We start from the raw sequence: 72089 nt of genomic DNA, 5'->3' as shown, positions 1-72089 counted from the left end.
TTCGAGCAGGTTTGGAGATCTCAGCCCCGGGAACCGCATGCCTTTGTTCCTCTGCCGGTACCTTCATGAGTGTGGAGAGTGGTCTCAGCATGGTTGTGGCTGGTTCTGGAGGTCTTCGGCTGCTGGAGCTCTGCTCGGGGTGGGGAGGGAAACTCAACCTGCCCCCCTCCAAGGGGCCCCAGAGAGGATAGCCAGGTGCAGGGGCAGGAGACTCTGTGAAAGATAGTAAGATAATTATGAGCCTGATCTCTAAAACCTACATACTGTAAAACTATAGATAATGGCTAGACATACTGTAAAACTATAGATAATGGCTAGAAATAGGTACAAGGTGTAGGAATGAAACAGTTTTATTTCCAAACTATCAATCATTACAAGTTGATTTGGAATATTGTGATAGAATGCTATTTATTTTATTTTTGAGGTGTTGAGAATTAACTCCTGTACCTTACATGTGAGCAAATATCCTCTCCTGAGCTACATCATGATGTTAGTTATAATTTAAAATAGAATGCTGGGCCTGGCAGAGAGTTCTACAGGTGGGAGCACAGGCTTCGCACACATGCAAGAGTCCTCGGTTCTGGGGCTGGAGTGATAATAGAGTGGGTATGGTGTTGCTTTGCATGTAGCCAATCCAGGTTCAATTCCCCTGAGCCCTGCCAGGAGTGATCCCTGAGCACAGCCAGGATTAAGCCCTTAGCACTGCTGGTTGTGGTCTAAAAAAAAATGGAAGAGAAAAAGAGTCCCAGGTGCTATACCTTGAGTCCTGCTGGGAATGATCCCTGAGCACTGAGGTGGGAGTAGACCCAGGGAACTTCTGGGTAAGGCCTGTAAGAAAAATTAGGCATGTAAGACTGCCATTCTAAATAACAGCTAAACTTTCCACACTATTTTAGACATACTATTACATTAATATTATGTGCTATATTACATTATCTTCCAGCAAACTAACCTAGCAAAGATTTATTATTAGCATAATGAAAATACAAAAATTTTCCAAGCCCAAGGTAAAGGTTAAAAAAAAAAAAGGTAAAGGCCCTCCCGTTGTTCATCGATTTGCTCGAGCGGGCCCAGTAACGTCTCCATTGGAGACTTTGTTGTTACTGTGTCTGGCATATCGAATATGTCACGGGGAGCTTGCCAGGCTCTGCCGTGCAGGAGAGATACTCTCGGTAGCTTGCCGGGCTCTCCAAGAGGGGCGGAGGAATCGAACTTGGGTCAGCCATGTTGGCTGCGTGCAAGGCAAACGCCCTACTGCTGTGCTATCGCTCTAGCTCAAGGTACAAATATCATTTCCTATGCTCTCTAGCCTCTAAGTATACTGGCTTTTGCACTCTCAAGTTTGAAACATGCTTTCCTCCTTTTCCCTTACTTTCACTCTTCTTACGATTCCCCTCAGAGGAATCTTCTTATTTTGCATACATCAGCTTAAAGATCATAGCTGCAAGAAGGCATTGCCTGTACTATAATACAGTCGAAATACTTTTGTTCTGTATGCCCATGATGTTTCATTTTGATACCATTTATTTTCTACTACTGACCTCTATAGTGGCCCAGAGGTATCATGGGACTTCATGCTTGGCAACATGAACATCATTCAAAAAATATTGCATTTTGCTTTATAGATAGAACCTTTACATCAGGTACTTTAAATCAGACTATCTATAAATTTACATGTGCAAGAAACAGAACTAAATTTCAACAACTTAATTTCTATTTTCAAAGCTTCAGTCTAGCAGACTGGCAGAACTGTTTCTTTTTTCTTTTTTATGAATACTCATATATAGCCAAGATGCTGAGATGAAGCTTATTTATCTTCAGTGTCATCCTTCCCCTCAGCTGAGGTTCCAATTTCCCTTCTGGTGACTTCAGATTCATCCAAACAGGGTTACTGTGGTGGCTTGCTTTTTCTTATTCTATGATGCCTTTGAGCTGAGGCTTCTCCTCTCTACCCATCTCCATCTGCCCTGGGGCCTATGGAATTCATTCTGCCACCTTGGGTACCAAGCAGTCACTTCCTGTGGGTTCTGCTGCCTTCTGGAGTCTGCTGCGGCAATAAGACACAGAGGTGCTGGTGTTGAAATCCAGCTGGGCTGGGGCCCACCTAGGATGCTGGTACCTTCTGGTCACATCACTGAGGAAGGAGTTTTCTCTAGGATCCTCCCACACACCTCAGCTGAACTCTCAAAACTCTTCAGCCTTTGCTATTCTTGTTTGTCCAGGTTGTAGAGAAGGAGAGTAGAGTTGGAGCTTAAACACAAATAGGAACTCTTACTGATGCTATTATCCCCAACTTTAGTATCTACCAAACCAAATCTTTGGTTTCTTTGTTTTGTCATTGGATCTCTGTTTTTTGTTTGTTTGTTTGTTTGATTTTCAGCCACAGTCTGTGGTGGGCAGAGTTCTACTGGCTTCGCATATCACTTCTGGCAGGTCAGGGCACAAAATGTGGTATGAGGGATAGAACCTGGGTTGGCTGATTGCAAGATAAGTATCTTACCTGCTTTATTATCTCTTTAGCCTCTCTGTTCTTTAAAAATTAATTTTTTAAAGAGGCAAATCCAGGGGCAATTCCCACCTCTTTAGGGTAAAGGGGGCAGGAGTATGTACATCAAGTCTTTTAGTCAGTCAACCAATCCAAGGAATAGGCAGGGAAAGAGAACTATTCGGGTAATTAAAGGAGAAACAGGGCAATCGGAAGCCAGCTTAAAGATTTCTGACATTATTATAAAAACATTGTTTTAATAACACCAAACATTAGCCAAGCGGCCCAAATGCTGGCCGACTTTGACCATGAGTGTGGAAATGTCGGACTATAGCTGAATCTTACGATGACAATGTTTATGAGAAAACGCTCCATTCGCTCTCAATGGAACGACCATCTCTGAATGCAACAGTTATCTGTACCTAGGCCAAGAAGTCAACATGACAAATGACCTGGCACCCGAGCTGCACAGGAGGAAGAGAGCGGCTTGGAATGCCTTCAAGAGCATCAAAGAAATAGCTAAGAGGACGAAGAACCTCCAGCTCTGGGCACATCTCTTTGATTCCCCTGTTCTTCCTGCATTAACATACGCCTCAGAGACCTGGGCCCTAAGCAAACAGGATGAGAATGCTATTTGGGTCTCCCAAAGAGAAAGAGCTATGCTTGGAGTATCACGTTTCACTCAAATGAGAGAAAGAGTCTGGAGTTCTGACCTCCCTCGACAATCAAGAATCAGGGAAGCTGTCTCATTTGCCAAGGCATCAAAAATCAGATAGGCTGGTCACGTAATGAGATTTAGAGACGACCGCTGGACTAGAGCAGTTACCGACTGGATTCCACGGGATGTCAAAAGACCGTGTGGCCACCCAACTACCAGATGGTCAGACTTCTTCATCAAGATCATGAACGATCGGTTTGAGGCTCTTCGTGTTCCTAGAACAAACAACCACCATTGGGCTACACTAGCACGCAACAGGGACAAATGGAGATGTTACTGGAGTCCGCTGGAGCAAATCGACGATTAATGGAAAGTCAAGTGATCAAGTGATCAATTTTTTAAAAAAATTTTTTATTGGATCATTGTGAGATAGTTACAAAGCTTTCATGTTTGAGTTTCAGTCATACAGTGATCGAACATCACTCCCTCTACCAGTAAACATTTTCCACCACCAATATCCCCAGTATACCACTTCCCTGCCCAATCCCAACCCTCCCCTTCCACTGGCAGACAACTTCACCCATTATCTCTCTCTCTTCTTTTGGGCATTATGGTTTGCAGTACAGATACTGAGAGGCTATCACATTTGGTCCTTCATCTACTTTCAGCACACATTTCCCATCCCAAATGATTCCTCCAATCATCATTGATTTAGTGATCCCTTTTCTATTCCAGTTGCCTTCTCCCCCAGCTCATGAGGCAGGTTTCCAACTATGGAGCAGTCTCTCCCGTTGTTGGGTGTGAGTCTCATGTTGTGTTATTTTATATTCCACAAATGATTGCAGTTATTCTATGTCTGTCCCTCACTTTCTGACTCATTTCACTTAGCATGATACTCTTCATGACCATCCACTTAAAAGCAAATTTCATGACTTCATCTTTTCTAGTAGCTGCATAGTATTCCATTGTGTAGATGTAACAAAATTTCTTTAACAAGTCGTCTGTTCTCCAGCACTTGGGTTGTTTCTAGATTTTGGCTACTGTGAACAGTGCTGCAATGAACATACAGGTGCAGCCTTTTTGAAAAACAATATGAACATTCCTTAAAAAACTAGAAATTGGGCTTCCATATGACCCCACAATACCACTTCTGGGATTATATCCCAAGGGTGCAAAGAAGCACAGTAAAAAATGACATCAGCCCATCTGCTTTTAAAACTCAAAGGCCAAGAAGAGAATCATTTTCTTTCCTCACCTGACCCCATCCCCCACCCCCATTCACACTCCTTTTCCCCCATAAATGATTCTTCTCTGAGGATTAAACAGAAGAGGCTAGTCATTACTTAATAATGAAGAAAGGGAAAAGGGCAAAAAGAAATGTTGAAAAAAAAGAGCGAGAATTTGGATGAATACCAATAATCTTGCAAAATTAGTATTCTCCATATTCATTAATTAAAATCTAGATGCTTGAATGAAATACTCAGGTTGTTTATTGAAGGGGATTTTAGGATCTTTGCTTTTGCGGGCGGGGGGGGGGGGGGACAGTGCTTGGGGATCCTATATGGTGCTGGAAACGGCATGTGAGGCATTAACCCCTGTACTATCATTCCAGTTTCTAGCTATATATCTTTTTTTCACCCCACTTTATTTAAACATCATGGTTCACAAAGTTGTTCATGATGATTTGTTACAGGCATTCAATATTCCAACACCAGTCCCACCACCATTGTCACTTTTCCTCCCCTAGTATCTCCATTTTCCCAACCACTCTCAAGCCTGCCCCTGTAGACCTGCAACAATTTGTTTTCTATTGCTTTATTTTTTTATAAAATAAAAAACAATTTATTTTATATTAAATGGCTAATGGAATGATCAAAAAATTATTTCCATAGAAGAGAATTTGTCCTTGTCTGAGGTTTTACTAGACTGTTAGTGCAAGCTTTCTGTGTTAATGTTTTTAATGTTAGTCAACATTGATTGGCTTCTGCATTACATCCCATCCAATCTAGTGTGCTTCTACTGGGAAATCTGTATTATAGAGTTTGAACATGTCGCGTGATCACAAACATGGCCACTAGTTACATTTCTTTATCTAAAATTTTAAGTGCATCCTCCTTGCTGCTGTATAGTAATCCTACATCTGAGAGAAAATTACTGCTATTGCTTGGCCTAGAGGCTGGGCATCTAGATACTTCTCAGCAGCCCTGTGACACATATTTTTATTTATTAAAATTTTTTTTAGTCGACAGATTCTGTGATTTACAATACTATTAATATTGGTTTCATAATTCCACATAATTCCTACACCACCCCCTTCACCGGTGTTCCCACCTCCCTTTCTCTGGGTTCCATTTTTATTTTTCAATGAAGCAAGGTAATTTTTATTGAAACTTATAGAAAGAAGTGAGAGGAGCAAAAGGGAGAGACGTGTGTTCAAGAGAAAACATAGGCTCCTCCAAAGCAGAAATGAGCAAGCACAGAAACAGAGATAAACAGGCAAGATACGTGTTCAAGAGAGAACGTGGGCTTGAAGAGCAAGCCTTTGGGTTCCATTTTTAAAAGAAAGAGACCGAGTAAATGTTAAATAGCCTGCCTAACTTCACATAATTAGTATGTGTCTTGGTTAAATATTTTTTTATTTTTGGGGTGTATCTGGCAGGACTTAAGGGTCACTCCCCAGCAGGAATTGAAGCTGGGGCATTCTGAATGCAAACCATGTGCACAGCCCATTGAGCAACCTTTCTGGCCCTTGGCAAGATTTATGAAGCCATATATGCACATAAAAGGTCTTTTTTTCTCACATTTTTATTACTTCTATTGAATTCTGGACTCATGAGCAATAACTAGCCTAAGAGCGTTAGCACAGCGGGTAGGGTGTTTGCCTTGCATGCAGCCAACATGGCTGAACCGAGTTCGATTCCTTCGCCCCTCTCGGAGAGCCCAGCAAGCTACCAAGAGTATCTCGCCCGCACGGCAAAGCCTGGCAAGCTCCCCATGACGTATTCGATATGCCAAACACAGTAACAACAAAGTCTCACGATGGAGACGTTACTGGGCCTGCTCGAGAAAATCGATGAACAACGGGAGGACAGTGACAGTGACACTTGAATAATTTTTATGATTTAACAATTACCGAAACAATTATTTTATTAAGAAATCAAGATAATCTGACTTTTAGAGATTCATAAGGTGTTAATTATATTGATTTCCCAAGGCTGTTGTAACATGTACCACAGTCTAGATCACTATAGTAGAGATTTATTCTCATAGTTTTGGAGACTTGAAGATTAAATCAAAGTGTCAGGTGATGAAGTGTCACCAGCAGGTCAACCTACACCAATGGGGTGAGGGCATCAGAAACCTGATAGTGCCTCCAGATTTCCTGATATCCCCAAATTGCTGCTGTGTCTCTGGTCTGATCTCAACAACTTGGGACCAAGTTTCCTGAGAAATTAAATGGTCAAAACTTAGGTATGTGGGAACCGCACCCAAAACCACTTCTGGCTCATCTACACAAGCTCACTTATCAGTTTTGCTTTAAAAACCTATAAATTCTTGGAAGAGATCAAAAGCTACAGTTAAGGGGCTGGAGTGATAGTACAAAAGGTAGGGCATTTGCCTTGCACGTGGCCAACCCGGGTTTGATTCCCAGCACCTCATATGGTCCCCTGAGCACCGCCAGGAGTAATTCCTGAGTGCATGAGTCAGGAGTAACCCCTGTGCATCGCCAGGTGTGACCCAAAAGAAAGCAAAAAAAGCCAAAAAAAAAAGTTAATCTGCAGTTAATCTCTGACCCTTGCAAGGCTGAACAGATCAGGTAAACTGGCGGTGGGCAGGTCACCGTGGTACTCATCCAAGCAGAGCCCCCAGCAGTCGCTTGCTTCCACAATCCAAAATCGCTGCCATGCCATTGGCCTGACTCCATCACCTCAGGATGAACCTCATTGAGATATATCTGCTGAAAATTTGGGTATGAGGTGGGGGTTTTATCACTGAAATCTCCAGGCTTTAGCTGAGTCAGGATGGGTTACATCCCCCACCTTCCTGTACTTCCAGAAGCCTCCTTTAACTAAGTCAAATCCACACCCCAAAGTTGTCCGTTAAAAAACTACTCCAGCCTTAGCTTCCCAATAAAATTACTGAACTCCCTGAACAAACACAATAACCTGCATCACAAACCATAATGCACAAAAGGAAAAGGAAAGAGAGAAAAAAGAAAAGTGCCTGCTATAGAGGGAGACTTGGGGTAGGGGGATGGGGTGTTGGGGGATGGTGGGAGGGAAACTGGGTTCATTGGCTTTGGGAAATGTACACTGGTGGAAGGATGGGTGTTGGATCATTGTATGGCTGAAACCAATCATGAACAGCATGACCTATCTCACAGATATTCCATTTAAAAAAAAAAGTAATGTGCAGTTCACGTCTGTTTCAGTCAGTTTAATTAGTGTCTAAATAAATAGCAGTAGCACTGTAGCACTGCACTGTCCTCCTGTTGTTCCTTGATTTGCTCGAGCGGGCCCAGTAACATCTCCATTGTGAGACTTGTTACAGTGTTTGGCATATTGAATACGTCATGGGGAGCTTGCCAGGCTTTGCTGTGTGGGCGAGATACTCTTGGTAGCTTGCCAGGCTCTCCGAGAGGGGTGGAAGAATCGAACTCAGCTCGGCCATGCTGGCTGCGCGCAAGGCAAATGCCCTACCGCTGTGCTATCTGTCCAGCCCAAAATAGCAGTACTCCTACATTTAAAAAAAATTATTTTAAAGTAACAGTAAGGGCTGTGATCCCTCAAAAACCCGTAGCAGAACATTTCCATGCAGTGTGTCTTCCTAGAGGTTTGCTGGAAGTCCTATTCCTGGGTTTGCAACTGCAACACTTCAGTTTCTGGGCTGGAGATAGCAGAGCAGGCAAGGCGCTTGAATTGCACACAGCCAACCTGGTTTCCACCCTCAGCATCCTATATCATCACCAGAGCATCACCAGAAGTGATTCCTGAATGCAGAGCCAGGAGTAAGCTCTGAGCATCACCTCCAACAAAAAACAATTCCATTTTTTGTCTCCATCATTGTATTTTCCCTTTTCTTTCTGTGTCTCCTCTTACCTATTATTTTTGTTGCATCTGTCAGTATTCAGACCGCAACTTCTGGCTCTGTGTTCAGGGGTCACTCTGAGTGGTTCATAGGAAGCCACAGAACCCCCACAGAAAGCCAGAGGGTCAAACTGGAGCAAGCCACATGCAAGGGAAACCTTTATCACCTGTATTATTTCTCTGGACCCCCTATCTCCTCATAAAATGTTAGATTATATTATATCTCCTCAGTAATGTGAGATTGAGTCTACCACACTCCTGTATCATTTTAACTAATTATATCTGGTTTGGCCCTCTCTCTAAATAAGGTCACATTCAGAAATACAAACTGGGTCTATCCTAACATATCTTTTTAAGGGACACAATTCAACCCATAATTAGTATTCCTTTGTTTTGGAGCCGTATCGGTGATGCTCAGAGGTTACTCCTGACTCTGCACTCAGGAATTACTCCTGGTGGTACTGGTGATACTGTATGGGATGGCAGGGATAAAGCTGAGTTGGCCAAGTGCAAGGCAAAGACCTTACTCATTGTACTATTGCTCTGGTCCCAATAAGTATTTCTAAGAAACTGAAGATTGTTTGACAGTCACTATTTTATACACAGTGGACTAATATCCCTTAAAGAATGTCCTCACTACAGGTTCTCACAAATGTGACTGTTGTGGAATTCTGATATTGACTTTCCAAATCTCTAGAACTGTGAAGAATAAATTTTTGTTTTTCATATGCTGCTGGCCTATCATATTTTGCCATAGCAGTCAGAAGGAATTAAGTCAGGACATTTAAAGACCCTGCTATAAACAAAAAGGTGATTCTGCAAGTTACCCCTGCCTGAACCAATAGGGGATCAAATCATTGGTACCTTCATACAGAACTAAAGGAACTATAATTTCCTCATCTGCTATTTCCACCAGTATTGGCAAGTAGTTTACACTCTGCAGCTATCAACACTTTAAAGTTCTCTGTTCAGATGTGTGAACCACAATCAGTTACCCATTTATCATCTTTCCTTCTTATCAGTGTAGTCTCTTTTGTGGGGCAGAAGTAGCCACAGTCATTGCATTGGCATGTCTACCACTCTGAATCCAAAGCCTCAAGTACCCGCTCACTATCCTCTCTGAGGACTGTCCCACCAGAGGCAGGAGACAAGTGGGATCTGCTTTGGCCCCAAGAGGATGAGCAGCTACTCTGTTTTCATACCCACTCTGCTGGGCCGAAGTTAGTTGTAAGACATTTCTCACTGACCATCTTCAAAGACTGGCAGAGAACTCTTAAGGCAGACTAAGGGTGGGTAGAAGAGGCTCTAAGGATACAAGATCTCTCTGCCAATGTAGTCTGATGGTAAGTTATGAGAATTAGCATTTCTTTTCCAGTCAGAATCGTAGAATTCTTGCATACTCTTCACTCCACAACTGGGTGGCCTGGGCCAGGAGGTAGGGTACTTGCCTTGCATGTGGTTCAATCCCAGCATCCCACAAGGCCCCTCAAGTCCTGCCAGGGGTAAACAAAAAACTAAATTTGCAACGGAAGTATTAATATGGGTACATTTTATTTTCATTACCAGACAAGCTCTTTAAGGGGTAAGAGTGGTTTCATACTGTTGCAGGTAACTTGGGTAAAGTGGGGAACAAGACAAGTCGTATTGAGAAGAGTGCTTCCACATCTCTGCTAGACCCACCTTAGCCACCAGAGAAATGCCTGGAAGAGTCAGGCCAGGTAAAGTCGGCTACAAGCACCCAAGTGGCATTGATGTTCCTATTCCACCAGCTTGAGGCTGCCATCAAGCTATCATTGAAGTGCACTTGTTCCACACAGGGAACTAGTTAGTGTTCTTAAGGAGCCATCAACTTAGTTGGTACAAGGCAAGCATCCCACTCACTGTACTTCTACTCTGGCCCAATTACTACTATTATTATTTTGTATTTGGGGCCACAGCCAGCAGTGCTCAGGGCTTTCTCCTGATGGGGCTCAAGAGACCATATGCAATATCAGGGATCAAACTCAGGTCAGCAGCATGCAAAGCAAGCATCTTAGCTGCTACACAATCCCTCAGGCCCCTGGGAATTATTTAACTAAGGAACTAGAAACTATCTGTGTACACCACTATTTGTTAAGAGCTTACTCTTTGCAGGGATTTCTGGCCGTATTTATGAGTAAACTAAGGTAAGAAAGAATAACTTTCCCAAGATTATACAACTATTTCTAGACCAGCCAGAATTCAAACTCGAATTGGTTCTATTCCAAAGCCACATCGAGTAGGGCATTTGCCTTGCATGCGGCTGACCCAGGTTCGATTTCTTCACCCCTCTTGGAGAGCCTGATAAGCTACCTAGAGTATCTTGCCCGCATGGCAAAGCCTGGCAAGTTCTCTGAGAGACGTATTTGATATGCCAAAAACAGTAACAACAAGACTCACAATTTGTTGTGGGACAAAGCCTGCAAGTTTTCACAAGCTATCTCTTGCATATTCATAATTTTCCCAATCATATGTATTAGCAAACCCTAAAACTACCATGATTTGTAGGGAAGTGGATGAGTGGTCTGGAGAGTTTGAGAGTAAGGATGGATTGGGAGAAATCTTGGGACAAAAGTGTTCAGGGAGGGTGGGGACATTGGTGGGGGGCAGTGGATATTGGTGAAGGACTTGGTGTTGAAACATTGCATGCCTGAAATCCAATCATGAGTAACTTTGTAATTTCACTGTGACTTGAAAAAAAAAAAGACAAAGGCCTTGGGGGAGGGAATCTGGAGCAAAGTTGACACTGGTGATTGGATTTGGAACACTGTATGCATGAACGTCTATTGATTATTGACAACTTTTTAAATCCATTACGCACCCTGAATTAAAAATAACTTCTGGGATCTGTAACAAAAATGGGTGAGAACAAAAAGGGGGGGAAGAATGACTAGGTCAGAAAAATGAACGACTTGGCAACTGAAATGAAACAATGGAAAGATTCAGTTGTATTAGCTCATGTCAGAGCTTCTAAAATATGGTTGCAGTGTAAAATTAAAACTAAGCTAAAACTTGAAGTAAACTTACTACATTCTTAACGTTTTCTCTGTATCACTTTTCAGCAGAGATTTTAGTCGTTAACTATTTCTTTGTATAGTAAACACCAAACTGTTAAGATTCTGCCGTCAAAGCAATGTTATTTCAATAAAATGTCCAAGTGTTGAAAACTGGTTGTTTCTGGCTAATTAGCAGAAAAGTAAAATAACTAGTTTCCACTGAAACTAACACTTCTCCCCTGCCAGAGAAGGGAAAAAAAAACTGAACAAAAACAAAAACAAACCTCTGGCAACTACGCCAATCCTTGCCTAGGTAACTTTTCTTCATTCGAAGGAATCCACATCAACGCCTAGGGCGGGTTAGGGTGGTGATTATAGCTGGGTGATCTCCAGAGGCTGTAACTGGACTGTTGAGTTAGCCCTGGCCTGTTCCCGGGTTTGCAGAGAACGGATCCTTGGCCTGCACACCTCCAGCTGCCCTTAAGAGCTCGCACGCGGTCACTTGCAACACCTGCGGCTTGAAACAGGCCCAATAATTGTGTCCTGCGGGTGGCTGACTCACCCCGCCGTCCACGTGGCCTGGGATGGCCTCGGGAGGCTCCTGCAGGTGCCGGGCTGCCGCGGCCCACCTCACCCTGGGCCAGCACGGTTGCAGCGCTCCAAGCCGCTAACACTTGTGAGCGCTTCTGAGAAAGGCCCTCCAGTCCCGTGCCTGCCTCTTAGCACTACAAAAGACACGCCATCCCCCTCCCCCACCCCCGCGCACGCCCGACCTCCCGCCAGGCGAGCGTCAGAAGCCAGCGGGATTAGGCGCTCCTCGCTGGCGCCGCCCGACGTGCCGCGCGCCCCCGGGTCCGCGCGCCCGGGAAGGTGGAGGCCGGCCTGTCCCGTTCGACGCATGCGCGCAGGGGTCGGGCTCGGAGGCCCCCGTCTCCGGTGACGTGGCGGCGCGGGGGCGGGGCCGGCGCGGGGGGGCGGGGCCGGGCTCGGTGGCGGGCGGCGGGTGGGGGAGGAAGCGCGAGGTGAGCGCGGACGTCAGAGTCGAGAGCGGAAGGTCAGGAAGGCTCGGAGCGGAAGTGAGAGCCGGGAGTCTGTCCGCCATTGTGGAGCCGAGAAGCGGAGCGCGAGAGGGGGGAAGCGGAGTCTGCCAGCGGGAAAGACGGGCCCCGTTCCGACCGACTCCCGAGCGCGCCGCGGCCCTCTTTCCGCGGCGTCTTAGCGAACGGCGACCGGCGGCGGCGGCGGCGGCGACGGTGACTCGCCGCGGGCGGCAGCCAAGCGCTGTGAGTGCACGGGGAGAGGCCCAGGCGGCAGCGGCGGCGGCAGCGGCGGCGGCGGCAACGGCAACAGCAGCTCTCGGGTGGCGGTGAAGAATGTCAGCCACTAGCGTGGATCAGGTGAGGGTGCCCGAGAGAGGCCTCGCGGCGGGGCCCAGGCCCGGCCTGGGGAGCTCCACCCTCGCTCGGGGCGCGGGGCTCCTCCCCGTCGCCGCCGCCGCCGCCGCCGCCGCCGCCGGCCCCATAACGGTGCCCCGGGCACAAGTTGCGGCGGCCGCGGCCCGGGCCGAGTGTGTGTGTATGTGCGTGCGTGTATGTGTGTGCGCGCGCGCGCTGTGTGTGTGTGTGTGTGTGTGTGTGTGTGTGTTTGCAGGGTGGGGGGGGGCGCCCGGATCCCGCGGGCCGCGGCGGCTGACGCGGTGCGGCGCGGGGTGGGGGCAGGACGGCTCTGCGGGGCCTTCGGCTGCTTCCCGGGGCGGCCGCCGTGGGGCTCCGGGAGCCGCATTCCGAGGGGCGGGTGGCGGGGGGCGGACGGGGCTGGCGGCGGCGGCGGCGGGAGGGGGGCGGGGGGAACCACTCGGCGGACGGTTGGCTGCAGGCGAGGAGCCTGGGAGGAGGACGCCTGCAATTCACACTTTCTCTCTCTCTCTCTTCTCTCTCTTTCTCTCTCTCTCTTCCCCCCACCCCCGTAATTACCACACCTTTCGTCTTGCTACAGAGACCTAAAGGGCAAGGAAATAAAGGTGAGTTTGAATCATTTCCCCCCTCCTTTTGCTCTCCCCCCTCCTTGTTTCCTAATGTCAGGTGGACGTTACTTTGAAACTACTTCAGCTGGTGGGGTGTCTTTTTTTGGGGGGGGAGGGTCCCTTTTCTTTTTTTAAATTTTTCCCTCCTCCCCCCCATCCTTTACATGTGGCGTTGGAGGCGCATTCGTGACTGCCAGAGGGCTCCCCTTAAACTTTGATAGTTTCTTGCTTCCACGCCACTTTTCCCAAGACCACCCCGGTGGCGGTGGAGGGGCGCAGAGGAACGTTTCTTAGTTTCTCTTGTCGCTGCGGGGAGGCTGCAAAGGAGAGGGGAGTGCGGGGTTCTGTGCAGCCTCTGTTCTCGCTCGCTCGCTCTCCCTCGAGGCCCCAGAAACTCCCACAGATAACGTCTGTGGATCCGTGGACGTTTTGTACGACGGCTGTGTCCAGATTGCCTTGGAACGTGCCAGCCCCCTCTTCCCCCTCTGCGTGCCCCCCCCCCAAGGTGCGCCCCCCCCCCCCCCCCCCCCCCGACTCCCTGTCACTGTAGGAGGAAAACTGGTCTGGCCGTGCCCATCCCGTGGTCGGTCTAAGCTGTTGCCATGAGGCACTTGATGAAGGAGTTGAGAACGGAATAGCCAAGGCCAGAGGCCATGGAGTTTTGCATTGCACCGGGGTGATTCAGTCTGGCATTTTGAGAAGGACGGGGTGGGGTGTAGTGGGGGCGGGGAAGAGCAGTCATTTGTGAAGTTTCTGGCCAGGATGAAATGAAGAGATGGGGAGCCTTTGAGAGTGGAAGCACTTTTTTTTTTTCTTAAAGATTAGTAGTGTGTTTTGTGGCTCTTTGGAACAATATGGTCAGCTGACTGAAAAACCATTATGACATTAATCATGTGACATGAGTAAGTATAGAACAATAACTGCTTCCTTGGGACAGTGCCAATTAAATAACTTTACAGCATATTATATATTTATAACGTTCCGTAACAGGCTTGAAATGAGGCTAAATGGAGTCATGTTTCCTGTTTTTTAGTTCCATTTCAAAGTATTACCTAGTAAATAAGATTTACAGTAGCCCCTTTGCTGTAATTTCAAAGTGCATCTGGAGTTGGAGTTTTTTGTTTAAAATTTGGAGTGGGTTCTCTTCAGTTAATTTTCTTGAGTTGTATTGTTTATTTGAGATTCTTGGACATCAGTGATGGCACTGTGTTAGGTAACAAGTTTATTGCTTTGTTTTTTGTAGAGTCGTATGTATTTTGCCATATATAAAATTTGAGAAATTTCCACTTTTCAGGTTTAATATTGTAAAACTATTTTCTGTGTTGTAATTATAATCTAGTGATTAATTTCAGATGAATTTTTTTAATAATTATTAATTTGAAAAGAGTATTTCTTTTTTGCTATTTCGCCCGTAGTATATAGAGTTGGGGATAATGTGAAATCTGTGGTCATTATTGCCTAGCATGAATTATTTTATCCTAGATCTGTGGGGAGGTGGCACTTTACAAGGCTATTTGAAATTCTAAGTGTTTTGTGTTACCTGCTTTAAGGTAAGTATTTAAGTTCTATGAAGTACTTAATTTGGAGAAGCAAAACTGAGCATCTAGGGCTTTGTAAGCCCCTGCTGTTTTACTGTAAGTTTTACTTATGATAGTCGTTTTTCTTGGGTATGTCCAAGAGATAGCGTTCATGTAAGTTCTAAACTATGTTGCAAACTGATTATAGCATGTTAAAGTGTTTGAACCTATTGTATAACCTGTCAGATCTATTTGGATAGACAGTTTTTATTTGTATAATTAATTGCGCCTAGAAGTACTCTTCCCCTCCCCCTTTCTGTGCAGTTCATGATTTTACTCATAAACAGAATGAACTGGAATTCTTAGGAGACCTGTGTTCAAATACAGCCCACATGGTAATTTGTTAACTTGCCAAGTGAGTTTTCACCGTGAACTTTTTGTTCAGAATTTCCCCTTTTATCTGTAAAATTTAAATAATAGTTCTAGTCATAAATCCTATTGTTTGTAATGCAGATAGTTGTAATTATATTGTAGTCCACTGCTCTAGAAGCCATTTCATTAGCTGGATTTCATCTTTTCTCACCTCATCTACTAATGTGCAGGAAGTTTCTAAATCATGGCAGGAAGGAAAACTGGACTGGCCAAAAAGGTTTGGCAGTTATTTAAAATGCTTTAAAATGGTAGGTACTACATGTGCACAATTATACATACACACATGTTGCTTATATTTTATACTTCTGCAGGGAGAATTGCCTGGTGAAGGCATCACTTCCAGTGAACTGCTTGATATATGTAGTTAGGCCTGTGATTGAGAAAAACTATTCTCCCTAGGCTGAGTTTAGTTTTAGTTGAGTTTTCAAGCTACTATTTTTACACTCATTTATTTTTTATAAAGCAGAAAGCAGAAGTGTACATTTATTGGGGCCTCAGTATTTTAAGTTTATAAGTATTATACTTGAACTCAGATCTTATTAATAAAAATACTCATCAGTGAGTTGGTTCTGAAAGCATAATCCATTTGATGACTTAATATAATTTCTGAGACGCTGTATTTTGTTTCTGGATTATCTTGAATTGACAGCATTAGTCTAACACCTGGCTTTCATGTCTTTGCTTTTCTGCTAAATTTTTCTGTTTTTCCTAAAGAACATGAATACACTAAAGTGTTGAACTTTTTTTTTTAAGAAAATGCTACTTAAAAATTTTTTTTTTTAAAGCACAAATGCTTTGATAGCATGAATAATAATTTTGGGTTTACTTGTTTATATTAAGTTTCAGTTCTTTTTAGTAATAGATTGTTCCTCAGTTAAATATTAGAACATTTTAAAATATCCTTGTTCATGGTAGTATTGCAGGATAGTAGATGTGTAAGGGTAGTTTTTTTTTTAATCTAGTAGCTCTTCATTTAAGATTGACTATTATATCTGTTTTACTTAATTGCAAGTAGAATTTTTTTTCATAGATTTTTAAATTTTTTTTTTATTAGTGAGACATATGAGGTACAGTTGTAGACTTACAAATTTTTGTTCTTGGGTTTCAGTTATACAATGATCAAATGCCCATCCCTCCACCAAATAAGTGTCAAATCCTATACTCCATGAAGCCTTAGGCCTCCCTGCCTCCTTCCTTTATCCCATAAATTTACAACTAGGCAAGTATATGGAAAGGCATTTCTTTTTTCCTCCTTTCCTTCCCCTTTCAAAAGTGGGGCTTGCCTTTTTTTTTTTTTAACTGTCATTTTAAAGAATTAAATTGAATCTGGCTGTGTTTTAATGTTTTAGAAAAGTAATGGGAAATGCCTTGTATTTTGGCAATATTCTTTTGTTTTCTCTCTGACCCCTTCTGGAAATGATTGCAAAGCACTTTACTGTCATTTTTAGGCTTCATTTTATTATTAATCCTCAAAACATTCCTAAAAGGAGATAGAGGGTATATGGTATTGTCGCTGTTTTTGTAGGTGGGAAAACATGATGCACAGATCTGTTGACTTTCCTAACTTGATGTAGTCAGGACCGGAGCAAAGAATCACCTGGCTCCTAAGGCCCATGTTCTATCTTGATTTGACTCTGCTTCATAGAGCAGAGGAAACAGGCGAAGAATCATGTAAGTCATCTGTTCTTTTTTCCCTGGAGATCTTGTACAGACTATGGAACTGGCTTGGATTTCATTATTATTTAATGGCGTTCAGTCTCCAAGACATTAGACTGTCATTAAGTGATGTTCAGAAACTAGTCTTTAAGAGAGTTGAATTTCTTAAAGATGTGCTTCTGAAACTCGCTGCTTATGCAGATCCTAATTTAATGCAAATTGCTTGTCAGTATGCCTGAGATACAGTTAAACATTTTTCCTTTAGATTGACATATTCCTTGATAATGTTTTAGGACTTTTTAGACATTTATGCATCATCTGTAAATGACTTTCCAATATTTGAGTGTATGAGAATTATTTTTGTTTTCAGTTGAAGCCTCTTAGAAAAAGAGAAAGGATAGAATAGGAAATGAGTATGAATAGCATGTAATAAATATTTGGATAAATTTCAGGGCACTTTAGATTGTTACTAGCATTATCAACTAGATTTTTAAAGAATTTAATGCGTACAAGCAGTAGCTGTAATTTTAAAATGGGTTGCAGTTTCATTTATTACTTTGTGTTAGTGTAACAGCTAGTGGTAAAGAAGAACAAGTCTGTTAGAATCTCTTGGACTGAAATGATCACCCCACCAGAAATAACCTAATTTGCCTTTATTTTTGTTTTCATTTCTGTAGCTGTTATATATGTAATTTCTGGGAGCATGTTTAGCTCAGTACTGGCTCTTAAGCCATCCTTATCGAAGAAGTTAAACTATCTTAATAGGGCCAGGGTCAAGTTGACGTTCAGGTTGACGTTCAGGTTGTTCTTGGTAATCTTTGATAAAAATTGTGGTATCATAGGAAGTCTACTTGATGTGTCACAGAGTAGCATGGTACTTGGTTGTTGCTGCTCAGTGGTGATGACAACCAAAGTATTTCATCTGTCTTTCCCTCCATTCACTGTCAACTCATAATGTAGCCAATCCAATAAACCTGGGGAAATTTAGAAAAATTCAAATACCAACACAGTTTAAATTTGTTGCTCCAACTTCTTATGTCTTTGTGATGTGTATATTTTGATTCCCCACCCCTTCTTGGGGCATAGCCCTCTGGGCTCAAGGTTTCTCCTGGCTCTGCACCCAAAGTTCACTCCTGGCAAGTTCAGGGGACCATATGGGTGCTAGGGACTGAATCCTGGTCAGCTGTGTTCAGGGAAAGTGCCATACCTGATGTACTATTTCTCTGGCACACTTATTCTGTGACAGTGTATTTTTAAGCAGAGCTTCCTCATACTGAGTTTTATTTTTTGTTTCTAAGAGAGTAGTCAACATCTGTTGGAATCTCTCAGCTTTTATCCTGTTCCAAAGAGAGCATAGAATAGTACATTTGCATAGACAATGCTACCACATCAGATTTTGGTCTTATCAAATTCCTGTATATGTGGTTTTAAGTCATTTTTAGTTCTCTTTGGATTTTTTTTATTTTTCATGTGTTAATAATACCCAATATTGACATTGTGAATATTCAGAAGAGATGTGCAAGCGCTGTCAATAACCTTGAACAGAGAAAGTAGTCAGAGAGCCTAACTTGTTTAAGTCAAGATAACTGGCTTCTCGTGCTTGACAGTCAGACCAGGATCATCATATCTCAGTTTTGCTCAGAAGCACCATGAGACAGTGTCTAGAAAATAACAACTTTGTAGAAATGATCTCTGAACAAATGTGGCACTATAAATTCTTCTGATTTTTCTCATGTTTTGCATGGATAATCATGGTTACATTTAGTATCTTAATTTCTAGTTGTACTTGAGTGTGAAATTTTTTCTTTTGGTTTAGATTAAATCTCTCTTTTCATTAAGGTTTTTGTAATATATAATTAATTGTGATACTGCTTTATGTAAATTTCAGCCACAATCTTTGGGAACATAATTACAAGAACTTCAGTTAACAAAAGGACTTACTTACCTTTACTGGGCCAAATAATAGAAAAATTTAAAGGTAGAGAACATTGAAATGCAGTATTTTCAAACCATTCCCACATTTTTTTCATTTTACTATTTGATTAACAGTCTTGAAATTGGGATGTTTTATAATGGAAAATGTATATAATTGTGTTTATGTAATCTTGGGCCTCTAAGGTTTTGGTGGCATGAAATAGTTATCTCAGAATATGTTAATCCTTGGGGATTTTTAAATGAAAAGGGCAATGAATTCAGGATAACATTTCCTAAATTGGTTTCAAATCAAAGTAAAATGAAGAATGTTTGGGTGTGAATTGTGTAACAATAGTTGCAACATGTCTAATGCAGACATATTTTTTAGTTTCAGTACAAAACGGTTCGATTCATCAAAAAGATGCTGTAAATGATGATGATTTTGAGCCATACTTAAGTAGCCAGACAAATCAGGTAAGTCTTCTAACAGTCCTATGTTTAGAAAATTGCCATTCATTAGCATTGTGTTTTAAAATAGGTGTTGGAATTGAATGGGATTAACTAGGCCATGAATTAAACTAATAAGCTTACAAGTTAGTAAATAGCAGTTGCAGGTTAGTGGAATAGGAAAATTCTTCATTATTAGTGGCTGAAACTAGGTTGCAAAATACAAGAATTTGAAGATAGACATTGTATTGCAGCTAGATATTTTGCTTACCTAATTACGCTTTTATGGTCAAAGGGTTAGAGCTTTCGCCTTGCAACTGAATTTCACTGCCGGGTGTATCTTTTGGTGGCCCCAGTTATATTGGGCCTGAACAGTACTACCTCTTTGCTAGACCCCAAACACAGAAGCGGGGCTGAGTATTCCTGGAAGTGGCTTGTTGGGCCTCTTAAGCACTGTTTGGGATTTTCTCTCCCCTATAAGAAAAGTAGTGCTTCTTTTCTTAAGACTGTGAGTTTCTGTTATAATTCAAGTCCCAATATAACTTGGTAGCATAGGAAATAGAATTCGTGACTTTATAAATACACTTTATATATTGTATTGGTTTTTGTGTATTATAGGCACGAGAATTTTATCAAATTTTCATGTATGAATTAAATATAAATAGCTGGTGTGACATTTGAAGTTCACTTGTGTTTGGACCTTTTTTAAATACAAATCTAGTGAATTTCTGAACAGGATTTAGGTTTAAACATTTAAAAAGCATTTGGTATCCAAGTGTCATTTCTTTTATTGTTTGGCTTTAAAAATTATTTATGAAAAACAAATTACCTTAAATTATCAACCGCTAGTTCTTTTTTTTAACTGTAAAAGAATTGAAGTTGTACTATTAGATTGAATAAAAAACAAGTTTCTAGACTGGAGAGATAGTACAGAAGGTAAGACTCTTGCTCTTCATGCCTCCAACCTCAGTTCAGGGATCACTCGCAAGCATAGAACTAGGAGTAACTCTTAAGCACTGCCATGTGTGGCCCCCAAACCAACCAACCAAACTTTTTTAATTAATGGAATATAGAATTAGATTTAGGACTGAGAGGATAGAAGTTTGAGTCAGTCTCACCTACCTCCTGGTTATTTCTCTTCTGCACCCCTCTACTCTTTCCTATATATTATAAGGAAGTGTAAAAGAATAAAATTTATGAAAATTTGGTTACTCTTAAAAGAACGAGAATAGATTTCATACTTTATTATCTAACTTAGCTCTTAAGTTGCAACTTTTACCTATGTAGTACGTCATGTAGTTAAACGTGCAGGAAGTGAAAAATCTAAGTAAAAGGTTTCTAAACATGTGAAGATTAAAAGTTAATTCAGTCTACTGTGTAATAAATTTGAGGGATTTGTGGCAGAACTGTTGCATTTCTCCAGTGAAAAGGGTTTTCTAGTGAAAAAGATGTGTAAGTTCATTCAGTATTTGCTGTATATTTACTGTGTGTTTTCTCAACTTTTTCTTAGGAATTGTGTGAGTTAATTTTCCCAGAAAGAACTCAAGATTATATAGACTTCATGACTATACATTTTAGATGTGTATTTGGTCTGAGCAATTCGGGTTTTTGTTCATTATTTTAATATACTAATGTAAAAACGTGGAAAGTAGTGTGAAAATTCTTTGACTCGTTTAAATTGTTTTCAGTGAAATTTAATGGAATGTAAATGTTTGAGATTTGTTAGCTTTAAAAATCTTTTTAGGTGGGGTTGAGGGGGCACACCTGGCTCTGTGCTCAGGGATCACTTATGATGGGGCTCGGATCTCTCTGGGGTTCCAGATATTAAACTGGGTTGGCCTTGGGCAAAGCAAACACCATACCCACAGTGCTATCTCCAGCCCCTCTAGTCTTAAGAATCCTGTTTTGCTTCTCTTAACAGCTTTTAGACATCTGTCTTAGGGACTTAGAACATGGTTTTTTTTCATTCCACAATGGTGCCTCTAGGTCTTCTATGAAAAACCTGGGAGAGTACCTTGGATCTAATCCCACTTTCAGTTTACATTATGCCTCTGCTTTTTTATGTTAGGTATATTGATATCTGGAAGAACGAATTGTTTTATTTTTATTATATTATTATTTTAAAAAATAGGAAAAAAAATCTAGCTTTATTTGACAAAGGGATACAGCCCAGTGAATCTGGTTTCAAATTGTGTCCTTAGCAAAACCACCCGTGAAAGATTAGATTTAATATTTAAGTAGTAAGAACATGTGCGCCCACCCCCCAGTTACAGGGATTGAATTTAGGGCCTCAAACATGCAAGGCAAAATGCTGTACGGCTGAGCAGTATCCCATCCCTTCTATTATTTCAGTGATGTTATTTGAATCTATGTATTCATGTGCTACTTCCAGTAAGGCTGTACTTATATCTTCCTTGCCAGTACTGGTCTCCCAGTTTGGAGGCCACACCCAGTGGTGCTCTCAGATCAAATCCATGCACCATTCATGAAGTGCTGGTGATTAAACCCAGATGTCCCACATGTGCTACTCCATTGAATTATCTGATCAGATATTTGAAAAAATTTTTTCATATGTACAATTTATACGCATAGTGATCACTTCTGGTTGTGCCCAGGAGAGTACGTGATGCCAGATGTCACACCTGGTCAGCTGTGTGCTTACCTTAAGGCCCTACCTGCTGTACAGTTGCTCCAGCTCTTGAAGTATTTTTCTGGTCTCCTCGATAGCTTGCTGTTTCTCCTTTGTTCTGGGTGTTTTGTATGAACTTGTCTATATACAGTACCTATCATTGTGTAGGATAAATGTATTTTCCCCACTGGAAATGAAATCCTCCAGGCCAGAGACCTTTTTCTCTCTTCTTTAGTCTGGCATTATGTGTCACGCATAGTAGACATTGCTTGAATATTTTTTTATTAGCAGATTAAGTTTTCTGCTATATTTTGGAGATAGTTATTGTTAATGAACTTTAGGTTAATTTATTAATGTGATACCTTATCTTTTATAAGAGTGCAATGGTATTTTTATTGTAAACATTAGTAGAAAGTATGGGGCTGAAGAGATAGTACAGGGGTTAAGGTGTTTGGCTTGCTCACGGCCGACCTGAGTTCAGTCCCTGGCACCTTATGGTCTCTGGAGCACCACCAGATGTTTGCAGAACCACAAAAAATGTATATTAGAAGAAAATGTAAGTATTAAAAGTATTAAGAATAAGAGAGGGGCTCAATGGTCTGAGCTGCTTTTCATGCTGGAGACCAGACGCCACTTAGCACCTGGTGCCACCATCCCCTGACCACAGCTATCACCAGGCCCCATGCTTGGGAGTAGCCTCTGGGCACTGGGTTTGTGCCCCCCCCTCCCCCCAAACAAAAGCAAATAATAACTGGATTAACTTTTTATTGTTAACTCAGAAGTTGTAATGTTCGAAGTACTTCGTGTTCTTTATGGGAGTTTTTCTTCCTTGTAGAAAAGTACTAAAATGTCTTTGAGTCAGTACAGTCAGTTTTTCTCTCATACCTGAGATAAAATAATTTGCTTATGACATCAGGTTAAAGAAAAATTATGAATAATCTTGATGGTCTAAGGAAACATTGTGGGTTGACCACATAATTTTTTTCACTTGTATTTTATGGTCCACACTTGGCAGTTCTCAGGATTTATTCCTGGCTCTGCTCAGGGGTACTTGGGGGACCATACAGGGATTTGAACTGAGGTCAGCCATATTGAGGCAGGTGCCTTAATCCCTGTTGTATTGCTGGCCCAAACATAAATGTTTTAAATGATTATATGTCAGTTTCCAAATGAAATAAGTAAAAGCATTAAGCTTAAGTGTTTATTTCAGTATAGCACTTTGCGAATAAGTTTATAAAAAACTTTTAGTTAGAACAGTGAAGGACTCAAGAATGGTTTAGGAAAATTAAGTGGTTGAAATTCATGTTCAAGAATAAAGAATTAAGGTCCTGGAGGACTGGAGAGATGGTAGTATAGCAGGTGGTAAGGCGCTTGCCTTGCATGCAGCTATCCTGAATTCAATCCCTGGCACTGCATATGATCCCTCAAGCACAGAACCAGGAGTAAGCCCTTACCAGTACTGGTTTCGACCCAAAAGCCAAAAAACGAAGCTCTCTATTTCTTGCTATTATATCACACCATGACTTTATACTTTAATATCTCTGGGCAAGATTTGAAACTATACCGTACATTTGATGACTTTCAGACACATATTAAGTTGTATTAATAAATTGTTGGTTAATGTGTCCTAGATACTTTATTTCTTTAGAGTGTAAATAATTTAACTACATTTTCATAGTTGATAAATGCTATGACTTCACTTTGCTTTATAATAGCTTCTATAGGTTTTATTTCTAAGTTTATGCTATGGGTAAAATGTCTAGATCTGTTTTCACATGTCTTTTATTTGTATTTGTTGATTATTGTTACCACTTTATATTTACATATTAGTGTTATGATATGTTCTTTGAATATGAGGGAAACATTTGCAACAGGAAGCATTTCATGACACCTTGTTCAAGGTTGTAGCATAACTTTTTTTTTTTTCGGTGCCAGGGATTGAGCCCAGGGATTCACATATGCAAGGCAAGTACTCTCCCTACCACTGAGCTACATCTCCAACCATACCATATCTGTAAAAACAGAATTTCACTACTGCTGACCAACTTCAGTAATCAATTGGTGGCCTGTGGCCAAATTTATAAATTTTAAAGGACATTTTAAAGAACATAAACTGATATTTCTCCTGCCCTCGCCCCCCCCATTCCCCCCTCCATTCCTTTTGACCCACTTCCAGCAGTGCGGGGGTGGGGTGGAGGGTGAACCTCATGGTGCTGGGGTTTGGACCTATACTTTCTGCATGCAAAACATCTACTTCAGCTATTTGAGTAGTTTCCCTGGCTTACTGTTTTGTTTTAAACAATATTTCATAAACTGTTGTCACTATAACTAGGATTTCATGTGCGTGTGTATATATATGTATGTGTGTGTGTGTGTGTGTGTGTGTATATGTGTGTGTGTGTGCATGTGCATACTCACATGTATATGCATACATATAAACAGATGCTTTTTTTTGCTATTTTGGTTTTGGGGCCACACTAGGTGTTGTTTAGGACTTACTCCTGGGATCACTATTGGCAAGCTCGAGGAACCATATGAGATGCCAGGGATCAAATCCTGGTCAGCTGTATGCAATGCACACATCCTGTCCACTCCAGCCCTTCTTCTTCTTTTTTTTTTTTTTTAAATTTCCTTCCTCTACCCTTCATTGCTGTTGATGATGGTGCTGTTGCTAAGATGATGGGGCCACACCCGTGTCTTTAAGTGATCTAGTATAGTCCTGTGTACTTGCCAGGGTACTACAGAGCAGATTGTGGTATTCACACACACTTGGCTGTGGTGCATGCTGAGTTTTGTGCTCTTTTAGCTGCTTATATACATGTTTGTCAAGTTGCACTCACTAGTCATGGTTGTGGTCCTTGTGAGCATTTGCTATGATGTTCACAATTACGCTCATCATGGTTATACTTCCTGGTCATGGTGTTTGCATATCTTTTTAGGATGGTGCTTGCCAGGGGTTGCATCTCTTTCTGTGCTTACACACACACTGCAGTGGTGCAGCTAGAAATTGTTTTTGGTGCGGACAGCAGACCTGCCAAGATGAAATAGCAGAGTTTACCAGATTCTCGTTTGGTTCATCTTAGACACCACAGATTAGAACTCATGACCATACTCTTGTAAGGAAGGTTTTCTAAGCTATGGTGCTATTCTCTGGGCCCTGATTACTTGATTTCAAGAAAAAAGTGACAAAGTGATGTTTGAATTCTTGCTTTCTTTCAATCGCCAGTGTGAATTTTGTTCCTTTCTTCACTCCCCAAGCCATAATCTTAACCATTGTGATTCTCAATAATTCAAAGTTTTATCAAAACATAGTTTAAAACTTTTCTAATTATACTCAAAGCCCTACTAATTCAAAATATGTTGAGCATATCTTTCATCTTCAAGTTTCCTAGAACTTTGCTAAAATCAAATGGAAGGAAACCCTACCTTTTGAAAGGAAACTGCTTAGGTTACTGAAATAAAAAAAAGGAAGAATAACTCAGACTAGAGAGATAGCTCAGTAATCTTAAGTGCAAACTTCCTGCATGCTTCCTTGAGTGGTAAGCCCAATTTTTATCCCTGGTACTCCCACATGGTCCCCAAAGCACTGCTAGGAGCATCTTTTAAGCACAGAGCCAGGAATAGTCCCTGAGCACTGTCTGTGGCCCCCAAACAAATAGTGACTTGGCCAAAATTGCTGAAATAAATGATTAGCATTGTTTAATAAATCAGAGAAAACAGGTCATTTATCGGATATATCCAAAAGCTTGTCTAGGGGGCCAGAGTGATAATGCGGTGCTTGCTTTGCCTGTGGCTCTGGGTGTGGCCCCAAAACATGTCTATATACATGTCCATATATGCGTATATACTATACATAAGTGTTTATATGTATAGTAGCCAGGGAGTTAGTTTGAAGGAGCATATGTAGTGCTCTGACTTCGGTCTGTCGCCATGTTCAATCCTGCAACTGCATGGTATCTCCCACCTCCCATCATCCTCAGATACAGACCTGGTGAACCCTGAGCCCTATCCAGAGCACTGTCTGCCCTGGTCAGCTCTCTTGGAAATGGTCTCCCAGCTCCCATGCATGACTGGGAGGAAATTGACTTGCAAAGAAAAGTGTTTATTCTGAGTATTAGTTCTTTTTTTTTCAATTTTGTTTAATTCCATACATTATAAATTCTGTCCACAGCATTAAAAAAAATCACACAGTATTTAAAATCACACCTAAATAAGAGTATTTATTGCACAAGAAACTTGGAAAAAATATATTAATTATTTGAGAAAATATTTCAGGGGCCAGAGATATGGCAGGCAGGGTGTTTGTCTTGCATGTGGTAGCTGAGGTTCAATCCCCAAAACATATGGTCCTCTTAGCCCACCAGGAGTGATCCCTGAGTACAGAGCCATGAGAAAGCCCTGAGCATTGCTGGGTGTGTCCTAAAAACCTCCCACAACTTCTGTATTAACTAAGATTTTTCCATGAATAATGGTATATTTTTTTCCCCTCTAGTTTTACAGAGAACTGACTTGCATCATTATTATAAATACGAAGTATTCAGTATTGTGATTGTTTGGTTTACATGTTATAAAATGGTTGCCACAATAATTAGCATCATTTTCCTCATAGAAACTATAAAAGATAATAAAGTAATTTTCCGTGCCAGCAGAACTCTTAGATTTACTCTTTGAATCTTTATAGCATCTTAAAATATGCTTTTTTGTATTTTAAAAAGATTTACTACTTTTTACCCTTTTTTTTTTTTTTTTTTTTTTTTTTTTTTTTTTGCTTTTTTGGTCAAACTCGGTGATGCACAGGGTTACTCCTGACTCTACTCTCAGGAATCAGTCCTGGCGATGCTCAGGGGACCATATGGGATGCCAGGTTGACTGTGTGCAATGCAAATGCCCTACCCACTGAACTATCACTTCAGCCCCAGATTTGACTACTTTTCTCTAATAGAATTTGTTGACTTTATTGGTATTTTCATTATTAATTGTTTTTCGGGCCACATCTGGTGGTTCTCAGGGCTTACTCCTGGCTCAGGGATCACTCTTTGTGAACTCGGGGAACCATATGGGTTGCTGGGGATTGAACCAGGTCTGCTGTGTGCAAGATAAACACCCTACTCACTTGTACTATCCTCCTCGCCCAGTGACTTGTTTTGCCAAAACACTGAATTTTTAATATTCAGAATTGTTTTGATTGTAGTAGTTCCGGGAAAAAAATTAAACTAGGAATGTGATGCTTATTGTGTAAGTTTTGGAAAATAAAGGAGAGTGTAAATTGAATAATGTTTCAGTTGTCCTACTATTTGGAAACTGTAGTAAAGATTTTATTCTCTTTTTCAAAATGAATTATGCATACAAGAAAAAATTGGAATCATGCTGTAAGTTTACTTTTGAATCTGGGTTTTTTCAAGAGTTCAAACATTTTCCCACTTAATTTTTCAGTATTAAAATACAGTTTTATTGCTGGACTCAATTCTGTCTCAATGATAACATTCCTCTGTAATTTGGCATAGTTTGCAGGTTTAATCATTCCATGTAAAAAAATGGATGCATCCATTTGATTGAAAGTGTTCAGTCATGTCACAAAGTTTATAAAATCTTTTGTAAAAATTGTTACCTTGCCAAAGGATGTAGCTCTTAAAATGAAGATTATCTCTGTACCCTTCATCACAAGTTTTTGTAATTTTTATAATACTTAAAAATTTACAAAGCTAGAGTTTCCTCACTTAAAACTCTTAACTCCAATTATCTAGGGCGGGTGTATTTCTGTTTTTAGTCATTATAGCTGTTTAATTTTAATATTATGTATGTGTTGTTGCCCCTTCCCCACCCCCCTTTCCCACCCCCCTCTGGTCTAATCTCAAGAGAGCATTTTGATCCTGATTATGACATTTTGTTTTGCAGAGTAACAGCTATCCACCAATGTCAGATCCATACATGCCTAGTTACTATGCTCCATCCATTGGATTTCCATATTCTTTGGGGGAAGCAGCATGGTCCACAGCCGGAGACCAGCCTATGCCGTATCTGACAACCTATGGACAGATGAGTAATGGAGAACATCATTATATACCAGATGGTGTGTTTAGTCAGCCTGGGGCATTAGGAAATACCCCTCCATTTCTTGGTCAACATGGATTTAACTTTTTTCCTGGTAATGCTGATTTCTCTACGTGGGGGACAAGTGGATCTCAGGGACAATCAACACAAAGTTCTGCTTATAGTAGCAGTTATGGCTATCCACCTAGTTCTCTTGGGAGAGCTATTACTGATGGACAGGCTGGATTTGGCAATGATACTTTGAGTAAGGTGCCTGGCATTAGCAGTATTGAGCAAGGTATGACTGGACTGAAAATTGGTGGTGACCTGACGGCTGCAGTGACAAAAACTGTAGGTACAGCCTTGAGCAGCAGTGGTATGACAAGCATTGCTACCAACAGTGTGCCCCCAGTTAGCAGTGCAGCACCTAAACCAACGTCCTGGGCTGCTATTGCCCGAAAGCCTGCCAAACCTCAACCGAAACTTAAACCCAAGGGCAATGTGGGAATTGGGGGTTCTGCTGTGCCACCACCACCTATAAAACACAACATGAATATTGGAACTTGGGATGAAAAGGGGTCAGTGGTAAAGGCTCCACCAACCCAGCCCGTTCTGCCTCCTCAAACTATAATCCAGCAGCCTCAGCCATTAATTCAACCACCACCATTGGTGCAAAGCCAACTGCCTCAACAGCAGCCTCAGCCACCACAACCACAGCAGCAACAAGGACCTCAGCCACAGGCCCAGCCTCACCAAGTGCAGCCCCAACAGCAGCAGCTACAGAATCGCTGGGTGGCTCCTCGGAACAGGGGTGCTGGTTTCAACCAGAGCAATGGAGCGGGCGGTGAAAACTTTGGTTTAGGTGTTGTTCCTGTCAGTGCTTCACCTTCTAGTGTAGAAGTGCATCCAGTGCTGGAAAAGCTAAAGGCCATAAACAACTATAATCCCAAAGACTTTGATTGGAACCTGAAGAATGGACGTGTGTTTATCATTAAAAGCTATTCTGAGGATGACATACATCGTTCTATTAAGTACTCTATCTGGTGTAGTACTGAGCATGGTAATAAGCGTTTGGATGCAGCGTACCGTTCTCTGAATGGAAAAGGCCCACTCTATTTACTCTTCAGTGTGAATGGCAGTGGACACTTTTGTGGAGTGGCTGAAATGAAGTCTGTTGTGGACTATAATGCATATGCTGGTGTCTGGTCTCAGGATAAGTGGAAGGGAAAATTTGAAGTTAAATGGATCTTTGTCAAAGATGTTCCCAATAATCAATTACGGCATATTCGCTTAGAAAACAATGACAACAAACCAGTTACCAATTCAAGGGACACTCAAGAGGTACCCCTAGAAAAAGCTAAGCAAGTGCTTAAAATAATTGCTACTTTCAAGCATACCACCTCAATCTTTGATGACTTTGCACATTATGAAAAGCGTCAAGAAGAGGAGGAAGCCATGCGCAGGGTAAGAGTGCAGTCATTTTTGTGTATAGGGTCTTTCAGTTGGGGTGTGTGAGGATGGGTATTCTTCAGTGTCTTTCACTATGAGAATCTGAATTGTCACAACTTTTGATAGGAAGGAAACCACGTTACATGGCAGCCAAGCAACTTTACAAAATCTTTGAAGTTCTCTGTTGCTACATTGAATAATTGCTTATGGGTAGCCCTTTCTCTGAATTTACTTCCAGCAGTGGTCAGTTGGTAACGTCTTTGACTTGTGTTCATCAGAACTCAGTTCAAGCACATTTGCGAACTGAGAAAGACTTTCTTACCTTACAAATGTTACGGGGAAGTATTCAGCCGGAAAAGCTAAATGATGTTTAAATATTATTTAAATATTTAAAAGCTGATTCTATAGAATTCTATAGAATCAGCTTTTCGACAAATATTTGTCTTTATGGATGGAAACCCCCCCCAAGAAAATACTGAAGTGTTTTATAATTTGTACACTTAATGTACTAAAATAAAATATAGTGAAGATTAAACTTAAAACTTTAGGAAATTGGGAAGACATGCGTTTTAGATTTGGTCTGCAGAATTTTATTTCTAATTCTTTTAATTCCTTTGATACTTAAGATGAGACTTTCCTCTGAAGTTACACACTTTTCTTGCATGATGACCAGAATTTGATCATGGGGCACATAGAAAACAACTTGGATAATGTTTTCTGCAACAAACTACAGAAGAAATTGGTATCCTATTTTGGGGAGGAAAGAGTGAATGGTTGGAGTGGGCATTTTTTCTTTAGACGGTACATTTACATTTCTTTTTGAGTAAAGCCAGGATAAAGTCAGAAGCATTATCCTGAAAAGTATAAAGTTAGCCTGACTTTATAAAGTTAGAAGTCCAAAAAAGTTTGTTGGTTAATATGGGAAACTCTGCTAAAGAAATTAAGATAGAGCAGAAACTATTAAAATTGATGATTTATTTCTGTGTGAATTTAACTATTTTCTGGTTTGGTTCTGCGTACGAGAGCTGTTTTAACTTACATTCCTCAGTGGTAAATGTTTCCAAACCTTAGGTGCCTTTTGCGGATGCATATTATTAAGTCCACCTATTCCAAGAAAATCTGATGTCTTAATAAGGGACCTATTAATGTGTACATTTTTGTGTATGTCTGGGTAGAAGGCCACACTCAACAGTACTTGGGAGCTATTCCCCACTAGTTGCTCAAGGTACCATGTAGTGCTGGGGATGAAATACAGGCTCTAGGGCATACAAATCATTCATACAGCCTTTTGAATTCTTGGTGGTGTTCTGTTCTGCTTGTGGACAGTGCGGTTTTTCTTTTTCTTTTTTAATGAGCATGTCATTTTTCTAATGGTTGTTGTACAATATTGTTAGACTCTTTGTTTGGGGGGCTAAAGAGAGAATGCATGCTTTTCTGTTCCATCCCTAGCACCTCATAATTCCTCAGGCACTGCTAGGAGCAACCTTTTGAGCACCATACTGAGTGTATCCCCTGAGCACCACTAGGTGTGGGCCCCCTTTTCCCCCCTCAAAAAAAAAAAAACCGGATTTGCTTTGGAATAATAAAAATGATTCTTTAAAGCTCAATAATCTTGTTGCTTTTTTTTTTTTTTTTTGGTCTTGGAAAACCCATTGATTCTCTGGGATCACTCTCAGGGATCCTTGTGGGAACTGGGGGACTGTATGGAATGCCAGGAATTGAATCAGGTTTGCCTTGGTGCAAAGCAAGTGTCTTACCTGCCCTGCTGCATGTAATTACTTCTCCTGGCTAAAGGGGAGAATATTAGAAGCAGATTTTTGTTTTAGTTTTGGGGGCCACAGTTGACTGCTTAGGGCTTACTCAGCCTAGCTGGGGGACCATGTGGGGTGCTCAGCCCAAGTTGACCATGTGCAAAGGCAAGTGTCCTACCCGCTGCACTATCACTCCAGCCCCGAGAAGCTTTTATGTTTATAATTATCTCAATAATTAGTTATATATAACCATTTAAACTGCCATTTTTAGGGGCTAAGAATGTCAGTCACTAAGTGGTAGAATGCTGGCACTGCATGTAATACGGTGTTTAGTACAATCACTGACATTGGGGTTATTTCTAAATTTCTAAACTTTCAAATTTTCTGTTTGTTTTATAGATTAGTTCCACTCCCTAATCTTTAACATTTTTATCCTATATAAGTTAATACTTTATACACACACACACACACACACACACACACATTTGGTGAAATACACTTACTAAACCTAACTATAATTGAAATGTTGAAATGTCTCTTTTTGACATGTCACTGGTGTCACTGGTTTACCTGGTGTAGAATTTTTGCGTCAGCCTTTTTATTCAGTCTTGTTTCCTAGTTTATATTTATGTTATGGAGAAATATGAGGCCTACTTTTTCTTCATCAGTAATTTCTGTGCATGCATAAAATTTTTTTATTTTTCCACTTTAAACATGAAATGTGTAATAATAGATTTCTGTTATTTCTCTTGATCTTTTCATTTCTTTTTTATAGCAGTGTCAGAATATGTTGAAGTTTTGTTCTTGAATGTCATTGTTTTTTCCTGTTTTTCTTGCCTTTGGAGAAGTTTTCAAATTTGAATTCCCATGTCATGTCATTGATTAGTAGTTTGTGAGATTTGGAATTTTTCACTTAAAATATTAGTTTGTTTACATTATTATCTCATCTGGTTTACCTTTTCATCTGTTTTCTTCTCTTTGTTCCTGAATCCGTCTTGATTTTATAGTTGACTACAGATTATTTCTACATTTTATAATTACTACTTTTAGAAACTTGTCATTTTTCCATGTCATTTTATTCCTTTTTATTTTTAAATTTTCATACAGTGGAATTGTAGAATACAGTGGAATTGTGTTTCTGTATGCAAGTGTTCCACAAACCCTCCTAGGATTCCTGCCAGCTACTGATCTGTTTCTATAAGACATTTTTCATAATATCATACAAATGGAAGTTCATACTGTATAGTAAATAAGTTAGGCTGTTTTATTTCATTGTAAAATCTTTGCACTTTGTCTTTGTTGTTCAGGCCAATTCTTTGTTTCTTTTAATCACTAAGAAGTATTCCATTGTACTTTCCGGTTTACTTTTGAAAGGATGAATAAAAATTGGTGCCTGTGATTTTGTAAAACAAATAAAACCCCTATAAATGTTTTGTATACATATTCTTTAAAAAGTATTTTTTAAATCATTCAGTAGCAGGGTATACAGTCTTAAGAATTTTGATTCACATCTTGTACTTAGCACTTTGTCTTAATATTCTTTCCTCATAACTGTCTGGAATTATACTTCTGCTAGTATTATTTTTTTGTGGAAAAAATATTTTAAGATTTCTTTTCACGTCATAATTGAACGGAAGAGAATCATTTGGTCCCAAACAACTGTTTTATGTTTGTCGGGGGGTTGGGGGGGTTAGGGTGTGGGGATTAGCTGTATCACAGCCCCCTCTTGACAAAAAATTCGAGGGGGGGGGGCTAAAATTCGACTGGATTATAACCTGTTTAAAACAAGATATTTTAAAGCATTAGAAAGGCATGTTATGAATTTGGAGAAATTTGAGCATACAGCCCCAAAAATTAGTGTCCAGAAAGTATAAAGAACTTCAGTGAATCAGTTTAAGAAAATGATAAATATGATTGAAAAGGCACAAAAGGTAGGATAGGCATTTATGAGAGAAGAAACAAATATGGATACGGTTAGTAAGTGTATTTAAAGATTCATTCTTTTTGTTTGTTTTGGGCTAAACTTAACCCTCAATGCTCAGGGCTTACTCCCGACCCTGTATTTCTGATGGTGCTTGGGGGACCATATGGGATGCCTGGGATTGAACTTGGGTTGGCCACATGCAAGGCAAGTGCCTTACTCACTGTACTATTGCTCCAGCCAATAAAGATTATTCTTTTTTGGGGGGGGGTGAGGGGGGGTCACATCCAGTGATGCTCAGGGGTTACTCCTGGTTCTGCACTCAGGAATTACTCCTGGCGGTGCTTGGGGGACCATATGGGATGCTGGGAATTGAACCCGGGTCAGCCACGTGCAAGGCAAATGCCCTACCTGCTGTGATATCACTCCAGCCCCAAAGATTCATTCATTCTTTTTTTCTTTTCTTTTTAATTTTTATTAGTGAAACATCATGAGGTACAGTTGTAGACTTACAAATTTTTGTGCTTGGGTTTCAGTTATACAATGATCCAGTACCCATCCCTCCACCAGTGCCCATTCTCCAAAAGATTCATTCTTAATGGAAAAAAGCAAGTCAAAGCTGAGGAATTATTTGGTAAAATTGGAATGTTTGATATTAAATATGAGACAGTGGATTAGATCAAACTCTTCTAGATATGAAAGCTCCAGATATTAAATTGGTAGTTATTATGAGTTGGCACTTTTTATTTTATTTGCTTTTTGGGTCTCATCTAGCAATGCGCAGGGGTTACTCCTAGCTATGCACTCAGGAATTACTCCTGGTGGTGCTCAGGGAACCATATGGGATGCTGGGAATCAAACCCGGGTCGGCAAGGCAAATGCCCTACCGGCTGTGCTATGGCTCCAGCCGCTCCCCCCCCCCCCTTTTTTTTAAAGAGTGGGCACTTACGTACCTTTTTATAAAGTCGAAAATTTCATGTCATTAACATACGAAAAACTTCACAAATATCCTAGGAAATATACAGGAATGTTTCTAGGTGCGTAGTTGATAATAGCAAAATTTGAGAACTACTGAATTTTCCCAATTGTATGGGAAATATACAAGACTATTCCTACCCAAATGTATTACAATATAGTCATAAAAAGGTACATATGTTATGGCTCTTTACCCAAAAAACATTGTATATTTTTGTCTTTGAGTCACTCCTACCAGGGCTCAGAGGACCATGGTATTGGAGATAGAACCTGAGTCAGCTGAGTGAAAGGCAGCCAATCACTCTACCCACTATACTGTATATCTGGCCCCAACATTGTATGTTTCCTATGAAGATAGTCTCACATAACTACTGCGTGATGTGATCTACAGAGACCCTTTTTTCGTTTCTCTACCTTGAGATTATGCCAAGATCAGTCGAAGGCACCAATACAAGTTAAAATATTTTTAGAAGGCGTGCAACAAAAAATTGTCTTTAAGTCTAACTTTTTGTTGTTGTTGTTTGAACATCTTCCTTTTAGAATGTTGGGCTTCACACATGAGGCGTGCACTTTTCCATTGAGCATGTGACTATTCCCGGAAGATTTCCCCTCCACACCCCTCCCCGCCCTCGTATGTTTTCATAATAATTTAAGGGCCAGAGAGATGATAGTATAGTGGGTAAGTTTCTTGCCTTGCATGCACCCAGCCAGGATTCAATCCTCATGGTCTTCCTTATGGTCTTCCCAAGTTTTCCCATGTCTTGAGCTGGGCATGTACTCATCCCCACACAAAAATTGTAGTTTAAAATTTCATATTTAGGTTTGTGGTTACTGTAGCTTTTTTCCTTCTCTCTATGCTCCCTGGCTCATCAGTTTTTGCTTGTAATATGAGTCAATGTCTCCCTTTAAGATTCCTTTGTTGTTGTTTCGTTAGGTAGGTTTTGAGTATTTTGGCAATAGGATGAATCTCCATTAAGTCACGCCCTGTTTTAGGGTGAAGAGGTATTGGTGAAATTTATACTACTGGTGAAGTCCATGCTATCTATTAGAGAAAACAAATAAACAGTGCTCGTCAAATTAGAGCAAATAAAGCAGGGGCCTTATATGCATTTTGAATCAGATAGGTTTTCATTGACTCTCGGTGTAACCCATAAATCAAAATGCACAAGCAGAAAAAACAGATTGATTTTACAGGTCACCAGTAAGCTACTAAAGATTAATAGCTTTCTTTTAGAACAGTCTGCTTGGAAAGACAGTTTTCTTGCAGTATCATTTTGTACTTTCTGTTGTTTTAAAACAACCTGTGTCGTTAGTTGAATTTATTGCTAAGTACATTTTAAAAACCTATTGTAAGTAGACTTGCATTTTAGTTTTACTTTACAATCATTTGCTTTTGGTTTTTATAGAGATACCCTGTGATCTTATTAAATTCACTTACTGGTTTTAGTATTTTTAATTTCATCTCTAGGAATATCCACCTAGCAATCATGTTTAATGCTTTTTTTTCTTAGGGACTTAATTTTGATACATATTGGTGCTTAAAATTAAGTGAAAACAATAAAACCAAGATAATCCTACATCAAAAGGATTAATTTAATGTGACAAGTAATTTTTGTTCAGAAATTTAAGTCTTAGAGGTTTGCTCTTTATCTCATTTGGACCACACCTAATCTAGCATAAGACAAGTTTTTTGTTTTTGAACTCCACACTTCCCATTTTCTAATAGTTTCACTCTACTTCAAGGATAATTTTTTTTTGTTAGGTGGATATAAGCATTTTACATATTAATAGAAAATATTTTCTTAAACTTGAAATACTCGTAAGTGCAGGCTTGGACACTGAACCCTTTATAGTAGGTTTTTTAAATTATATGTTTGTTTAGATCAAGTATGGATGTTCAGAGAAGAATGTTAGTGCCACATCATTAAAATATAAATTTTTTTAAAATTGATTTCTGAAAGCAGCCTCCAATGTTTATTGTTCTTTATGTTGGTTTTGGTTTTTACAGTGCAAAATGGTTTGTTTCAATTTTCTTTTGTCTTCTGCTCTTACAAACAGGGATCTACCTGTGTTTGTAAGAAGCTTTTTCAGGGCCTGAGTGTTGTACAATGGCTAGGGCCACTAACAAGTCTAGTGGCTGTTGATCATATGGTTCAGTCCCCCAGCACCTTGTATGGTTCAACAGATACAGTACTTGAATGGCCTGAGTTTGTATATGTTGGAGGTTTTATCCATCTGTAATGCCCTTGTTCTGCTTTCAAGTATACGTTTTTCCTGTTCTGTCAATGAACCTTAGCAGACTTCATTTCTGGTATGTTACTGCTTTTCCTGAAGAATTGAGTCTAGTGTATATTTTCCTTTATAAGTCAGCTGTAGACTCACTTGAAACATGTGCCTTCTTCCTTTTTCTTAAAATTTAAAGTAGATATTTCATGGGTTTTAACTAGGGTGGATTAAGCAAAACTCCCATATGCATAAAGGAGATGCAGTATTGGAGGCAAGGATGTGGCTTAGTGGTATAGCACATGTGTATGTGTGACCTGGGGTTCCTTTCCTTGTTCCACATGTATGTCTTCCGCACAGCATCCCTGAGACTTAGCGCTGCTGGGAGTGCACTTCCATCTCCCAGTAATGCTCTGTGGAGTATATATATGTGTGTGTATTTCATAATTCTGAAGTAATATATTTGGGAGTTGTGTTTTTCCTTATTCAACTTTATTTTGAAATTTAAACTTACAGAAATACTGCGAAGATAATCGTTCTGTATTTCTACATAATAGTAGTACATAGATTTAAACTAAGACTTCGACACTTGATGTACTTTGTGTTCATTGAAGTCTTTAAAGTAAACAGGAAAACAGCCTAAATATTATCTGATGCATGAATTGGTAAAGTCCTGTGGTGTATATAGAGACAGTAGAATGTAATTCAGCCTAGAAAAGAATAGAATCTTGCTATTTGTCACCACGTGTACAGAACTTTTTGGCAGTTACACTGTGTGAAGTAAGTCAAGACAAAGAGAAGCAAATAAATGGTATCACATGTGGAATCCTTAAAAAGAAAAAATACCTTAACACTGATACAGTACTGCTGTGGATTTTCCATTTTTCATCTTCTTGTGTCTTCTCAATATGACTCTTTAAAAATTTCTTTCATGGCTTAAAACATCTTTTGAAGAGCACTGGTTTTTTGTTTTAGTGTTGCTTTATCTAATGGGTTTTGGGGATAAACTACATTTTAGCCTATCTAATTTCATCATATGTAACCTTGCTGATGATACCATCATTGATTACTTGGTCCTCTCTGCTTGATTGTTCAGTGTACACATTGTTCAGTGTAGCCTTTTGCATCCTCTGTTCTTAGAAACATATCATATATCCAGCCTTTTAGCAAAATCACATTATATCTAAATGTGTAAATATGTCCACATAGGTACGTATGTAAAGGGGAAAAGCCTTGTATCCTGGAGGAAGAAAATTAAAAGAAATTGCGGTGTTTGTATGTGTGTCTCTGTGTGCGTGCGTGTGCGTGTGTGTTACGGTCATTACTTCTATCTCTTGTCTCTACTTTTAGATCATTTGTCTTGAATCTGTCCTCTAGTTCACTAAGTTTTTAAATTTTCATTTTTTATTCTGTAATTTGAGCTGCATTCTCTGTTTACATCACAACTGATGAAGTGACCCATTTCCCTTTTAAATTTATCTACTGAAAATTCCAACTTGAAAATCAGATCTCTAAGCTATAAAAAAGATCCGAGTTTGTTTTTGTCTTTGTTGTGTTTGTATCTCAGTTTTTTGCTAGCATTCACTTCCTTTTTTTGCATATGTCTGCTCTTCAGCATTCTAGTGTATTTGAGTGCACTTCCTAATTTTTTTCTTGATGGTGTGAACTTGTAGGTAGGTATTTTCACTTTGAGCACTGAAGAGTGTGACCCAAAACCCTTGTAGGTATTTTCACTTTGTAACTTGCTTGTACTCAAGTTTGTTAGTGGAAGGGTATTTATGGAAATATTAATGTACATCATTTACATGTAGTTTTAAGGACTAGCTATTGAGCCCTCTGAGAACACTGGAAAAATTTCTGTTCTCGTCTCTGTCATACTCTACTGGTAGGGAAATGTTAGCTAATCAGTTAAAACTCCATTAAAAAGACATGCGGTGTCTGTAAACTATCTCCTGTGGTTCATGTGTACCTCCTTAATTTTGGATCTTACCTATAGGTTCATATGCTCTTTCTAAAAGTTTTGCAGTTTCAAAAGTCCTCAAATCTTAGACTCTGTCAGGTTGAGACCTGTTTTGATCAATGGGAAAGGCAGACAGGAGAGAGGAGGGAATCCCCACTGCAAATCATTTTATTGAATCATCTATTATTAAAGAATTATGTTATCAGAATCATTTTTGGAAGATATTTTTGGTTGTTTATCCTAAAGTATACTTGTAAAACATCTAAGTGATCTTCTGAACTATTGTTAGACTTACTTCTTTTGGCGGTTCTGGACCATGGAACCTTTTGTATTCAGGTTTCCTTTTTCCCTATGTTCTTTACCAACAACATACTAATACATGTAATAGCTATGTCAGCTTTGTAAGCTATTTTCAGAAGTTAGTAATATCACCAATGATTTTTACATTTCTAATGGTCTATAGCGGATAATCATGTTCGTAAGTTTCATTGTGATTATTTAGTATTAGCAATACTAGGTGCAGAACAACACCTTAATACAAATGTGGGTCTTATTTTATGTGTCTTTTAGTTTGCTTTTGGGTTTTGGTTCACACTCTTCAGTGCTCATGCTTACTCTTGGCTCTGCTAAGGGATCACTCCTAGTGGAGTTCAGGGAACATATGAGGTGCTGGGGAACCCAGGTTGGCCAAGTGCATGGTGAGAGTTCTGCTGGCTGTACCAACACTCAAGCTGAGACAGAACAGTTAATTTTCTCACTTTCACTATCAAAGTTTTGCCAGAGTCAGAAAAGAGTTCTTCCTTTTCTCTGAAGTAGTATAAATTGAAAATTGTCAATTCTGAGGCAATTACCTCTAAAACTGTCAATGTAAAGTAGATTTCAAGTTCTTTAGGTATTATAACTTTATTTGGGTTTTAAATTTATTCTTCTGTTAGTGCTGGAGTGATAGCACAGCGGTAGGGCGTTTGCCTTACACGCAGCCAACACGGCCGACCCGAGTTCGATTCTTTCGCCCCTCTTGGAGAGCCCGGCAAGCTACCGAGAGTATCTCGCCCGCACGGCAGAGCCTGGCAAGCTCCCCGTGACGTATTCAATATGCCAAACACCGTAACAACAAAGTCTCCAATGGAGACGTTACTGGGCCCGCTCGAGCAAATCAACGAACAACGGGAGGGCCTTTACCTTTGCCTTTTATCTCTTCTGTTAGTAATGTATTTTTAGATAAATTTTTACATTGTCTGATTTGTTGAATTTCATTTGCATATTGTCATTAATAGTATTTTTATTTTTATGCTATATTCTTAATGTCTTCCAAAATTTTTGTGATTTTCATTTATTGGGTGATGTTGGGTATGAAACCCAGGGCCTCCTACTAATAAATCATATATTGTGCCATTAAGACATGAAAACTGTATGTCCTCAGATCCTAATTTTCTTTCATTTGTTTATGTTATTATGTTTATTCATTCCTTCTACTTTGAGTTTTGTTTTTACTAATCTGTTTTACTAAGAGAAATACATTAAATTCTCCTGGTCTAATCAGGAGTCTGAAAGGTTTTCCTTTTGCATTTGCTTTCTTATGTAGCTATTTTAACTTCTGTATGTATATCATTGTTTAAGTTTTAGTTCTTGTAAATCATATGTAACTGGATTTATTCTTTAGAGTGGGTTCTCTGCAATCTTGTTTTTACTTAACATGTACCAAACTCTTCTCCCCACTACTCTGTTTATTGCATTAACATATATTTTTAATTTTCCTCTGTTCCTATCCACTGAGTTAGACTTACATAGATGTGATCTGTGTTTTGTTTTGTTTTGTTTTGTTTTGTTTTTGGGTCAGACCCGGAAATGCACAGGGGTTACTCCTGGCTCTGCGCTCAGGAATTACCCCTGGCAGTGCTCAGGGGACCATATGGGATGCTGGGAATTGAACCCGGGTCAGTTGAGTTCAAGGCAAACGCCCTACCCGCTGTGCTATTGCTCCAGCCCCGTGATCTGTGTTTTATTGATTCAGATAAAGTGCATAGTTGATTGCTGTCAACAGAAATGGCATTTCTAGCTTTTGTTTAAATTACCCATGATCTTCATTGATAAAATTGATCTCTTGTCTAGTCTATTAAGTAGATTTGCAGATTTTTCTGTAGTTTTTGAAGTTCCTCATGGAAATCATTAATTTCTTGAGTTTCGATCAGCTGTATCCTAGGATAGAGTAATATACTATGCAGTTTTCTTGTTTTATCTATAAATAAAACCATTAACAAAATTTCTTATTTAAAAACTCATTAAGAACAAAACTTACTGCTTAAACTGTCACTTAAGAAATTGAGGCCTTTATAAAATGAGACTTGGGATTTTTTTGTGGCTTGGGGTCTTTGTTTACATTTTGGGAATTTCATCATTTGAAATGTGTTTGTGTGTGTTCTTTGGTTTTAGTTCAGTTTTTATTTGTAGCTATATTGTATCTTTTAATTCTCTGCAGAGTATTGCTACTCAAATTAAAAAAGGGACAAAAAGCTATTTTATTTTTCATGAAGCAAGGACGTTTTTGTTGAAATTTACGTAGAACGATATGAGGGGTGTTAGATGTTTGAACTAGAGAGAACACAGCCTTCTCTAGAGTAGAAGTAGAAGAAACCTTGAGACAAGCAAGTGAGATGCATGTTCAAGGGAGAACAGGGCCTTGAAGAGCAAGACTGTCCTTGGATTTTTAAAAGTTTTTCTAATAATGTCAGAAGATGGAAAAAAACTGACCACTTGAAAAGTATATTCATTTTGTTTTGATTTCTGTACTTGCCCTTCCTCCCATTGTTGATGATGTAATGACTAGAAGGGTGGTCTTCTACATGTGTGCCTGCCTGTGGTGGTCTGCACAGTTTTAACTCTCATGCTGGCTGAGGGCCATACATCAGGTTACAGTACTTGCACACTTGGCAATGATGCATGCTTTCTAGGGGTTACCATTCCTGGCCGTGGTACTGAAAAAAATTTAGTGTCAGTGCTTGTGCATATCATACCTTTCTGTGTTGCATACACACACCTAGTTGTGGTGCAGTTGTAAATTGTTACTGGGCACCAGAGATGGCTGAAAACCGAGCTTGGCACATTAAGACTTCCAGTGGGTATGATTTACTGGTGTTGGGGGATAGGAGCAGAATGCTCTGTGCTTCTGACTCTGTGCTCAGGAATCAGAATCATTCCTAATAGTACTCGGGGCATAGGGGATGTAGGGAATAAAGCCCAGGTTGGCCATGAGCCAGGCAAGTGCCTTACCTGCTGTACTCTCTCCAGCTCTCCAGTCAGCTGCACTTGGTACGCTGTTTTCAGATTTCTTTCCTTTTTGTTTGTTTGTTTGTTTGTGTTTGGGTCACACGTGGGGTTTTTCAGGACTTAATCAAGGATCACTCCTGGGATGGGGCGCAGGGGTGCTAGGGTGAATTCAGGTCTGCTGTGTGCAAGGCAAGTGCCCTACTTTTAATATTACTCTTGACTCTAGATTCATATTTCTTATAGACCAAGCATAAAATGGGAAACCACGTTGGAGGATGCAGTGTGATTTTCAAAGTGCAGTTTTTCTACCATTAGTGTCCAGATCACCTGTGAACTTGTTTGAAATGCAAAGTTCAGCTTCTTGGGGTCCCAGTAGTCAGTGTTAACTGCAATCATCTAGCTGATTCTGAAATTTCCTACCTAAGTACCATGAAACATTACTAAGATTAGTTTTTGCTCAAGGTGTTATGTCCCAGGAAGGGAGTTTCACTCGCACATTGACCAGACCAGATGTGAGGATGCAAATGCAAGGCCCCTTTATTGCTAGCTCGAGCTAGGTTCCAAGTCTCATCCAACACAGCGGAGTCTTGACAAGGACCCCGACTCCGAATTCTAAGCAGCATATATAGGGTTTGGTCACATAACAGCATTTTTTTCTAGGAACTAGCAATGTTTTCAGTTCTGGTCACTGTCCTGCCCTGTGACTTCAAGGACCAACATTATGTTTCCAATTCTTGGTTGCTGTCTAATCCCATGACTCCACTCCCTAGGCTCTCTCTGCTAGGCTGTGCACCACTGTCCATGCCCCCTATTCTGATTAGGTCGTTGCCACAGGGTGATTTATCTGCCCTGGGTGATCCTGTTTTCTGAGAAGTCGGAACTTTCTGATAGGGGAAACTGAAACTAGGCCTGTTGAATATTGGTCTTAAAGTGAAGCCTGCCATAGCACCACTTCAGCCTCACAAAGGAATTTTTACATTCTCAGAGTTAATAAAAATTTATGCCTTAAAAGCAGGATTGTAATGTGACTTAAGACCTGGGGTGGGATCCTCAGCACTACACACCCACAACTGAGGTATTAATATTTTAATAATAATTATATTAATATGAAAAGTTAAGCTGAATGTGAGAATATATAGAAGTTTGTGATTCCGTCTTATTAACACTGAAATTTAATGTAATGTAGCTGTAATTTGATTTAATGCATTAGATTCTGATCCTTTCTCAGCCCTTAGTTTTCAGAACTGCTATAAAGACTTATTTCAGGATCAGAAACTCATTGATAGAACTTGAAAGACATTATTGTAATGTTATCAATAGCCTTAGGAAAAATTATGGGAAAATAGGGCTGTACAGAGCCTTTCTAGTTTACTGTATAGTCTTCATTTTTTGTGTGTGGTAATTAACTGTGGTATGTTTAGGCAATGTGAATTATCTAAGGTACTTGAATTAGAATTTTTATAAAGGTTTACTTTAAATGTGCCTGTGATATAAATCTTTGTTGTATTTTTAATTTTCTTTCTTCATTTTTTTTTCAGGAGAGAAATAGAAACAAACAATAACTGTATGAAGATTTCCTGCTAGAATTACAACACTAATGATATAGACTCTGGAAATGCCTAATAAGTCAAAGAAGACGTTATTAAAGCTTTTTTTTTTCTGCTTAAGGTGACATCTTTGAACTCTTTAACACGGAATTGACTCTTCTTGTAATGGTTTTCATCAGCGCATCTGCCCTTATACTCTCACCAAACACACTTGAGAACTGTAACTTCGTCAAGCACTTTCTGTCCTGAAGCTTTTGCCAGTATCTGCTGTCTTTTGTAATTATGCATCCTAGCTAAGGCACAGAAGACTGAATGAATGCAAGGATTCATTAACTCTTTGAATTTGTTAAATACTAACAGTTAACCATTAGAAGTGGTTCAATGATGTAACTGTCACACTGCTTCAACTTTTTTCTTTGTTGTAGTTTTTAAATTGTCAATTTTTAGCTATTTGACAGATTAAAAGCAAAATAATCATGCCATATTTAGTCCTGGAGTTCAAGTCTAAATGTTTATGTGAAAAATTATTGTAGTAAACTTTCAATATGGCAAAGCAACCTTAAGCTCTATTTTAGCCAAATGAAACATAATCTGAAATTATATTAGAACATTTCCCTTGTCTTCAAACTGTTTGGTGTAACAGAATATTGATATGCAGCTTGGTGGATCTCACCGGTTAATGCACATTCTTCTCCCCTCTTTTCCCCAATAATATGTATACTGAAAATGTGCATTTGTCTGAGGATTTATTTTGTTTGCTACCACTTAATGAATCTCAAATTTTGAGTAAACGTACCTCAGTCTAATCAGACTTTTTATGACCTTTATAATTACATTTAAACCCTTAATTCCTATTTCTGGGTGTTTGCGAGCCTGATTGCTATCATGAAGTAAAAATTTATAACTCTAGGTATTCACTAGCTAAATAAACATAGTTCTTGTTTAGCAAGCATATACTGTTCCTCAACTTTTTTCTCCAGCTTTTGCAGTGTCCTGGCATCCTTAAAATACTTTGAAAATATGGCCTTGATCCATGGATTAAATCAGTATCTAAGTGAATGTGTTGATGTTTTATTGATCAGATCTATATAAATGGGAATACAGCATCTATCTGGATATTCATAGTTATCTTTTTAACTTTTTTTCATTAATTACATATCAACATTAATTTTGTATCTTGAAACAAATTGATTTTGTATAATTAATGTGTTGAGCATCTGTATTAACTGATTTGGTGGCATAAGGTTATGAAGATAATGTACTGCCCCTTATATTACTGTCCCAAAAGGAGAAAACTATGTAGAAAAATATGTTAAGGGTAAAAATAGCAATATAGTAGATTTGAATACAGTGATATTTTGCATTACTCCATTTATGTTTACATCATGTTTAGAAATGTTTTCATCTACTTGGTCTTTGATCACTTCAAACAGTTTAGTGACAGCTATTTCTTTTAGGCTTTCATTTATTTTTTTTGTACTATGTTTTCTTAAAATGCAAATACTGTATTCAAGTGAAAAATAATGCAGTATTTGTAGATAACCACAGTTACTTCACAGTTCTTTGGTTGTCCCAGTGTAGTTATATCAGTGTTTACTGAAGGGAACATCAGAATATTAATGGTATATTTCAAAATAAAAACTTTCTTAAAGGAAAATTGCACCTATTTTACCTTTTTTAGAGTAAGCCATGAAATCTTGTAACATGTCTATAACTATTTATAATGAAAATTGGCATTTGGATATAGTCACCACAGCAATGTTCTACATCCCTGCGATTACATAAGCAGTACATGACAAAGATGACTCTTGTCACTCTGGAAGACCTATTAGAGAAAATTGTCAAGGTGTGACCTTGCAGAAAGGATCTGGATCCTCTCTCTGAGGTTCTTTTTCTTGGTGCTTTATTAGCGATTCTGAATATTTTTATAAAACTAGTTACATTATAAATGGACTCAAACTTTATTTAATTTGCATTATGTTTCTATGTAAGAAATGTCACAGAAACACTCAGCAAGCAGACTGACTGCAGTAGCCGATTTAGAGATGTCTAATGTAATTGAGAAGCTCTTTGTGGTGAGGTGTACATCCTAGTGCCTTTATCCTGGATTTCCAATACTAAGTGAAATGGGTGCAGCATTCCTTTGGAAAAGAAAACCTTTTTCTTTTTCAATTAGTAATTTTGCTTTTCTCATTTAAGATTTCTGCAGAGAACCTGCCTTCTCTTCCCTTGGTCTGTCAGTGTACTGAAAAATGTTTTTTCTCTAAGTGAAATTATCACAGGTTGTCTCAATAGCACAACTAACTGAATGTTTCTTAACTGTAGGGACCAAAAGGGAGAGAACTTGGGCTCTACAGCAGGAGATATGTAATCAAATATAGAATAATCACTAATTAAGACATTATTGGCCCAGTAAATCTTTTAATGTTTTTCCAAGATCTGGTTTGAATGTTTCTTATTAAAGTTATCTTATGTAGGTATTTTATTTTGGATGGTATTATAGTTTGTATAATTAACAGTAAGGGGGAAAATGTAACCAAAATTAGTATTCTTTCTATATACATATTGGTACTTGAAGATTCCTTTCAAAAGAAACCCCAGACTTTTTCTAATTTCAGTACTTAATTCCTTATTTTAACTTATGTGATTTTTCTAATTCAAAAGCTATGTTCTTTTTGAGTACCGTGCATGTGGGTTAAGCTGATGTTAAAACGGTTTGCAATAATAAAAAAATCAGCTTAAAATCATTTAATCATTTCAAGTGCATTTTGCATCCTATAAAAATAAGTTTAAGAAATTTAAGAGAATTGTGTTTTCATTAAGTTTTGCATATCTTTCGTTATGCCATGTAAAATCCCTTTTTCGTATGATTAAAGGAAGGTTATGATAAAATGCTTAGTTCATTTACATTCACTTGTAGCAATTACATGAGAGTTTGAATTTTGTCGTGTTTGGGTTTGTTCATTCCTGTGAATGATGGTACAGTTAGGTGAGATTTTCTGTTATGGTACCCAAACTCACCATTTGGTCCTCTTTAATCTTTGAGGGTTTCAATAAAAATTGTTCACTCGTATTTGTGTTCCTTCCATTTTATCTTTATTAAATATGTATTGCCTGTCAGAAAGCCAGTTTTTTTTTCTGTATTGTGGATTTCCTGGTTGACATATCTTGTAAGTACAAATACAGTGTTTTGTGGCATATTTTGTTAGTACAAATACTATTTTAGTTGGCCATTTCAGTTAGGTAAGGGGATTAAAGGTTCCTCTAATTAGCATATTAAGTTACATATTCTTAAAACAGAAAGGAATCTATTTTTGTACAATGGAAGGAAACATATTGGTTGTCTAATAATCACGGTCCTCTTTTGCTACTAATGTTTTTCTTAAAGTCTATGTGTTACTCATTGTGATGGATATATTTATGAGCATAAGATCCAAGTAACTGGGTGATGCAGTGATGGTTACTGGGTTCTTTATCTAATGTACTTGTTTGCATGGTTAAACCAAAGATCTTAGTATTGTGTTATCAAAACCCGCACTGTTGGTCTATTATCAGGATAGTTTTTAAAGAATATCCCCAGTAGTCTCCTTTTTATTCATCTCCTAAAGAGAGATTTTGCATCTCAGCATGTTTATATCTGAAGCTGTATGGTTGTAATTAGAACCTAATTTCTTATCTCATTTATACCAGATAATAGTAGTTCTTTTTTATGGATTAAAGTATTCACCGTGGTCAAAGTTAACTGACCAGTTCAAGTTACGGTTTCTGATCAGATCTTGAAATGACCTTGCATAATCTTAGTCTATTAGTCTATTTATTCCTTATTTCTTTGAGAGCAATAGTGGAAAAACGTCTGTATCTGTAACAGTTTGGGTACAGTTCATTTTAAAGTAAACTTGTGTATATATATTCTGTGATTAGAGTATATACCTGTTCAGCACTGGGGCTAAGAGTAAATAAATTATTTTTTGAGGGTCAGAATGTCAGAAGGTAGCTTAGCAGTAGAGCACTTGTTTTGCATTTGTGAGGCTCTGGATTTGATCCTCAGCACTTAAAAAAAATTTTTTTTTATGTTAAACAATGATGCTAAAGGAGGCATTAGGACAGAGGTTTAGCAAGACTGTTGGGTTCCCCATTGTTTGCTGCCAATCCTCCTGTCCCTTAGAAGAATACCACTTATATCAATGGAACATAATGGGTTTTAATACCATCATACCATTTTAAAACATTGGATATATCTGGTACATCTCTATAATGAAATGATCTTAGGGCTGGGAATTGAAGCTGGATTTCTAGTCATTTCTAACAAGCTTGACACTGAACAAACTTTAAATTGTTACTGTACTTGTAAAATCGGATGGTTGAAATAGCACCCATCAAAGGTTCTTTGCACTCCTGAAATTTTTGTAATTTATTAAAATAGCACTGTAGGGCATGAGTATTTTAGTGAATAGTGAATGTTCTTTTGAAGTTAGAAAGCCAATATGGTATAGCCATCCTTATTCATTCATTGTATTTTCTGCTTCCATTCTGACAATGTAGTACAGACACCGTAATTTAATGAATTTTAAAGTATAGCAGTAGACAATTTTCATGTTTTTGACAATGTTAGTAAAAAGTAAAAGAAAGTCCTCTCCCAGTTTTCTTTTTTATCCTGCTGTAACTTGTTACATTATCCTTTTTCACTTTTAAGATGTAATGAGAATTCTCATATACCTTGCACTAAGCTTATCTCATATTAACATCTTAGTGTGTACATTTTACATCTGTGGCAAATATTGATGTGTTACTATTATATTTCAGGTGTTCCTTATTTTTTCCACATAAGATGTTATTAGGGATATTAATTTCATCTCAACTGTGATGGTTTCTCTGAACATGATGACCGTTACAGTATTGAGTACTGGTCATATTTTATAGCGTGTTGCCTTTTTGGATTTATGTTAAGCTTTTCTTTGGTTTAGACAGGTTTAATTTTCTTTTTGATTGAAAAAAATTTTATTAGTGAAACACCATGAGGTACAATTGTAGATTTCAAACTTACATGCTTGGGTTTCAGTTATACAATGATTGAGTACCCATCCCTCCCAACCTCCCACCCCATCTCCCCTACCCCGCCCGCCTTTGTGGCAGGGCATTCCCTTTTGCTCTCTCTTTCCTTTAGAGTGTTTTGGTGTACAATAGAGGTATTGAGTGGCCATCATGTTCGGTCTATAGTCTACTGTCAGCATGCATCTCACATCCTGAGTGAATCCTCCAAATATCCTTTACTTGGTGTTCCCTTCTATCTGAGCTGCCTTTTCCCCCAGCATGTGCTGCCAGCTTCCAAGCCGTGGAGCAGACCTCTTGGTACTTAACTATTCTTGGGTGTTCGTCTCCCATTCTGTTACTTATATTCCCCAGTTGTGTGCAGTCTTTCTATGTCTGTCCCTCTCTTTCTGGCTCATTTCACTTAGCATGATGATACTTTCCATGTAGAACCACTTGTATATAAATTTCATGATTTCATCTTTTCTAACAGCTGCATAGTATTATGTAGATGTACCAAAGTTTCTATAACCAGTCATCTGTTCTCGGGCACTCAGATTTTTTCCAGATTTTGGCTATTGTTAATAGTACAACAATGAACATACAAGTGCAGATGTCATCTCGACTGTCCTTTTTTGCCTCTCTGGGATATATTCTCAGGAGTGGTATTGCTGGGTCAAATGGGAGCTCAATTTCTAATTTTTTGAGAATCATCCATACTGTTTTCCAAAAGGACTGAACCAGTTGGCATTCTCACCAGCAGTGAAGGAGGGTTCCTTTCTCGCCACATCCACACCAACATCGGTTGCTTTTGTCCTTTTGGATGTGGGCCAGTCTCTGTGGTGAGAGATGATATCTCATCGTTGTTTTGATCTGCCGTCTCCCTGATGATTAATAATGTAGAGCATTTCCTCATGTGCCTTTTAGCCATTCAGATTTCTTCTTTGAGAAAATTTTTGTTCATTTTGTCACCCAATTTTTTGATGTGGTTGGATGTTTTCTTCTTGTGGCGTTCAACCAGTGCTTTGAATATCCTTGATATCAACCCCTTATCGGATGGCTATTGGGTAAATATTCTTTCCCATTCTGTAGACTGTATTTTAGTCACTGTTTCTTTTTTATTTTTTAATTTTTATTATTGTTATTATTTTGATTTTATTGAAACACCATGAGGTACAGTTGTAGACTTATAAATTTTTGTGCTTGGGTTTCAGTTGTACAATGATCGAGTACCCATCCCTCCACTAGTGACCATTCTCCACCACCACTAATCCCAGTGTCCACTCCCTTTTGTTCTCTCTCTCCTTTTGGGTGCTGTGATATGCAAAAGAGGAATTGAGTGGCAATCATGTTCTTTCTATAGTTAGACAGGTTTTATGAGCTTTTGGGGAGGAAGAACATGGGTGAAGTGTCATTTTCATCACACTTTAAGGAAACATGCCATCAACATATGTTGACCTTGACTACTTATTTGAAGTTACACTTAGAATTCCCTATTGTAAAGTTTAATATTTTTCTTTTCATTTTCCATACTGTGCTTTTCAGAAGGAAGTCATAGCTTTCGCTTAAATGGGCAGTTATGTTCCTTGTATCTTTAAAGAGAAATGAGGGAGTAGTTAGAATGATAAGAAGTTTGGTTCAGTCTTATCCCTGCAGGCTTCTGTGTTTGATAGATTTTTCTTCTTTTTTTTTCTTCTTTCCTTCCTTCATCCCTCTTTCCCTCCCTCCTCTCCCACAGTACTATTGCTCCAGCCCTCTTGATGAATTTTAGTGGAGGGTCATACCTGTTTCCAGAATTCTTGTGTGTGTGGTGAAGCAATAATCTTAATAAAGTGAGTACAGGTGAATTAAAGAAGATCAAGGTGATGACTAAATAGCTTGGTCTTAATGGATAGTTGTTCAAAATTTGACTAAGTTCTAAAATCCAATTAGGAGTTAGTGTATTATGGTTAGATTGGTATATTTCTTTCAAAAGAAAATGTGATTTTAAAAGCTTGCCATTTGTCTTAAATTCCTTAAACTGCATAATGGGCTGGAGCAATAGCACAGCGGTTAGGGCCTTTGCCTTGCATGCCACCAACCCAGGTTCAATTCCTCCATCCCTCTCAGGAAGCTCAACAAGCTACTGAGAGTATCCCGCCTGCACAGCAGAGCCTGGCAAGCTCCCCCTGGCATTTTCAATATGGCAAAAACAATAACAAGTCTCACGGTAGGGACGTCACTGGTGCCCGCTCGAGCTAAATGGGAGGACAGTGCTACAGTGCTACTGCATAATATTTTGGCCAACAACAACTTCAGAGACCAACAGACCTGTTCTGGAATCCTTGGTCTACTAAACAAGGTTCAAGCCTGATTTTTTTTTTTTTTTTAAATTTTGAGGGTGCTTTCCCAAGCAGTGCGCAGGGTGTCTGGGGCCATTCCTTGCAATACTCAGCCATCTGTGCTGCCATTCATAACTAGGTTTTGGCAGTCTGGTGCTGCTCAGAGGCCTCCAGAACTACCCCCCGGAAGTGATCAGGGTGCCATGCAGTGCTCAACTCTAAATTGAAGTCATGCCGCTGACCTCCAAGCTATCTCCCTAGCCCTAATAATTGAATCATTTTCCAGTGATTAAATACAACAATGTTCATGAAATGCATCATTTTTATCCTCTTGTTCCTTATGGAGATTTAGACATTACTGTCACTAAAACTTTCTTAGAGTACTCTTCTGATTTAGATGCACTTTATTTTTTTAATTTAATTTTATTTTTACAAACTTGTTCAGTTTGTTACATTTAATATTCCAACATCAATCCCACCACCATATTTTCAATATTTCCACCCCGACCTCCAAACCCGGTCCCCAAAGCAGGATTTAAATTTATTTTGTATTGCTTGTTATGAATAATTGACTAAAAATAATCCCCCAATTTCCTTAGAGTCACTTTGCACTGTCTTCCCGTTCATCGATTTGCTCGGGTGGGCACCAGTAACATCTCCATTGTGAGACTTGTTACTGTTTTGGCACATTGAATATGCCACAGGGAGCTTGCCAGGCTCCGCCGTGTGGATGGGATACTCTTGGTAGCTTGCCAGGCTCTTCGAGAGGGACGGAAGAATCCAACCCAGGTCAGCCACATGCAAGGCAAACACCCTGCTGTGCTATCCCTCAGTCCCTTCGAGTAAATTATGAATATTGTTGTATTACACCATAGAGCCATTAAGCCCTTATATGAGATTACTAACACCTTGTATGCTCGTGTGTGTGTGTGTGTGTGTGTGTGTGTGTGTGTGTGTGTGTGTGTGTATTTGTCCTCTCCCTGAGGTGGTTTGCCGCCTTCTTTACACCCCATCAAATACAGTGTGCAACTCTTGGTGCATCAGTGGTATAGACTGATGTGGCTGCACACTCCAGGAATAGAGGTTAATTTAATTTTTTTTTTAACTGGATGGTGACTTTGGGGTCCTAAGGCATTAGATGCATTTTAGAAGGTGTAGAAGTTGATTTCTTTCAGTTCATATTGTTGAAATCCTGAGAATGTTCACTGCCTAAATAAAACTTAGTTAAATGATTTCAAGAGGTTTTCGGTGACAGTCAAGCCATACTCATCCTCTTTTCCTTCCACCGTTTCTCCCTCCTACCTTCCTCCCTCCCACACCTGGTGGTGCTCAGGGCTTCTGACTATTCAGGGATCATACCTTGAGGGTGCTTGGGGATCGAACTGGGGTCAGCTACTTAAAGACAAGAACCATAACTCCTATACTCTCTCTGGCCCCTGAGCCATAATTTTTCTTTTTGTTTTGGTGCTGCTGTGATGCTCAGGAATCACTCCTGGCAGTGCTCAGAGGACCACTTGAGATGCCTGGCGTTGACCACAGGTTAGCCACATGCAAGGCAAAGACTACCTGCTGTACTTATTGCTCTGACCATGAGCCATATATATTTTTTTAAAGTGTAATGATTTTATCCTACTGAAGCAGAGGAAGTGGTGGAACCAAAGGCAAATTAGATGTCGTTTTTTTTTGTTTATTGGTTTTTGGGGGGGTCACATCCATTGGGGCTCAGGGATCACTCCTGGCAGGACTTGTGGCCATTTGGGGAGCCAGGGATTGAAGTATTGTTGGCTGCATGCAAGGCAAGCACCTTACTTGTACTATCTCTCCAGCAAGCAACAGATGAAGTTTTTTTAAAGTTTAAAGATAAGAAGGTATCTTTTGCATTACCTCCTTGATATTGATGACTTTTGCCTTCATGTTTCATCAGTAATATCAGTAATCTCTCCTTTGAAGGGAGAAATAATTGACATTGCATAAAATGAGGCATAACGGGCTGGAAGGGGCCCCCGGGCCTTCTGAATATTCCTTGAGAGCCCCTTACCAATAAAAAGCGACAATTCTATGAAGTAAAAAACTTCTAGTTTCGCCATACTTGTATGCTTCCCTAGAGTCACCTGTGTTTTTATCAACTTACTCTTTTTGTATATACAGGATACCAGGGATCAAACGTGGCTTGTGCAGGGCAAGTGTCCTACTCGCTGTACTGTCTCTCCAGTCTCTCTCCCCACTTGGAGTGCATGGGTGTAGGGCACTTGCACTTGAAGTACACCTAGCACTTGTACTGCCCTACTCCCATGGACATGTATATTTTATTAGGAGATCTAAATATGCAAACAAAATGTGACTGAAAAGTTTCTGTGAAAACTGTTGACTGCTTTGAAAATACCTATTAGGAGCTGCCCAAGTATAGATCATAAAACTATAAAACCTTAACCAGATAATCAAAAGTGTAGAAATTTGCACTGTGCTAGAGCCCGGCAAGCTACTGAGTGTATCTCACCCGCACGGCAGAGCCTGGCAAGCTCTGGCAAGCTACCCGTGATGTATTTGATATGTCAAACACAGTAACAACAAAGTCTCCAATGGAGATGTTACTGGACCCGCTTGAACAAATCGATGAACAACGGGAGGACAGTGACAGGACAGAAATTTGCACATTGTTTGCAAGTATATCTTCAATTCTCATTCTGGGAAATTTTAGATTATTGGGTGCAAGATTTTCACTTCACTTTCAGGGAAGTGAAAGACACCAGTGAACTCATCAGCAGGTTCCTATTCAAAGTAAAATCAATTGTCTATCAAATAATTGGTAGGTTGAGATGTATGTGTATTTTAAATTAAATTGCTGAAAGTTTGCATTTTATGAATCCTTTTTGGATTGTGCCTGGGGCTACCCAACTCAGTTGTGGGGATCCCTTCCAGAGGTACTTTTGGGGTCATGAGGTGTTAACAATTCAACCTGGATTTCCCACCCACTCAGAAATAGTGTCTGTTCTGCTGAAGAGAGAGAGGACACCTAGTATGTTGTTACCAGGCATGTTGCAGTCCTGTTTTGATCCCAGGTAACACATACGGTTCTTTGAGTATCACCAGGGCTAGGAACAGTTTGAGTACCAATGAATGTGGCCCCAGTTTCCACCTCTCCTCCCCTAAAGAAGAAAATAAAATAGGGCATTTTGTATTTTGCATGCTTTATTTTCAACTTGAACTATTTTTAAGTCCGAAAACTTTTTCTGCATTAACAGAGTTTTCTGCATGTAGTTCTATGTTTACATGTGAACTGATAGCTATCTTTGTAAATGTAAATTTAAAAAATTTATACCACTTACAGAATGTAATGTGCTAATATTTGCATATGTATATCAAGTATCTAAACTGTACAAAATGTTTTCTTTATGGAAATATTGAAGAGAAGAAATGTACCCAGTAATATATCTTGACTTTTAAATTCACAGCCACTGAAACAATGTCCAATTTTGGGAAATACCTTGAGTAAACCATTCCTCTTTTGGAAAAGCATTGTTTCTTTTCTCAGAGCTTATTTGAACTTTTCTCTCCTGATACTCTCCTTTAATAAGCAAAAAATAATGCCCTAGTAAGAGGAAGTTAGTTATTAAATACCTATCTTGGAAACATGTAGCATGGTCTTTCCAGATAAACTCGTTTTATTTTTGTTTTTCTGCAAAAAACCTTGCTTTCTGGACAATATTTGAAAAGTGATACATCAAGAACAGTAGCCAGAAGTATGTGTATGTAGAAAGAACATCCTTATTTTTATCAATATTTTCAAAGGCAGCTAGATTGAAAGACATCCCATTATCTTCTTGCCATTGTGAGGATGGGATGAGGGGGTGGGGAGCAAATTATACTGGAGTATTTGTTTTCTAGGAGCTGCCTATGCTTCCATGCCTCTATTTGCAGGGGTTGCACTCAGCTGTCCTTACTGGATTGCTCATGCACATCTGGCTGCAGTGCAGAGAAGATCCACTGTGTTGTAGGACCTGTGTCCCAGAGTTGAGAGAGCTATGGAGTATGTATCAGCAGCATGGGACCATCAAACCCATTCTCAATATTTACAAGGCACAAGTGTTTTGCCAGTAAGTCATTCAAAAAGATTGAAACAGCATTCTAACAAAAGACTTGATTTCTAAAAAGCCATTAATACTGTATTATTCACATAAACATTTCCCTTCCACTTTATAGTTTTGTGGGCTGGAGCAATAGCACAGTGGGTAGGTTTGCCTTGCACACGGCCAACCCAGGTTTGATTCCTCCATCCCTCTCCGTGAGCCCGACAAGCTACCAAGAGTATCTCGCCTGCTCGGCAGAGCCTGGCAAGACCCCCATGGCGTATTCAATATGCCAAAAGCACAAGTCTCACAATGGAGACGTTTTTGGTACCTGTTCGGGCAAATCAATGAGCAACAGGACAGTGCCACAGTGCTTTATAGTTTTGTAGGAAGTAATTCAGAATGAAATCTGTCTCATTACGGAACCAAAACTTTCACTGTTCACATCTGAAATTACAAATCACAACTTTCTCTGCACAGAACACCTTATGTTTCATCACTGCACAGTGGTTCCACTGTAGACACAACTAACCGCCTTAGCACAGTTCTTGAATGATTGTCCAAATGATTATCCTAAGTTGTTAATATTATTGATAGGGGCTGGAGCACATGCTTTGCTTGCAGGAGGCCTAGGATCAATCCTTGTATTCATACTACCTGGCACCCTGAGCACTGCTGGGAGTATGGGGGGCAGGAATAGCCCCTGGGCGCATCAGGTGTGGCTCCAAAACAATTACTTAAAATTTAATATTTACATCATATGTTCACCTGGCCCAGACAAGGTCAGACCTGAACACCTGAAGAACCTGCCGTCTGTACTCATCAATACACTGGCTCGGCTCTTCACACGCTACCTGTCTGAATGCAAGGTTCCATCCCAATGGAAAACCAGCAGGACCTTACTACTGTTCAAGAAGGGAGACATCCATGACATTGGCAACTATCGCCTGATCTGCCTACTGTCTGTCATCTACAAGTTGTTCACTCGAGTCATCCTAAATAGAATTGGCAGAGCACTAGATGAAGGACAACCATGCCAGCAAGCCGGGTTCTGCAAAGGATTCAGCACCATCAACCATATCCACATGATAACCAAGCTCATTGAGGTTTCTCGGGAGTTCAAGATGCTGCTCTGTCTAACGTTCATTGATTTAAAGAAGGCCTTTGATTCTGTTGAGACGGAAGCGGTCATTGAAGCCCTAGCCAATCAGGGCATTCAAGCTCAATACATCAAGATCCTCCGTGAGCTGTATTACGGATTCACTACCAGGATCTCACCATTCTACAAAGAAGTAATCATTGATGTCAAGAGAGGGGTTCGGCAGGGTGATACCATTTCACCGAAACTCTTTAGTGCCACCCTCGAGAACATCATGCGACAACTGGAATGGGAAGGAATGGGAGTGAAGATAGATGGTCGGCAACTACACCACCTCCGCTTTGCTGATGACATTGTTTTAATAACACCAAACATCAGCTAAGCGGCACAAATGCTGGCCAACTTCGACTGTGAGTGTGGAAAGGTCGGACTACAGCTGAATCTTACGAAGACAATGTTTATGAGAAACAGCCTCGTTCCTGATGCCCCATTCGCTCTCAACGGAATGACCATCTCCGAGTGCTATAGCTATGTGTACCTAGGTCGAGAAGTCAACATGACAAATGACCTGGCACCCGAGCTGCACAGGAGGAAGAGGGCGGCTTGGAACGCCTTCAAGAACGTCGAAGAAATAGCTAAGAGGATGAAGAATCTCTGGCTCTGGGCACATCTCTTCGGTTCCACTGTTCTTCCTGCATTAACATATGCCTCAGAGACCTGGGCCCTACATAAACAGGATGTGAACGCTATTCGGGTCTCCCAAAGAGGAATTGAAAGAGCTATCACGTTTCACTCAAATGAGAGAAAGAATCCGGAGTTCCGACATCCATCGACGATCAAGAATCAGGGACACTGTCTCGTTTGCCAAGGTGTCAAAAATCAGATGGACTGGTCACGTAATGAGATTTAAAGACAACCACTGGACTAGAGCTGTTACCGACTGGATTCCACGGGATGTCAAAAGACCGCGTGGCCGCCCACCTACCAGATGGTCACACTTCTTCATCAAGATCATGAACAATCGGTTCTTCATGTTCCTAGAGCGAACAGACGCCATTGTGCTACACTAGCACACGACAGGGACAAATGGAGACGTTAGTGGCACCCGCTCGAGAAATCGACGAGTAACGGGAAGTCAAGTGATCAATATGTTCACACTTTTGTTTACAGAGATTAAAAAAAATTTTTTTAAAAGAGTTTACCAATTAAATTTGTAGGATGAGGTCTTTCCTTTTTGGGAGAGGGAGTAATTTGAATTTTGATAGCAAACCTCTACCAAAAAACCCTATGATTTGAAAATCAGCTCTTTCCCATGTTTCTTCTCAGTGCACCCAGTTAAGTGGGCTACAGCTATGTGGTTCACGTTGAGGGATAATGCATTTGGCATATTTTAAAAGGAACAGGTTGGAATGAGAGATCTCAGCAATACAGATCATTTGCCCTAAAGAATTGGGTTCCATTGAACATATGCAACTTTTTTTTTCTGTGTCAATACTTTCTAGGGCTAGAGTGATAGCACAACAGGTAGGGCGTTTGCCTTGCACGTGACCAACCTGGGTTTGATTCCTCTGTCCCTCTTGGAGAGCCCGGCAAGCTACTGAGAATATCTCACCCGCATGACAAAGCCTGGCAAGCTACCCATGACGTATTCGATATGCCAAAAATAGTAACAAGAAGTCACACAATTTGTTGTGAGATGTTACTGGTGCCTGCTCGAGCAAACCGATGAACAATGGGAGGACAGTGCAGTGCTATGTTCACACTATAACTCCAGTACTCTTAAACAGTTTTTGTTTTGTTTGGGGCCACAACTGGCAGTGCTCAGGGTTTACTGGAGGCTTTGTGCTCAAGGATGACTCCTGGCAGATTCAAGGAGACCGTTTGGGGTGCTAGGGATCCAACCAGGTTGACAGCATGCATGACAAATGCCCTATTTGCTGTACTATCACTATCAGGGAAGGAACTTTGTTTCTATTGCCATCCATAAACAGTGCTGTTACGTAAGGCACTTTGTAGTGTGGACTCCAACCCCCTTCTCCAGTTGTGCTGACTGGAGTCAGTTGGTGTTGAATGGTGGTCTTTATTGCTTATGAGGCAGCTGTCAGCCCAGGGAGGTAGCTCAAAGGGTGAAACATGCTTTGCAAATGGGAGAAGCAAAGTTTGATCCCTGGTACCACGGGGTCCCCTGACGACTGAGCCTGGAGTAGCCCCCTGAGAACCAGAGACTGTGATCTCATCCTCAACGCCCCACCCCATCCCTTCAAAGAAGAAAAGTTGACACATGAGCCAAGGAGCAAGCTGAATGCTTAACTATATTCATATTATAACTTAAGCATTTGGGGAGGGTGGGGGGGGAAGGGCTTTTCAAACAAAAGCTCTACCAGAGGCCAGGGATAGCTCAAGAATTGGCACAACAGAATGGTTCCCAGGGCACTGCTGGGAACAAATCCTGAGCACTGAGTCGGGAGTAGCCCCAAAAGATCACCAAGTGTAGCCCCAAATAAAACAATTTTTTTTTGTTTTTGGGTCACACCCGGCGACACTTAGGGGTTTCTCCTGGCTCTGCACTCAGGAACTACTCCTGGTGGTGCTCAGAGGACCATATGGGATGCCAGGGATTGAACCTGGGTCAGCCATGTGCAAGGCAAACGCCCTGCCCGCTGTGCTTTCTCTCCAGCCCCAATAAAACAATTTTTAAAAAGTCTCTATGTGCCTCCCTTTCTTCCCTTCTTTCCAAAATTGCCTTCAATTCTCATTTAAACTGGATTTTCTCCAAGTCTCATGCAAATAAGTTATTGGGTTGTACAATGCTTAAAACATTTGTTGCAACATAAATTTATTGTCAGTAGATACTTGGTTTGTATACATGTTTTATATACCTGTAGTTCTGGGGTTGGGTAAAAATTTCTTGGATGAAAGGGTGAGTGGAAAAAGTTTAAGAAGTACTGATTTAGAATGTGGGGAAGAACTGGGAGCTCATCTCATGTCAGCCTCTAGTTGGTAGATGAGGGAGCAGGCTATGGGTTTGTCAGTTTCACCTGCTGCTGCTACTTAGCTGTTGACAGACCAATTAAATATCTCTGCTTATTGGTAAAGTGCGCAATATCCACACAAACATGCACTCTAAAAAAATAAGAAAGAAAGGCAAGAAAGTGCACTCTGGATGGGCTCTTGAAACCTTCATGTGTCAGCTTTGCTCCTTGCTCTTCTCTAGCTGCTAGGTCTCCCTCCTGCTGTAGATGAATTTGTTCCTTATGACTTTGACTTGTTTCCTTCTCTGCGTTCCAGTTAGATGTTCTGACCACTGGCTTTGTAACTTTAGCATGGCCAAAGTTGCCTAGCTGGGAAAAACTTTAAAACATTCATTAAAAAAATAATTCTTGGGGCTGGAACAATAGAGCAGTGGATACGGCATTTACCTTGCACGTGGCCCACCTGGGTTTGATTTTCAGCAGCCCATATGGTCCCGTGAGCACCACCAGGAGTAATTCCTGTGTATTGCCAGGGGTGACCCAAAAAGCAAGCAAACAAAAAGTCTTGATTTTCCTTGTTGCTGAAGCACTTCAGCTTAGAAATGTAGTCTTTTCATTTGTTGCTGTTTGAGGCCACATCCAGCAATAATCATGGATTACTCCCAGCTCTGTGTTGAAGAATCATTCCTGGAGGAGCCTGGGGGACCATTTCCGGTGCTGGAGACTGAACCCAGGTTGACCATGTGCAAGGCAAGAGCCCTATACGCTGGCCTAACACTCCAGTCCAAAATGTCATTTTCAAATTATACTAATACCTCTGTCAGAAAAGTTTGACTCCAGAAAGACCATTACTCATAATACAAGAATAATGCTTTAGATAAAATGAAGAGATTTTATATGAATACTTTTATATTATCAAGGTTTATGTGGTTCCACTTGGACTATTAACTGAAGATCTCACAAAAAAAGTTTAAGTACACAAAGCGACAGCAGGGGGAGCTATTGAGATTTGATTACATTTTCCATTGCCCTGGGTGAAGTTTGGTCTTGATTTTCTTTAAGTGATATTGTTTCGATTTAGACTTTCTCATCATAATGACCAATATGCAGGAGGAGCTTTATCATACTGAAAGATTCATATGGAAGTTGGGAGATTGCAAAATATGGGGCTTTTTTTTTCCTTAGCAGATTCATTTCAACTCTGTTTCCAACAAACTTATACAGGTTGTTAGTGTAAGAAAACAAATGAAAACTGCCATAATCTTAGAAGTGAGTTTGTTTTATTAGTGTGAACCGAGGGCACAGGGTCAACTGGCTCTACAGCTCATTGTCCCAAATTGCATTTTTGTCCAGTGTCTTGGAGACCTCTGTTGGGCTTCAAAAGTTTTACAAGGATTTTTGTCTAATCACTGCCCTGTTTCAGTTTTATTTGGTGAACATGAACCAGAAGGAGTTAAAATCCATAGGAAATTGTGGAAAGCATTAAAATGGAGGAGGTTGTAACTTGATTACACCGTGTGTGTGTGTTTGTGTGTGTGTGTATGTGTGTGTTTGTGTTTAGTGTGTACATGAGTGACAGATTAGGGGAGGGAAGTAGGGAAAGTTCATTTCAGGCTTTTCTACACAATTCTTAATCACATCCCTGTGTATGATGCAATCCTGCTCTTGGTACTTTCACTTCTCCCTATTCTGCCTGCTGGTCCCGTGATTCTCAGTCATGTTCTCTCCAGCTTTATCCTCCATACTTCAACCAGAATCCAACCCTTATTTTTTTTAAAAACAACTCTGCTTCTAGAAATTTCTTTTGTGTCTAAGTGCACAAAATGTGCGTGGTTTTTGGAGGAATACTTTGCTGTATTAAGCATAGTAAAAAATTTAAATGTTAAATGTTGATCTGAAAAAATAAATTATGGAATTCACCTACAATGAAATAGTTTATAGCCATTAAAGCTAATATTAGGAGTGTTACTGTATGAATTCTTGAAACATGCTTTATATGTTTTATGCCATTAGTTTTACATGTTGATTTATATATAATTTTAATAAATAATTTGAAACAATTCGTAGAAGGATTTTATAGATAAAGTTACAATTTTTTGATGTAGTGGCAGTTCTGAAATCCAGTGCTAGAATCGTTAGTATGGGAGAGGTAAGGGGAGATTTTGCTTTTTGTCTTGTAACTTTGCACTTTTAACCAGAGAAAAGGGTGTATGCTTTTAATTGGCAGACTAATTTAAATATCAGTAAATTAATCTGATCTCCCCAGGTTGCATTCCAAGCATTCATATTTCCCTTAAGTCCTTCATAATTCTCTTGGTTCCATTTATACTGGGTTCCTTCATGCTCACTGAGTTGTAATCCTGGTCTCTACTTGAAGCACTTTTACAGAACAAAGAGGGGTAGACTGGTAAATCTTAACTCAGCCTACGATATTCAACCATGTTTAATCTGAGTTTCCTCACTATAACAACACAGTGCAGAGAAGCCATCAAGGATGACCTCAAAAACAGGAGAGCAACAGTACTGGTAGATGCAGCAGAAGCTGGGAAAAACATTCGTAATGCCCGCCTGTCCTTCACCAACTACAAAACCAAGATGACTGCCCTCCGACATCATGATGGATCCATCACATCTTCCAGAAGGGCAATGGAGAAGATTATTCATGACTTCTACTCAGATCTCTTTAATAGCCACATCCACTTGCCCACATACCACATACCACATGATGGATATGTCGTTCCCAATGTTCTCCCTTCCGAAATCCAACATGCCATCTCGTCGGTAAAGAAACAAAGAGCACCTGGCCCAGACAAGATCAGACCTGAACACCTGAAGAACTTACCATCAGTACTCATCAATACATTGGCTCGACTCTTCACACGCTACCTGTCTGAATGCAAGGTTCCATCCCAATGGAAAACCAGCAGGACTGTACTAATATACAAGAAAGGAGACATCCACGACATTGGCAACTATCGCCCAATCTGCCTATTGTCTGTCATCTACAAACTATTCACTCGAGTCATCCTGAATAGGATTAGCAGAACACTAGATGAAGGACAACCATGTGAACAAGCTGGATTCCGAAAAAGATTCAGTACCATCGACCATATCCACACAATAACCAAGCTCATTGAGGTATCTCGGGAGTTCAAGATGCTGCTCTGTCTAACGTTCATTGATTTAAAGAAGGCCTTTGATTCTGTTGAGACGGAAGCGGTCATGGAAGCCCTAGCCAATCAGGGCGTACAAACTCAATACATCAGGATCCTTCGTGAGCTCTATTGCGGATTCACTACCAAGATCTCACCATTCTACAAAGAAGTAATCATCCATATCAAGAGAGGGGTTCGGCAGGGTGATACCATTTCACCAAAACTCTTCAGTGCCACCCTCGAGAACATCATGCGACGACTGGAATGGGAAAACATGGGAGTGAAGATAGATGGTCGGCAACTACACCACCTCCGCTTTGCTGATGACATCGTTCTAATAACACCAAACATCAGCCAAGCGGCACAAATGCTGAACCACTTTGACTGTGAATGTGGAAAGGTCGGACTACAGCTGAATCTTACGAAGACAATGTTTATGAGAAACAGCCTTGTTCCTGACACTCCATTCGCTCTCAACGGAACCACCATCTCCGAATGCAACAGTTATATATACCTAGGTCGAGAAATCAACATGACAAATGACCTGGCACCTGAGTTGCGCAGGAGGAAGAGAGCGGCTTGGAATGCCTTCAAGAGCATTGAAGAAATAACTAAAAGGACAAAGAACCTCCAGCTACGAGCACATCTCTTTGATTCCACTATTCTTCCTGCATTAACATATGCCTCAGAGACCTGGACCCTACGAAAACAGGATGAGAACGCTATTCGGGTCTCTCAAAGAGGAATCGAAAGAACTATGCTTGGAATATCACGATTCACTCAAATGAGAGATAGCATCCGGAGTTCTGATCTTCGTCAACGCTCAAGAATCAGGGACGCTGTCTCATTTGCCAAGACATCAAAAATCAGATGGGCTGGACACGTAATGAGGTTTACAGACAACCGCTGGACTAGAGCCATTACTGATTGGATTCCACGGGACATCAAAAGATCATGTGGACGCCCACCTATAAGATGGTCAGACTTCTTCGTCAAGACCCTAAATGATCGGTTTGAGGCTCTGCATGTTCCTAGAACGAACAGATACCATTGGGCTACGCTAGCACGCAACCGGGATGAATGGAGACGTTACTGGCACCCGCTCGAATAAATCGATGAATAACGGGGATTAAGTGATTACGTGATTCCTCACTATAAGAGCAGTAATATTAATACCATTCTTGGAGGATTGTGAGGGATGAGGTAGATTTATGCAAAAGGTCATATAATGATGGTAGGCAGATGTAGGTGTTCAGAGGATGAGTTGTTTCTCCATTCTGGTAGCTTTGGTACTTTGATATATAACTCTCAATTTCCATACCTGACTACCCATACTACGACCATTTCAAGTTGTTCTCCAAGCTATTTGAACAGTAGTGATACTAAATTAATACTAAACTTGCTGGTATCCAATGGCTCTCTAATATCTTGCCTAAAAGGTTATTGGTGATATTTAGGTACCATATTAGGAAGAACATAGTTACAGTTAATGTAAACAAAGATTTGTCTTTTTCATATCAACTTTATACTATCTATTTAAAATAGTGAGTGGTCTTATAATTAAGACTCACCCCTGCTTTCTTGTGAATTGCTTTATATATATATATTTATTTATTATTGAATCGCCATGAGATACAGTTACAAGCTTTCATGTTTGAATTTCAATCATACTATGATCAAACACCCATCCTTCCACCAGTGCACATTCTCCACCACCAATGTTCCCAGTATACCCCCCATTTCCAATCCTCCTCCTGCTTCCATGGCAGACAATTTCCCCCCATATTATCTCTCTACTTTTGGGCATTATGGTCTGTAATACAGATACTGATGGTTATCATGTTTGGCCCTTTATCCACTTTCAGCACACATCTCCCATCCCAAACGATTCTTACAATCATCATTGACTTAGTGAACCCTTCTCTATTCCAGCTGCCTTCTCCCCCAGCTCATAAGACAGGCTTTCAACTATGGGCAATATTCTTGACCCTTGTGTCTACTGTTCTTGGGTGTCAGTCTCATATTATTTTATATTCCATAAGGGCTGTAGCAATAGCATAGTGGGTGGGGCGGTTGCACGCAGCTGACCTGGGTTCGATTCTTCTGCCCCTCTCAGAGAGCCTGACAAGCTACTGAAAGTATCCAGCCCACATAGCAGAGTCTGGAAAGGTACCTGTGACATATTCAATATGCCAAAAACAGTAACAACGTCTCACAATGGAGACATTACTGGTGCCCACTCGAGCAAATTGATGAACAAAGGGAGGACAGGACAGTGCAGTGCTATCACTATCACTATCACTATCACCCCATTGTTCATCAATTTGCTTGAGCGGGCACCAGTAACAACTTCATTCATTCCTGTCATGTGCTAATGTAGCCCAATGGCATATTGGGTGCTCTTTCGGGTTCAGGGGAATGAGGACCATCATTGTTACTATTTTTGGCATATTGAGTATGCCAAGGGTAGCTTGTCAGGCTCTGCCATGCAGGTGGGATACTCTCGGTAGTTTGCCGAGAGGGATGGAGGCTTTTGCGGCAGCCTCTAATCACCTTTACAGGTGTTCATAGTCAGGCATATATGCGAGGATACTCTCAGTAGCCTGCTGGGTTCTCTGAGAGAGAGAACTAGAGAATAAGAGGTCAGTGCTATATTCCACAAATGAGTGCAGTCCTTCTATGTCTGTCCCTCTCTTTCTGACTCATTTCACTCTCCATGTCCATCTACTTAAAAGCAAATTTCATGACTTCATCTCTGCTAACAGCTGCATAGTATTCCACTGTGTAGATGTATCAAAGTTTCTTTAACCAATCATCTGTTCTCTGGCACTCGGGTTGTTTCTATTGGGTGCGGAGTGAGACCTGACAGACTCATTCATGAAGTCCCTGCTCCATGCCTCTTGTTGCGCTTCCCTGTCCCACACGTTATTTTTCTGGATAGATTATGGTTCTCAACAATTTGGCTTTCTCAGAGTTGTGCTCTTCCCCCTGCCCCCCCACCCCCGCCCTGGCCATGTGCCAAAGAAGGACATCTGGGTTGATAACTTGGCCTTGGTTCTCAGAATTCTGCTTCTTCCCACTGGACTGATAGCTCGGCCCTGGTTCCCAGAAATCACCCGGATGGGAACAGGGGAGGAGGGATCAAATGCCAGAATGGCCAGGAAATTATGAGGATAAGACGACCTATTTGTAATGGCTCATTGTGCTGTTTGAAACTAGGTTGAAACTTATATTTTTACTTATACCTCCCTTTGAAACTGTAAGCGTGGGCTATGACGCACAAATTGACTATCAAAATTGAATCATCTCCCTTACTCAGAGTCTTGATTTGGCCTGCGTGCCTGAGAGCTTGACCCCAGCTAGCTGGCTTGAATAAACTTCACTTGTGTTTTGCATTACTGGTTGGACTCTTTGTGTGGTTTGGAGAGGGAGATTATCAATCTCGGACCCTAACAGTTTCCAGATTCTGGCTATTGTAAACAGTGCTTCAGTGAACATATAGGCGCAGCTGTCATTTCTGCTGTGCTTTTTTGCACTCTCGGGATATATTCCCAGAAGTGGTGAATCGCCTCTTTTTTTTTTTAATTTTGTTTATTTATTTATTTATTTATTTATTGAATCACTGTGGGAAAAGTTACAAAGCTTTCAAGTTTAAGTCTCAGTCATGCAATCATCAAACACATTTCCCTTCACCAGTACTTTTTTTTCACCACCAAGAACCCCAATATACCCCCCCAATGCCTGTGAGGCAGATAAATTCTAGTTAACACTCTACTTTGATTAGATTCATTGTTTCGATAAAAGATACACTGTTATTGTTTAAAGTTTACACCCCAAAATCAGACCTGCTGAAAAGGCATTGTGAAATAATTTGTTTTCTACAGCTGGTTACAAGAACCAAATGATGGCCGCTATTGCAGCCGCACGATTTTGGGTTTCTGATATTTTACTTATTAAGCCTGGAAGTATTTCTGCTGAGAGTCAGATAATTATAAGATTGGTTTCTGTGGCTCTGGAGCCACGGCCGTGCCAGAGAGTCGCTCATGGGGGGCAACTCGTGACCTCGGTAGGTTGTGAAGGACGAGCCGGGAATACCCCTCTTCCCATGAGGTTTCTGTTGCCCCGTCATGACCGGCTCATACCTGGCTTTCCAAAAAGCTCCAAGGTGACTGCCATCTTGCTGTCCGGAGGGAAAAAGGTGGAAGGAAGCAACACCCTTTTCCTCCTGGGCAGGTATGGTGGCATGTATTAATGCATGGTCCATTCACTTTTCTGCCGCAAGCTTCCGGCTCTGCATTAAGTCCTTGTGCTTCTGGAGCCATGGCCATGCTGGAGAGCCGCTCGTGGGGGGCAACTCCGAATCACCTCTTTCTAAGGCACTTTTTTATACTGCCTTTCATTACATATTATTTTGAAATTGTAAGTAGCATTTGCCCCATTGTAGATTCTAGCAACACAAGTTTTTGAATGAATGCATGCTTGAGTCCATGATTTTTATTCAAGTCAAAACATTTATTAACATTTCTAAGCACCCGATAGCACAGCAGTACGGTGTTTCTCTTGCACGCTGCTGGCCCGGCCGACCCCGGTTCGATCCTCTGCCCCTCTCAGAGAGCCTGGCAACGTACTGAGAGCATCTGGCCCGCACAGCAAAGCCTGGCCAGCTACCTGTAATGTATTCGATATACCAAACATAGTAACAACAAGTCTCACAATGGAGACGTTACTGGGCCTGCTTGAGCAAATCAATGAACAATGGGAGGATAGTGCTACAACAGTGCTACAGTGCTTATCTAATAAGAACAATAAAACTTTTTCTTCTGCTTGTTGAGAAGAATTTAGATTGCAAGAGCCACTAATCAATTGATTGTACCATAGTGATATAAACACTATTGGCGGAGTTCACTTTTTTAAAAAGTTGCTTCTGGAACTTATCACTGCTTCCCTGTGATAAGGTGTTGCATCCAGGTGAGTGAAAATACATGACAGAAATAGATCCTATAAAAATTCAGTGAAGGCTGTCTCCTTTAGTTCTTTTCAGTAACAAGAGGGAAGTGTGCTTGGTTTTAGCTTTCTGTTTCTTTTGACACTTTTATTTTTTATCAACAACAAGAGATGTGTTGTTCTATCTTCTGTTTTTAATGTGCTTTAAACCTTATCCCTACCCCCCAAAACCTCATCAAGCACAAAAGAAAGGTCTATTTTTCTTCATAGCTATGATTGTTATCTCAGGAAATGAGTCAGTGAAAATGAGTCTGCATAAAATAGCAGTAGCAAGATCTGTTCTGAATGAAATGCACTATTCTAGCAAGAAACCAGTGTTCAGCAAAAAGGTCAAGTGATTTTTCCAAGCGATCATGGTCCCCAAACTTGGCCAATCAAACCAATATGCCAAGTCATATATCCTGGACAATCGCTTTCAAAACACACTTCTAATAAGCCTGTTTGGAGTGAATAAAGATGACAGCAGTTACTTTGTTAGGCCCTTTGGGAGGTAGAGTTTATTTCTGCCCCCAGAATCTGATCTGTCTAGTGATAGTTTCACTAACACAAAGCAGAGTAAGAGACAATTACTTAAATGCGTTTAAGCCCTAATGAAGTCTGGAAGCTCTGTTTTTTTTCTTTGGGGGGTCCTGAGTGGCCAGATTCTAAAAGGTTTGGGGGTTACATTGTTGGTAAAAGCATAAGATAATACATGGAGAGAAATACAGATTCATCTCAGTGTCCAAAAAAGCTTCTAAATAATTTCAGTTACAACCCTCTCTTCCTGTTTTCTTCACATGACACCTGCTGGAGAAGCCTCCAACATAGGGTCTTGGATTTTTGGATGGGGGACAACAGGGAGGAACTCAAGGAGATTATAATAAATGACACCTGGAAGCACAAATGGATAACTGTCTCTGGAAGTGCAAATAAACAAGGTTAAGACATATCACCCATGATCAGAAACTTGGGAGAACATTAATAATATGGAAAAAAGAAAATATAGCCAGTAAGCCGAGGTTAAGTGCACTTTGCATACATCCCCCATAGCTCAACAACTGCCTGTCTAATCTAAATATTCCTATTACCAATAGCTGATCTGGGTTCAATCCTCAACACGCCATGGTCCCCCAAGCCCCAACAGCAGTGACCCCTGAGCAGGGGTCAGGAATAATCCAGGAATCATTTCTGGGTGAGTTCCCAAAACAGAAAAAAATAATAACCATTCAACCAGAGGATTATTGGATGGAATAAAAAGCACCAATGGGTTTCTATTAGCTATATGTGATAAAATCTCAATAAAAAGAAACTAGAAAAGAAACATGACTTAAATTTTGAGTAGATGCTCAAGGAATTATTTCTCACGGAGCTACTCTTAGACTCAGCAGAGGTGTCTGGCAAAAGACAAAACTAAAAAAAACCCAAATCAGAAAGAACTGTTGTTGGAGAATGAATTGCAAAAGTTGTCTCCTAAGTGATCCCAGTGCCACAGGTCATTTTGTGAATCCAGTTAAAGGGTTTTGGTTTCTGTTTCAGCAATGTCCTGGAAAATTTACAGAGTCCTTAGGCTGCTAAAACCACAGGAAATGTTAGAGAATTCAAAGGATGAAGACAATAGTTTCTCCAGATGTGTTGAACAACAGATGAAACGAAAGCTCTAGTAACTGTAAGACTGAACCCAGAGAAGAATGATGAGTTGTCCAGAACCTACCCTTTGAGGTGGAGAACTCATCATTGTGCTGGATGGAAGTGTGTGTGGGAAACTATGCTGACACACCTTCCTTTTCCCGAGATAAAGGAATTTCTCTGCAGTCTGAGACCAAAACAAGAAGAGGAATGAAAAATAAACTTCCTTTAGACATACCCTCCATTATAAGGATTTCTGAATAAGGTAGCATCGCTTTGGATTAGTGTTAGTTTCAGCCTCCAAAAGATTGTTCGGAGGAGTACTAGAGAAGTTTGACCCAGCTGTCAATGGGGGAACGGAAGCTCCTAAAGGCTTTTGTCCCCTCACCTCAATTTTAACAATATGTTTCTTTATGATCAGATTTCTCCATGGTGATCCACCTGCAGCCACTGGATGGAATAAATCAGGGAGCTATCTGAGGCTGTACAACTGTCCTGCTTTGATAGTCCGCAAGGAAAAGTAGACTAAAGAAGAGACCAATTTTTCCCTAACTCAGAAGGAACTAAAGACTTCAGATTGCGTGGAGGAGCATTGGGAAAGTTTGGGGGGCACAAACTCTTATGGCTATCATAAAACTCTCTTGGATATTAGTGTTCATGAGATTCTTTTACCATCTTCTTTGGAGAGGTGAACACCCACATTCAACTTACCAGATATTTATGTACAGAATTGTGTGTGTATATACATATGTGTACATATGTGTGCTGTGAGCTAGAAGTGAGGTTTATTCTATGGTTGTAAGATTTGATAACGTTAAAGGATCAATTAATATAAATTGTTTTAGGGGCTGGAGAGATAGTCAGGTGGGTAGGGTATTTGCCTTGTGTATGGACGACCTAGGTTCGACCCTCAGCATCCTGTATGGTTCCCTGAGCACTGCCAGGAGTAATTCCTGAGTGCAGAGCCAGTAGTAACCCCTGAGCATCACCAAATGTGGCCCCAAAAAGAAAACAAAAAATTTTTTAGGGAGAAAATAATAGAGTATTTTTTAGAAGTATATAAATGAATGTCACAAAAAATTTAGCACCCACTTTTAATTAAAAACTTCTATTTAACTAAGAGGGCTGGAGCGATAGTACAGCTGTAGGGCGTTTGCCGTGCACACAGTTGGCCCGGCCGAGCCGGGTTCGATTCCTCCACCCCTCTCAGAGAGCCGGGCAAGCTACTGAGAGTATCTCGCCCGCACGGAAAAGCCTGGCAAGCTACCCGTGACATATTCAATATGCCAAACACAGTAACAACAAGTTTCACGATGGAGACATTACTGGACCCGCTTGAGCAAATCGATGAACAACGGGAGGACAGTGACAGTGATTAAACTAAGAACTTTTTCAACTCTTTCACAGGGCATCTATGATGAACCTTTCTCTAAAATAATAAATGATGGGAGACTAAAGAATTTCCATTAAAGTTAGAAACAAGAAAGGCCATCTGCCCTTGTGGACCACATGGGATGCTGGGAGTCTAACCCATCTCAGCCACGTGCAAGGTACACACACCCTATGCGCTGTGCTATCACACCAGCCCCTGTACTTGAATTCTATAACAACTCTTTAAATCACAATAAAAGTCAATATGGGAAGAGAGTAAGAAGAGCTATTTATAGATGACATGATTATGTAGAGTTCTAAAGAGCTTATAGGCAAATACTAGAAACAGTGACTGTAACCAAAAAGTACCAGAGAAGCTTTAAATTAATAAATCATTATATTGAGGGCTGAAGACATAGTACAGTGGGTAGAGCTCATGTCTTGCACACAGTCAACCCTGATTTGATCTTTAGCACCCCATATGGGTCCCTGAGACCTTGAGAAGTGATTCTGGAGCACAGAGCCAGGAGTAAAATCTTAGCACCAATGAGTGTGGGCAGAATAACAAAACAAAAGCAAACAAACTCATTATATAGGGCTTGAGAGATAATTTATTAGGCCGAATGCATGCAGGGAGCCTGAGTTCGATTCCCAATGCCACATAGACCCCCAAGCACCACAGAACAATCCTGTCACTGCATCCCTCCCACTCCCCCTCCCCTGACATAAATCAGGAGTACAGCTCCTGAGTGCCACTGGCTGTGGCCTTATAACAAAAATTTATAGTTTTATTTATCAGTAAGAACATTAATATTATATGAAGCTTAATATTATATTATATGATGCTTAATATTATATGAGGGCTACGGCAGCCGGAGACCTCCAGGACCAGCCACCACCATGCTGAGACCACTCTCCGCACACCTGAAGGTACTGGCAGAGGGACAAAGCCACGCGGGTTCCGGGGCCGAGACCTCCAAGCCTACTCGAATTGGAGTCGAGCATCTTCCACCCAGATCCTCCAAATTCCAGTAGGCGGGGGTCACACCCACCACCTGGCCCCCTGGCGCCGTGTAATCCCATCAGCGGCCAAGACTCAGAGACTATAAAATCCAGATCCCGGACGAGAAGAGTGCAGTCTCTGCCCCCGCGCCTGGCTGTTCCTTCCCGGAGTCCCTTGGAGGGGAGCGGGTTGAGCTTTCCTCCCCGCCCCGGCCAGGGCTACGGCAGCCGGAGACCTCCAGGACCAGCCACCACCATGCTGAGACCACTCTCCGCACACCTGAAGGTACTGGCAGAGGGACAAAGCCACGCGGGTTCCGGGGCCGAGACCTCCAAGCCTACTCGAATTGGAGTCGAGCATCTTCCACCCAGATCCTCCAAATTCCAGTAGGCGGGGGTCACACCCACCACCTGGCCCCCTGGCGCCGTGTAATCCCATCAGCGGCCAAGACTCAGAGACTATAAAATCCAGATCCCGGAACATCTTATCAGAACTTTTTTTTATGACATCTTATTGTCTCATTCCTACTTTGGACAAACTTGCAGGCTATCGAATGTAGCCTGCCCACAGGGCAGAGTCTGGCAAACTCCCCGTGGCCTACCAAATATGCCAAATACCAGTAACAATGATGGGTCTCATTCTCCTAAAGAGCCGTGAATATAATCTCAGGGCTAGGATGAAAGAGACGTTACTGGGGCCTGCTCGAGGCAATCGACGATTAACAGGATGATGAAATGAAAATGAAAAATGAAATGATGCTTAAATAAATAGAAAAATAGGTGAGATTTTTATGGTGAAAGTTTTAACTTTTTTCTGAGAAAAATTGAAAAAAACTCTTTAAAACAAATGGAGAAATAACTATGTCTGCTTTCGAGAAACACTTTACTTCTGATATGTCAGTTATACTCAAATACAATTGTAGATTAAAACTTGATAAAAACAATCCCAAAAGGGTATTTTTCTTAGAAATAGAGACACAGAGGAACTAGAGTAATAACAATTTTGAAGAAGAACAACACCATAGTACTGTCCTCCTATTGTTCAGCGATTTGCTCGAACAGGCCCAGTAACGTCTCCATTGTGACAACTCCTGGCCTTGCACTCAGGAATTATTCCTGGCAGTGCTCAGGGGACCATATGGGATGTTGGGAATTGAACCTGGGTTGGCCGTGTGCAAGGCAAATGCTCTACATGCTGTGCTATTGCTCCAGCCCCTAAATAAAACTTTTCTTAAAACTAGAATTAACCTAAATACTCATCAACTGGAGTGGTGGATAAGTGGTTACATAAACATACATACATATATATATATACCTATATTATAAATATATATATGATAAAATGTTCTATAATAGAACACCACTACTTCCACTACCCAGCCATCACCACACTTCAGGATGCTTTCTGGACCCACGCGGCCGCTTTGCGGCCGCGCAACACATCATAAGATACTACATACCCATCTTCCGGAATTGTCCT

General features: G+C 40.3%; 1 protein-coding gene across 6 annotated transcripts; it reads left to right on the top strand.

The window, feature by feature from the left end:
* Window positions 1-12247: 12247 nt before the first annotated feature.
* Window positions 12248-46058, top strand: YTHDF3 (YTH N6-methyladenosine RNA binding protein F3). 6 transcript variants are annotated; one of them, XM_056129968.1, is made up of 8 exons: window positions 12248-12641; window positions 13240-13264; window positions 16742-16887; window positions 18761-18850; window positions 19175-19260; window positions 23798-23827; window positions 27758-29356; window positions 42977-46058. In XM_056129968.1, exons 3-8 carry the CDS (start codon window positions 16830-16832, stop codon window positions 42998-43000), a joined length of 1887 nt encoding a protein of 628 aa, XP_055985943.1. In that variant the 5' UTR covers window positions 12248-12641; window positions 13240-13264; window positions 16742-16829; the 3' UTR covers window positions 43001-46058. The 6 variants fall into 6 exon arrangements, with proteins under 6 accessions (XP_055985943.1, XP_055986014.1, XP_055985961.1 ...); XM_056130039.1 differs by lacking the exon at window positions 18761-18850; XM_056129986.1 differs by lacking the exon at window positions 23798-23827.
* The last annotated feature ends 26031 nt before the right edge of the window (window positions 46059-72089 follow it).

This window comes from Sorex fumeus, unplaced genomic scaffold (assembly GCF_029834395.1).
Source record: "Sorex fumeus unplaced genomic scaffold, SorFum_2.1 ptg000002l, whole genome shotgun sequence".
Classification (NCBI taxonomy): Eukaryota; Metazoa; Chordata; class Mammalia; order Eulipotyphla; family Soricidae; genus Sorex; species Sorex fumeus.
The sequence above is the reverse complement of the archived record's forward strand: the minus strand, read 5'-3'. Positions and strand labels throughout refer to the sequence as shown.

Excerpts from the sequence above, each read along its gene's own strand:
- YTHDF3 (XM_056129968.1), top strand. The coding sequence starts at position 16,830 with ATGTTCTATCTTGATTTGACTCTGCTTCATAGAGCAGAGGAAACAGGC. Across the intron at positions 18,851-19,174 it reads AATAATAGAAAAATTTAAAG|TTTCAGTACAAAACGGTTCG; the intron begins GTAGAGAACATT and ends CATATTTTTTAG. Across the intron at positions 19,261-23,797 it reads TAAGTAGCCAGACAAATCAG|GGATTGAGCCCAGGGATTCA; the intron begins GTAAGTCTTCTA and ends TTTCGGTGCCAG.